Source organism: Dysidea avara, chromosome 12, assembly GCF_963678975.1.
Source record: "Dysidea avara chromosome 12, odDysAvar1.4, whole genome shotgun sequence".
Taxonomy (NCBI): Eukaryota; Metazoa; Porifera; class Demospongiae; order Dictyoceratida; family Dysideidae; genus Dysidea; species Dysidea avara.
Window position 1 is genome coordinate 1,412,971 of NC_089283.1, and position 59,424 is coordinate 1,472,394.

Below are 59,424 nucleotides of genomic sequence, written 5' to 3' on the forward strand. Positions count from 1 at the left end.
TGAATATTTTAGGGTACCAAAAGTAAACAACTGTCAAATCTTAAACCTTTGCTATAGAAGATACACACTTAAAATTCTTGCTGCAACAAAGAGTAATGAACAATAGCAATATATTAAGTAATGCCAGTAGCAGTCAAGCAGGGCTGCTACTGTGGAGGAATAATTACACAACAGATCAGTGGAAGGTACTTCAGTGATCATGCACTATAGTTGTGTATCATCTCAAATTATATTATCAACAAGTACATGAAGTAAAAAAGAGACCAAGATGATAATACAAAATTTATGTCAGCTGGTGTCAAGCAAGGATAAGTCTACCAAATGTCTCATCGTCGGTCTACCGTGAGGACAATTCTAAAAAGTAGAGAAACAAATAATACCAAAACCACTGACTCAGAACAGTGTTTAGGTAATGATTATATTACAAGAATGAATACAGTGGAACTTCTATATAACAGATACTTTTGGGGACCAATTTATTGTACAGTTATACCATAATTTGCTTTATTTTCATGCAAAAAATTTTTAGTATTAAAATTTTTCGTGTAAAAATGTTTTCATATGATTTATGTGAATGACTGCTCTATTAGAGTACTTGTCATCCGCAAAATTATATTATAAGAGTTGCTGTAGTTTCTCTATAGGGCATTAATGTGAGGGTAGATAACATGCCACAACAAACAGTCCTCAGATTTGTGTATGTTGCATTAGAGTAGGAGAAATTTATTTGCCAAGTAAGTGACAGGTGGTTAGAAGAGTCAACAAAGTGCCATTTTTGGAAAAAAATAATCTTGATTTTATTACTCATTCAGTGGCACACCTCAAAGGTACCATTGTATAAATTAAGCACCTCTAACATTGTCACTGTAGCTATAGACAGCTTGCCCTTTTAAGGTATGTCCCTCGTGTAACGTGTGCTTCTGTTTCACATACAATTATATTGTTTTAAAACAAATTCTAAGTAGTGGTGAATTACTGTGAATTTTACAAAGAATATTGCTGCCCCCCTAAACCCAAGATATCCCAGTTGTAGGATATGAATATTGTTCTTTTGCCTGGATATGCTATAGCTCTTATAAAACATACTTGCTGTACTAAGAGCTGACTACTAGTACTACCACGCTAAAACTAACTGAAATGTTTGTCACTGTCATAAAGTCTAATATATTTTTTGATCTACAAAACTCAGAGAGTGTCACAGAAAGATTTTGGCTAAAGCAACCACACTTTACAAGGCAGCCCGTCTATACATTCATTCTATGCCTCAGGGTGGGAGTACTATCTTCAGGATGCTCATCTCTCGGTATTCTTTGCAGCATTTTATTTGTGACAGTAACATGCAGATACAACTACTGCCAATAACACTCACCCATGGTTGTTCAGTCTCCCCCATGTGTGTCAGTATCTATCACAATATATTATTACAGCACTGCAGACAGTCTAGTGTTTACCTTCTTCATTTCACTGGTGTTCAGTGAGGTACCGATCATTATAGATGACCTACATGCTCTTGAGGCAAACATGGCTGACACTCGTGATGGCCTGCACATTTGACCCTATTGATGATAAGTGATCACTACACAATACAAGATCGTATAGCTAGCTCACTGGAGCATCACTTAACATGAAGATCAGCTCATCAACATCTGTAACAAGTAGTTCTACATGTTTAAATGAACCAATGGAATTGTTTACCTGATGGTCCAAGTGACCAATCCTTGCTAACTGAATGGCCAATCAGCTTTACCCGTTTGGTGGGTGGGGCTAGTATGAATTGCAAAGTAACAAGGCAACAATGGAATTAAAGATACTACACACCTTGTTGGTCTATAGAAAACTCAAATCCATTTCTTTTAAAGATGTCAATATTGTCCAACAAAATGTCTTCATTGACAGCAGTTAGCTCCAGTGGTAGTGGCCTATGATGACCACATCATTACTTTTACTATACAATAACACAACTGACTGTATCAGCTTCTGATGTTTCAGGACTGTGTCCCTTTGTAGTCTCTCGAAGTTGTACTTCTCATCTGAAGCATGCTAGGAAGTGATGATCATAACAGATACAGTAGGTTGGTTATCAAAAAAAAAAATTCTAACATGTATATAATAGTAGAGTTGAATATATAGTTACTTGGTAATCTGGACCTTCAGTCATTATCCAAAAACCTATTGTACATTATGTATATTCACCCCGTGCTTTATTAGCATCTCAGCCGCATGCCCCTTGCTTTATTTTTCATATAGCACTTGCAGCAATGCTTTAAATAATTTAGGGAACTTTATAGTCATGTAGCTTGACCATACACTAGGACTCGTAATTAACACACATTGCATGAATTATTAGCAGCCTGAATGCACACAAACTAGTTTAACAAAGTAACTCACGTGTAGTCCACCATAGTTTGGCATAGTAGACATTCATCGTGTATTTTGGCAGGTTTTGGTTACAACCCATAATCGATTCAATTGTGACACATGGTGAAGTATTTCCGTGATATCTCCAGGACTCGTCTGTTTACATTAACAAACATAACAGCAATGTTACCTTCTCCCACCCATCATCTAAGCATTTAGGTATGTCTATAAAAGCAATTCAGTGGTAGAACTTGTATTGGCTGGGGTGAATGATCACTCAGTGCGACAACGGCTATCAGCCTTCACCGGCTTGGGTGATTAGTTGTACTGGTGTGAGCACCGCGGGCTATTAGCCTGCACTAAAGCATGTGGGCAACTGTGCTTTATTTCCCACAAAGAGTACTTTATTGTACAATTAAAGCACTCTTTGTGGGCAATAAAGCACTGTTTACCCTAAAGTGTACTTTATGAATTTAAAATACACCTTTTCCTTTGATCTCGCCAACACAAAGTTCTAATGACTACATAATGCCAATGCATGTTGATCAATTCCATCAAGATTACATCGAGTTGGTGAGAAATTTATTGCCAATGTATGTTTTATTAGAGTAATTGAGGGATAAATACGAACAAAGAGTCTTATTAAGGATCCACCATACTGGTAAACGTAATGGACAATGCTGAGCTCTCGCTACAAAGAGAGGTTTGGGTCTACAATATTCCATTACACTTGTTCACAGTCACATCACAAGAGTACAGGTGTACACACAACATTACCTGGTCCACAATAAAGATGTCATTGTCTAGTTTACAAATGATGAAGCCCAAGTTGAACTATGGATAACATGTAACCATGGTGACAGTGGACACCTTTCACATGGTACATACTTGTCCAATTATTTGCATTTGTGGGAACATCTCCTTCCTGTGATATGATGTGATAGTTGTTGTGACTTGGTAAGATTTCTGCTTACTTTATTTCTCTTCTCAACTCAACAACAGCATCTTCATTACTATCTGGTGTTATTTTAGCCCTAAAGCCATGTATCCGGGTGTTTCCATGGATGGTGTTGTGTTTATAGCCATGTTGTAGTCTCTGCTTTACCAAGTTAGTATCAAACTTGACAACTTGATGTCTACCATTATCATCCCTGCAATATTGCTGTACCTGTATGGAGACAATACATTTTGGCAAAACATTGTTATTGGTACAAAAAAAACTACAATTTTCTGAGATCTAACAACATTGGAACAGCCAACTGCAAGGTGGGAGTTATTGTATCTTTCAACAGAACTCCTTAGAGATTTCTGATTATAGCATAAAAGCATACTTAAACTGACGTAGTTACACATTCCAAGACAAAGATGGATAGAAGCCTTATACACATGTAATTGTGTTTGCTGTTCAAATTACAAGTAATAAAACATTTATCCAACAAAACACCTGTATTACAGAAACCTTAAATTGCTAACAGAAACTTATACATAACATTGAAGATCCAGCCCCTAAAATGGCTTCTTTCTTAGAACAATAATTACTAACATTATCAACTTCAATACAATGACTTGAAGAAGTTGACACATCAAGATGACTTAAAGATTGCTTATCACGTCCACTAAATGATGTAACAGAAGAGTCTTGCCCATAAATTTGAGGGGATTCCCCTATATGAGTCCTTTTAACACCATTTTGGTGACCATTACTATCATGTATACTGGAGGTGGTTAGATTGGATTTTAGCCTGATACCAAAATCATTCAAGCTCTTCTCTGTAAGGTGATAACAAGTAACAACATCTCAAAGGTGTGTAAGACTAACGTTTTGAAATGTGACATTTCTTTGGTGTTCCAGTTGTAGCAGTACTTGGTGACCCTTGTTGTGCTCCATGATATGAGAATGACCTAATGGTGCATACGAGGTGTTAGAAATGCTCACATGATTGCTCACTTTACCTCTTTAGTCCACTTAACTTTGTAATTTCAGTTTTACTATTTGATATCACTGGATCCCTGGAGCCACAAAGTTCATTAATAAAATTATAACACAAATATACGTCCACAATAGTACCTCATCAATAACAAAAGCTGCCAATGAGATAACTGCATTGAGATAACTGCTTTGATAAAAAGGACAGTACAAATGATTGAAATACTCTAATATAGCAATCAAACCCATGAGCTAAAATGTTCTACTTACATCCTTGCAAGCATTCTACTGCTAGACATACTAATTAGCATTGGGATCAAATATGTTCAGGGGCGGATCTAGGGGTGGGCTTTGGGGACTGAAGCCCCCCCTTCACTTTTAGGTTTTACTTGATCAATATGCTTAGGATTATAATGAAATTTTGTCTTAGCATAATTATATGATCACTAACAATACAAATACTCATAAAACCACCTTATAAACATCTTTCCAAGGTATTATTAGTGGATTTAAGTTTATGCAACAAGGACCCGGATCAGCATTGGAGGTATACAAGATTGAGATACTCTAATAGAACAGTCACCCAACTACTCTAATAGAACATTCAGTGTAAGCATAAAAGTTGGTTCTGTTATGGAATTTTTCCAAATCTGCCTGCGTCTATACATACAATGAAGTGCATTGGTCTGTTTAAAAGGCTTGTTCATCTACTTGTGTAGTTATTACCGGTACCGGTATACTTAATTCAGGTACACCATTTCCATTGATAACATTCTCAGATTCAATCTCGTATCATTCAAATTTCAAAATTTTCCAATTTCAACATTATTATTCTATCATGCATGCAATTGTGAGAGGGTGCATCATGTGCTTGGTTGTCTGAACCTACCCAAACCTTTCCATTAGCTAGGCTCCAGCCGATTATGCCGGCATAATTTAAAGCATAATAGGTGACCAAAAGCATCAAGCATAATGCCAGCATAATAGGGACGATATTTGAAAATTTAATTAAAATGTGGAATACGAGCACCTAAAAGAAAGCAAATAATTACTGCCAATAGTATTATTAGTGCATTTCATATTTTAAAACACATAATATAACTTATTAAACCATTTCTTTGTTTGGTTATTCACACTTTGCAGAAATAAGATTGAAATACTCTAATAGAGCAGTCACTTACTCTAATACGGCAGTCAGAAAACACTAATATACTATAATAAAACAGTCTAGAGCAGCATAATCTTGATTTTGAAACCATAATTTGAGCATAATAGGCTTAAATTTTGAGCAATGCTCAAAAGCCTAATAGGTAAATTTTGGCCATAATAGGCCAGGGCCTACCATTAGCAAATGCTGCAGAGAGCCATATATATCTAAAAGCAGTGTATAAAATATCTACAGGCAGAAACTTGCATTTTATGAGGAAATACTTCAGTATTTTAGCATCTATATTTCAAAAATTACCTGGGGGTGGGGGCATAAGCATGCTGGGAGGTGTGAAGTACACCTCCACCCAAGAGACTAGTACCTTGAATTAGCCCCCCCTTTATAAATCCTATATCCACCCCTGATGTTACCCATTACCGTAGATTTCCTAAATATTTGGCAGAAATAAATTAATTTCGTTTGTGTCTGGCTGAACAATTAGGAAAAAAATGTACCAACCCGGTGCTATTGTCGAATTTTTAGGGATCTATCCCTAATACAGTCTGCACCCTTCATGGCTATGTTATTTGCGATCTGTTTACTGCTTACTTTCTGGATTTCTTTCTACAGGAACTAACAGGAACATCTTGAGGCAAAACTGATGATACCGCAACACTCACATGGACGCAGAGCTATATACTATGATTGCCTACATTATCCAGGAAGGATGGTCATTGTCATTACTACATTGATTTTGAATACAATCACCCAGATGTAATATTAAGGATTTCAACAAGTAAAAAATAGAAACCACAATCAATAATATTACTTAACTATCTCGTGATAAATCTTGCTACCAGATGCTGCATGAAGTGTTCCATGGCTTAACAAAGCATTATCTGAGGGTGTATCATGTTATAAGGAGAAGTGGGGCCAGGAGAGATGTTATTCTGTGAACAGAAACGAAGATCGTTTTGTGGTAGCTGTGATGTCACATGATGATATAGTTGAGCACGTTCCTCTGAACAATTTCACACTTGGTGCTTCATCCAGCATTGAGGTAGCATATTGTGTGAGGTCACTGGGAATCCTCAGTACTCAAGAGACCTTCGTCAACTAGTACTCCAAGTGCCAAAAACTTAGTGTGCTTATAATTAGAAATTATCCTGCGCTTGCCAAAATTTAGAGCACATTGCGTTCAAAGCACGGGAAGTGCCGAATATTTAGAGATGCCAAAATTTTAGGGAATCTACGGTACTTACTACAGAAAACTACTAACAGTAGTTATAAATTATAACAAATATGTTAAGCCATGGTTTTTGAGACTATGAATTATGAGTGATCTTCAAATACAACTAGTGTGAGAATACACAGGTTAGCATCAGGATACATTTGTCTTGATGAAAATAATAATAATTTGAGTACTTTTTTAAACAAACAGGGTAACTAAATCATTGTGTTATTAACTCTTGGTTACACTACTCAGGCTATGGTGTATGTCTTTTTATCAAATAATTGGCATGACAGAATTTTAAACTAACAAACATTTTGTTTTAAGCATACGTTATGGCATAGTATAAAGTCTATCATACCTTTTATCCTCATCATTTGGCAAGGTGATGGAGGCATCATGTGATGCATTGGGTGTGTCCACAGACTGCAGTTCATACTCTGATTGCATTGGCTCAAATATTTCCTTCAGTATCATCTGGGGATCATGTGATACTCTACAACAATATGATGACATCATCATACCTTAATGAGGGCCAGTAAAGCTCTCTCTTGTTGGATCAAGATCTGTCTCTTGTCAGGAGTAACGTTGACATCAACACAGCCTGGAATATGTGGCTATTATTATTAATTTACTACTAGCCTATGCCATGTTACAAGGGGGTGGCAGAATAGGTCTGACCGATCTGACAAATGCCACACCAATGAAAAATTAATGTCACCGCATTATTGTTGATAAGAATTATCTGAGTATCTTGCCCATTTACTAGAATATTCATGCAAGTACTTGAACAAAGTATTCTTGATATCTTATAATCTGAAACCTTATACTTTAGTTTCTGAGCAATGGGCAGAACAGGCTACAATTTAGGAATACTACATCATTTTTTCTATGCAATGTTGTATAAATACACTAAATTACCATCTCGTACCACACAATCAGCATCCACTGAATAAGTAGCCAACAACTAAGTTTCCCACCATTTTAGATAGTTTTTAGACCGTATTAGGCAAGCTCCAAAAGGGGAGGGCAGTAGGGGGCAAGGAGCTGTTTAAAAATAATTGAACAGTAAGGATGAATTAGGCCAACCCATTCAGCTGAAATGAAAAGACATTTACAACACAGATCTTTATTCAACACCACAGAACTGTACAGCCACATACTGACCAGAGCTCCACTGTGCTTGCCAGCCAAAGTAGTTTTAAATGAGATTGATAGTTTATTCATGTAGCTTTGTGTTCTTGGTGAAAGATCAAATCTGCTGTCATGGGCGATAAGACCGGTTTTCCCAAAGCCAGTCACATATGTATTTTCTATTGAGGATTTAAAACATTATATTTTACTCCTTGTTTCCTCTAACCACCTGTATATATATTGTTATGTAGATGTACCAAAGTTTAATCATTTGATCATAGATACAGGAAGGCACAGAATGTCCAAGTATTACAGGTATTACTGTAGCCATGCTTATAAAGGTAGCAATGGGGTTGAAGTCACTCCTATGTTTCACAGGATGTGGCTCATGCAAACTTTCAAGATGAAGATACTTTAATAGAACAATCACATACACAAAATAAAACAAAGTGTATAATTAACTTCTATAATCACCTCAATCATATGAAAAAGTTTGCAGACAATTGTTTATGACAAAATGTCTACATGGCATGTTTAATACATTTCGGTTATTTTCTATTGAAAACTATTAAAAATGAAAATTATTGTGTACCATGCACCTACTCCATTTAGTGACCTTTCAGGTGTGATATGCATAGAGCAACTCTCTGCAACCACAATGATGCTTCGTATTGGGTGTTTGAGGTGATGTAATAATGGTTTAATAACCCAAAAGATTCTGGACTAGATTTGGAAAGAGCAGTGAATGGTGATTTTAATAAGCTACAGCAGAAGCACTCCAGGGAAAGTTTGTCTAAGGTTGAGAGTCACTTTCATGCATTGAAAAATGGATATTTGGAAGGGAATGCTCTAATGCCATTTTTGACATCTTGATACCCACTAACCCTCACTACAATAGTATTACACTGAAACAAAAGTTTTGGGTTCTGCAGGTTAGTTTGTGAAATTTACGGTGTTCTCTGGAAAAAAGTCCGTTTTGGTAGCTAACTTCATGTTTTGCTGCATGGGAAACAAGCAACATCATAATGGCTTTTTGGACACATAAACCTAATTATTAGTTCAATGCTCAAAACAGCAATGTGGGCAGATTTTTATTACTTGATAGCTGAATTAGATAACTCTTGCATGACTCAAAATTCAATTTTCTTATAGATTACTCTAGTTAGTTACCAACTTTAAAAGTGCTGAATGGTTTCATCCAGCCACTAATGGTACTAAAAATCCTTTTGGTGGGGTAAGACAAGCAGCGATGCAGGCAGGGATGAGAATCATGATTATCTAATACTTAAGCATATAACTTAGTAAAGAAACTAATGCAATTAAAAATTAAAAAGGTGAAGTAGGGCTCCAGTGATAAAAATAAAACAAGATGTATGAATGATGGTAGTACTTGCATTGCTCCAGTCTAAAATTGTGGGGAACAACTATATGTACGTCTTCCTGAGTTTCAACTACAGGTGTTCTTTGCTGCAGTGGCACTCCAATATATCCTGCAGTTCAAAAAAGTCAAGTGTGGATTTTATTGTAAGTCAGGGCTTATTTTTCAACTTTGACCACTATACAGAGAAATGAGAGTACAGCGGAATGACAGCACTCAGCCAATATATGACTGTTTTTCAGCTGTGCCCTGGTACAGTTAACATACGTACAGTATGTTCACAGTTTTACAGCTGGTGGCTATTAGGGTATTTGGTAGCGTAACTCATTGATTATCGACCACCGACTATTATCAATCAGTAGACTACACCAATTATCAACTAGTACTGTATCCAAATAATTATGTGATTTTACGAACACGCAAGTTTAGAAACTGTTGAACCCATTCTCCCTTCGGACCATCCAGCACTCTTTCAACATCATAAAGACAAGAAATCAAACATGGAAAGGCATGAGACATAGTGGCGTTGAACTGGAACAACAAGCTGATGAATCACCTGGCCATGCCAAAGCTAGGTGATGATGAGCTTCGCAATGAACTTGGGTTTGTTGAATGAGGCAGGATGAATGAAGCAGAAGGACCACATTGTGTTCCATCTACAGTACTAAATACATAATTCTGGATGGCTGAAACACAGACTAAACCTCATTCATGATAAAACTATCCCTGCAGAAGATAAATCTCGAGATAAATAAATTGGTAAGATTGGGACTGAGAAAACAGGTAGTTAGAGAAGTATAGCAACCTAAGAAAGACGTAACAAAAAATCTTGTGAGAAGTTTAGAAGTGCATTTTATCTGAATATCTAGCTAGCTATCGGCTAAATTTTTGTAGCTACAAAGTCTCAATAGTGTTACTATTTGTGTTGCTGTAATCATTCTGCATAATATGTTATAAATATTTTATATGTAATTTTAGAAGGTGAAAAAGGGAAAAAGAGGAACAAGAAGCAAAGAAAAGGAAGGAGAGGTGATGAGAGAATGAAGGCAAGGTAAAAAAAGGGAAGTAAAGCAATAAGAAAGGAAGCTTCAAAGATCTGCAAAGTAAGCTGAAGACACCAGAACCATATTTGACTCAGAAATGGTGATATTGATATAGAGATTATAATTGCTAAACAGGCAGATATCCAGCAATGGTGTCTCATCTATGACACCGTAAAGTTGATGAGGAAATGGGTGGACTGTATGCACTAATGAGAACTAGTGAATGGACAACTAGCTAGTGTTTACAAGTTGATTATGGCCTACACGTACATGTGTGAAGTATTATGTGAATATGCATAAAAACTATCTAACTAAATGTGTGCATATCTTTTGAACAGTATAGACCTTGTCATGTTAGTGGTTAAGTTGTTAGCATAGTTTTATTACTTGTGCAAATTCATAGCAAGTTATGCTCCATTTCTTGGAATTGGTCGATAATAAATAGGTAATTGAAATTTGTACATACGTCAATAATTGATAGACGCACGCTGTTGCCACTATTCTTGTATACTTTGACTGTGGGATAGATTTAATAGTTCCAGCTCCATTGAAAATTTTGCTGCTCTATGATGTCAGATGTCTGAGTTATGGTACATCAAGCCTTAGGTGGTCAATGATCAGTGAGTTACTCTACATTTATTTACCACACCCACTCAATTGTTGCTAAAATGTTATTGCAGTGTAAACTTTGCTACTGTTGTATTTGAAGCATGAGAGATTAGCTGACGTTACATAATTATGTGGGTGTATGGCTGGAGCAATTGGAGTACTCAAGGAAACATAAAACGCGTTTATATTTTCATAACTAAAATTACACATGGTTTGTTGTAATTCTACTAGATATACCTCTGTCAGAGTAGAGGATATGCTGGAGGGCCTTGCAATATTGTCGCAAAAAGTAGACTATCCAACTTTTTTCAAGGGGTGCGACATCTTTGCGATTTGAAATCATTTCGTAATTTGAAACCTGATTGTGATTTGAAATTTCACGGATTGTGATTTGTGACAAGGGGTGCGACACCTTCGCAAATCTGTAAATGATTTGAAATTGGATTTGTGATTTGAAACTTGATTTGAAACTTGAATTGAAATGTCATGCGTAATTGCCATAGTGTGATTTCTAAGGCTATGGGCTGGGTTCTGAACTAGGACATTAGTTCTTGATTAAGAACTATAGTATTGTATCACTGTGAGCTTGTATTGTTTATAAATATGTTTTCAAGATTAGTTTTCAAGCAGCATTAAGTACTTGCGTGGGCGAATCGCTGGAGATTTGTGATTTGGAACTGAAGGGCGTACGTGCATGTCGAAAATGTTTGAATATTAGCAGTACATTACCATTAAAAAGGATACGCCCCCTAAAATGCGTAAAGTACGTAAAATGGTGTAAATTGAGCTGATTTAGGCGATTTTTTTGATACCACCAACATCACGAAGTGGTGAGTACAGAAAAATCGGCCTATTACTTATTCATATACCTTTAAGGAATACTCTACTTCATTTTCATGACTGTAGCAGCAGTGGTTGTATCCGCCTTTTTGCGATTTCTTCCACCGGTCCACCATTCTTCTCAATGCGTAATGTATTGTGGGATTTAGAGTTACCAAGACCATGGGTTTTACCCTCAGTTTTACCCTGTTTAATTAGAATAAACGGCTGGATTTGTACCGTATATAGCCACTATTATCTAATTACTGTTAGGAAAAAGCCAAATGTCTACATTGGAATACCGCCTTTCCACAGTTTTGTGTCTGTTCTGGCTATTAGTGGTATCATTGGGAGCCTCTATGGTTGAAATTCGCTTGTTTGAGATCAATAAGTGAGTATCTATAACGTTTGGCTCGTTATGACGCCTGGCTAAGCCAGTGGGCTGGCCATGTGTAGTGTTAAGCCGCCAACATAGTCCAGTCTCTGATAAAAAGTAGTGCTTGAACACTCGGTCAAAGTGTGTCTCACCTAAGTTTGGAAAGTATACTGCCATTCAATTCACACTAACTGTAATGCTGGGGTCTTGATGCTGAAATTGGTATAGCTATACAATATATCATAATACAACAACTTATTCATACTACCTACACTCTGTGTAGGTACTGGTATGTATGCTGCTTTACAAATGTTGCTTTACTTCTATTTAGCTATTGGTTGTATTCAATCAGTCATCCAAATAAGGTTGGATATCCATTGTTTGACTCGTCAGGTGATAGTGAAGTTACTGTAGAGAATACGTTTTTAACCCCGAAGGAATTAGCTGTTGAGAAAGTAATCACCAAAGTGTTTGTTAAATTACGCTCCAATGTCATAGTGATGAATCGTTTGCGATCAGTTTTCATGTCTAAGCTATCAAGGATGGGACAGCACCTTAGCTTGTGTGGTGGCAGAAAAAGATCTGAAATTCTTGATAAGTGGAAAGATATGAATTGGCTACTAACCTTAAATGAAAATGAAATTGTTCCTAGCTGCAAAAAAGATTCAGCAATAGTTTTAACAGTAAAGTCAAAATGTGATGAATTAAAGGAAGAGTTGAAAGATGTCAGTAAGAAACTAAAGGATATGACAAATAAGTGTTCTGATTTAGACGCATCTAACAAACAACTGTTAGCTTACAGATCAGGAGCATCAATAAAAAGGAAACGAGTGAAGTCTTGGCCAGAATACTCCATTCAACACAAGCAAAAAAAAAATCAAAATTATATCTAAGAGCATTGACGGAGTATTAGCTGACAGTGAATTTACATGCAAGCATATTGAATTGTGTAATGGTGATACAGGACAAACTGTGTTTGTTGATAATACAGGTCCTAAACCAGTAATAGATTTCAAACCAGCTCCAAAAGATGGCAAAGATTCTTTGGTGAGGAAAAATTTGTATATCAAAGAAAAATACAACATATCAAATGAAGCATACCATGAAATTTCAATGACTAATTTGCACTTACCTAGTGCGTACAGCCTACAGAAGGAAGCTAAACAGATGAATTCAAAGTATGTCATTGAGGCTGTACTTGGAAATGCTATAGGTGTCCAGCAGTCCCTTGAAAAGGAGCTAACTGAGAGACTTCAGCATTTACTTTCATGTGATGCCAATTTGCAAGAAATCAGAAAAATTCAAGTTAAAATAACCGGTGACGGTACGTATGTATCTCGTAGCATGCATACACTAGTGATTGCTTTCACTATAGTGAATGTAAAGGGTGAAGAATTCCCGAATTCTCCCAGAGGAAATCACATTTTAGCTCTCATAAATACCACAGAAGATTATGAGCAAGTTGCTGTGTCAGAATTAGCAGCAGAAGTTCAAAAAAACTAATGCTATCAAAATAAATGATACCACATTTGAAATAGAATATTTTTTAGGAGGTGACTGGAAATTCCTAGCCATATGTCTAGGAATTAAAGCAGCAAATGCATGCTACTCGTGTATATGGTGCAAATTCCCGAGTACTGACAGGTATGACTTAAATAAGCAATGGTCAATAAGTGATGTAAGCAAGGATGCAAGGACAATCAAGGAAATTCAGAATCTGTCAAAGTTGGCGAAGAAAAGGAACGTTGAAACTTTTGGTTGTATACAACCACCACTTTTTTCTTCAATTGCTATTGACCACGTCATACCAGATATACTACATCTATTTCTTAGAATATGTGATGTTCTAATCAATTTGCTCCTAGTTGAATTACAAAGACAAGACGATTTAAACAAAAGGGAATCTAGATCAAAGGAAACTAGATCCGATTCTGTACCACTTTTGACAGTTTACGAAAACTTCTTGAAAGAATGTAAAATATGTTTTCATTTCTATCAGGATAAAGCTTCTAAACAGCCTAAATGGAGAGATCTTACAGGATCTGAAAAACTGAGACTTTTTGCAAAAATTAATATTTCAGTCCTTTTTCCAACCATTCCAAATAGTGCAAATGTTCAGAAGCTTTGGGCTGACTTTTTACAACTATATAAATCACTTACATCTACCACACCAGTAAATCACACAGAATTTCAAAAAGATGCAGCAAAATGGCACAGGCTGTTTATCAGTGTTTACCAATCTAAGAATGTTACCCCATATACACACCTACTTTCTTCCCATATTTCAAAGTTTCTTGAGAAATACAAGACAATTGCTCCTTTTTCCCAACAAGGGTTAGAAAAACTGAATGACGAAATTACCAAATATTATTTCCGAAGCACAAATCATCACGACAAAGACAGCCTACAACAAATCCTGCTGAAACTCAATAGGCTAGAGAAATTGGAGGATAGTGGTTATGCTTGCCAAAAGCTACAACACGTGTGTAAAACTTGTAAACAGATAGGCCACAATGCAAGGTGCTGTAAGGCTAAAGAATAATTTACTTTGAACAAAAAATGAGTAGTGGAAACAGGTGACGATGAGCCGTGATCATTGTAACCAGTTTGACCTCCTTGATGTACATAATTTAGATAGTGACAATGTTCACCCTATACCTAAATAATGAGTTGTAACATGACTTGTATGCGTTCAAGCAGTGATACAAATATATATACTTAAACTATACCTAAAATTATAATGAGTTGTAACATGACTTGTATGTGTTCAAGCGGTGATACAAATATACATACTCAAGTCATGCATTGCATTGTTGCAAGATTTCATCCCACTGAGATAAAGTTCCGTCACCTCTAATAAATGAAAAAGCTAGCTGGTAACATTGGCCATAAATATTCTTTAACAGTGTACCATCAGCCTGTACTTGGTAATCAGCTCTACCTTTCTGTTGCTTCAAGTAGAATTCTACTGAGCCTGGTATTACGTAGCAAAAGTCCCCTGCTACATTTAACCCACGAATGTACCATCTTTCCCCAAACAAATCGTCAAACCTGCTAAGGCGTGGAATGGTATATATTTGCCTGTGCACTCTGCGTCTCTGGGCCAGGACACCTCTAATGGCCAATGAGTCAAACACAACCTTGCCGAATGGCTTAACAAAACTGCACGTAGGGCTTCCTCTTCTGCTTGAGATTAGCAAATCTTTAATTGTCTGAGCAACTAACAATACTAAAGAATAGGGAAGTGCCGGTGTCACGGTCATGCTACTACCTCGGCTACTACTAGCCATGGAAGGCTGTTCATCATCATCATCATCTGTGTCATTCTCACTCAATTCAACTATCTCATTCCTTGTTCTCCATTCATCGTATTTACTGCTGTAACCAATGTATCTAACCTTTACCCTGTCCGAGTTTTCAGCATCTTCTTCTATAATTTCTAGTCTATACTGGAGAGGGTCATCCACAACATCACGAACGGCGTGTATGCCATTGTTAGCTATTCTGGGACCCTAACATCGGCAAGCTCAGCGTAATTTGGGTGAGAAGCAGAATGGCGAGGACGCTCTGTCATGGCGTATTCGTACGACTCCAGGTGCTCAGTCAAGGTTTACGAGAAAATATACGGACAATTGGTAAATTTACTAATGTTCGCAATTTCATAGGCTATTTTTGATATGGATTTGTAGAGGTGTCATACCCCTTGATTTGTGAGGGGTTAGTTTTGTAGCTATCACTGTGAGCTAGTACGTTATTGTTTAAAATGAGAATGAGTTTCAAGCAGTTTTAAGTGGGCGAAATTGCTCGAAATTTGTGATTTGATAGCTGAAGGGTGTACATGGTTTGTAGAGGTGTCGTTCCCCCCGCTTCGAATACTTGTTAAATCACGTGATCATGGCGGAAGGATACGTTCAAGGTCAAAACTTCGAGACACGTTTCGTAGATGTTCCTCTGAAAGAATTTGACTGTCCGATATGTCTGGAGATACTGAAGAATCCTTTCGCAATAGAATGTTGCCACCATTATTTCTGTAACGCTTGCATCAACCGCGTCAAACAGACGAAGAACGAGTGCCCGCTCTGTAAGGCACAACCTATTAAGGGAGTGCTCGACAAGCAGTTCAAACAAGCGATAAACGAAGCCACAGTTTATTGTTCTCTGAGGTCGGCAGGTTGTAAGTGGACGGGACGATATGATGCTCTCAAGAATCACCTGTCGCGGGGCCAACAAAATGGCCAGTGTATACACGTGATGGTGAATTGTCCTCACAAGAAGTGCGACATGACTTTGCCACGACATCAAATCAAGAACCATGCTAAGGGTTGTAAGTTTCGTCCATTTTCTTGTCCACATTGTGGCCACAAAGGAATCTACACTGAAGTAGTGGAAATACACTACCAGGTTTGTACCCAGTATCCTGTTCCTTGTCCCAACTGTTCAAAGAAGATCAAATACAGTGAATTACAGCATCACTTGGACACAGCATGCCCCAATACAATGGTGTGTTGTCCTTTTCTTGATCTTGGGTGTAAGACAAAGACAAAACGATCTCGGCTAAGTATACACATTGATTCTAACTCAGGGCAGCACAGGCTTCTAGTAAGCTCTACGATCAGTGAATTACAAAAAGAGAACAAGTCACAGAAAGAAAGCCAATCAAACCTACTTGGAACAACTAGCAAGCTAGAGGCAAAGGTGTCTACTCTAGAGACCAAATGTAATGAACTAGAAGGTAACCTTTTCTCTATGTTACATGTTCATGAAGAAAATGAAGCAAAGAGAAGTAAAGCTGTCACTGAACTTTGTGAGAAGAACACCATCTTAGAGTCAAGTTTGTCCACTTTAAGTAGTCAACATGCTCAGCTACGAGATGACCTTTCTGCCACTTGTAAGGAGAACAAGCAGTTGAAGGGAACTGTGTCTGCCTTGGAGTCAAAGTGTGCAAGTCTTCAGAGTCAGTTCGACAAGTTGAAAAACCAACTCACAAATAATACCCGGCAAGCAACATCTGTGGAAAGCAGGATGAAGAATTTGTACGACAACTGTGCAGCCAAGATGATACTAATAGAGGAGCAGCTGGAACAAATGACAAATACTAATGGTGGTGGTTCGTGCCAAGAGTATATAGATGGTGAACATTACTCTGACGATGATGATTATTACCAATCAAACTCTTACCATGAAAACAGTCTTCAAGATGTAGAAGAAGAGAATGCAGAGTTGAGAGCAAGTCTTAGTGCTCTGGAAGCAAAATATTCTAGTCTAGAAGGTAAATTCAGTAATGTACAAGATCATCTAATTACTTTGGATGAAGAAGTAGCTTCAGCTAAACAGACTGTGTTACAACTCTTACAAGGTTTAGAAGCAAAGATGGTGTCACTGCAAAGCCATACAAAAGAACGGTCTCAGCATACTGACATTGACTATTGGATGTACGGCTACAAGTTGATGGCTAAGAGCATGGAGACGTCCAACTGGAGACTTTACCTCACAACAATGGCCGAGACAGCTACCCAGTTACCAGAGCCAGTATCTCCTGTAATACTAAAACTTGAAGGATACAAGAAAGTTAAAGAAAATAACACTGCACTCTTGACCTCACCTTTCTTCACTACTGGTGTGGGAAAATACAAATTTCAGCTTAATGTTGCGATTGTTTCTGACCCCGGGCATTCAAGGTATATGTGTGTATATGCCGCACTTCTAAAAGGAGAATATGACAGTCTTTTATCCTGGCCTTTTGTAGGTAGCATTTATGTCACACTGCTTAATCAAGTTGAGAATGATCACCACCACAAGATGGCAATATGGCTCCCTAATAGCAGCACTGGTAAGGAAGTAGCTGGTCGTGTCCCTTCAAACTACAACAACAACCAGTTGTGGGGACAACGTCAATTTATCTCTGTGCGGGAACTTGAGAAAACCAAGCAGTATATCATAAACGATAGTCTCTACTTTAAAGTGGAAGCCACTGCAACAAAGACCGGTAATTCCAAAGATTGCATCATTAGTTGATGAAACTAGTATTATGGGGATTGTACATCCTGTATTATAAACATGTAATGATCATTATATTTTCCAATATTTCTATTATAATAATTATTCAAATTGTAAATCTGTCGGCACTGCACACACTTTTAAACAAGCTGGTACAGGGGATTTATTACCTCTTGCAACACAGAAGGTAAAATTCAAAAAGTGTAGAGCGTCACATGGCTTCTTTAATTGACCAAAGAATGTTGTTCTATAGTTCAAATTAGGAATAATAACAATAAACAACCACCATAATGGGAGTGAACTATGTGTGTTTGTGGCAAGTTAACATGTAAGAAGCCATACCACGCTCTACGCTTTTCACTCTCCAATATTGCAAGAAGTAATAAATCCCCTGTAATCTGCCCATACAAGTGTATTTTTTATGGACAAATTTAAGCTGCCAATATCACCAAAATTAATGGTCTTAGTACCACCAGTATAGTCCATTCAGCTATATGATCAAATCAGCAACCAAATTGTTTAATAACCTCGGTCAAACATTGTACCTTCAATAGTAGCACAATTGATTTTGAAAATAAGGTTTTCAAACATCAAGTAGAGGCATCAAGTCGAGTTTAAACAGTTGCCATGTTGATTTTTTGAACAACAAATACGGTAGTTAAATCCCACCAAGAGAAAGCCAGATGTTTGATGGTAACTAATCACATATTCTACATACAGGGTTGGGGGCTTATGTAGTTTCTACCCCACTTCTTAAAGTAGTTGTGAATGGTTTCAGTTGACACTGTGCTGTATTGTAGTTTAGTACACACATGGCTTCTATTCGCTTATTGTATTATTTTCAAATTCAGTCCATTGGAGTTATTCATTTCCAGGAGGTTGAATAACTATTTAAATGGCTTCAGTGGGACAGAGAGACCACTCTAATGAACAGTTGAAGTGCTAACAATTAAACTGTGATGGTACAGTGGAACCTCGATTATCCAAACTACTTGGGGGAAAGGGTGTTCATATAATCAAATAGTACGTAAAATCGAACATCCATACATTTATATACAGAGCTTTGCTCAACTACTCTAATAAAGCATACACTTGTTGACAAAATACCCAGTTTATTTGGTGTTCGGATAATCAAGAGTCCGGATAATTGAGGTTCCACTGTATATGAGATATACACCGAGTCATAAAGCTAACTATTTTGTATGCCACCTGTGTACATTAAGAATATTATCTAAAAAGTTTAGAACATAGCCATGTCTACACACCACTCATCAAAGAAAGCTAACTACACTTGTAAGACTATATTGCTGCAGATGGTATTAAATTGTTTTATAGAAGTGATCAACTATCTTCGCACATAGTAAAGATTATTACCACAGGGTCCACACAAATAAACACATCACGTGATCCCACTGTGACACCACAATGACATCACATAATCTCACAGTGACATCACCACTTACCATGGTCCATGCTGACACACAACACCACAAAAGGTTGTTGGTGTCTGTTGTACAAGTGATAAGTCTCATTGACCACACGAGCAAGCTGTAATGAACATGTAGGACAATGAATAACCCAATAGGGCATGGGGCCAAGTACACGAATAATCTTTTATAAATTTCTGAGTTTAGGAGTCAATACGAACACAGAAGCCTACAGAATATAGTACAAGTCCTTCATACAATGTACTTTGGTATGTTCATGTATTTGGCCTCATGTTAGGGGGAATCACCTTGGGGTGGTCACATGGTCGGTTGTTGATGAAGTAAAACTGCCGATCATTAGAGCCACGCCCACATCCATGATTGCACCTGGAAATGTACCCAGTGATACTGGGAATGAGATAGAAGTGAAATATGTGGCACACAAATCGACCATAGTGTACCGGAACATTTTCATCACATCCGTATCATACACAACTCCAGTGTCCTCATCCTCAAAGTTGTCACCATTAACAACAGAGTCTTTGTGAACAATCTCCACTATGTTTTGTAGCTGTGTAAACACCAATACAATAGAATACAGAAGTTACTTGATTACCAGGGGCGGATCCAGAGTTTGACAAGGGGGGGTGCACCAGGGTGGTATGTATAATATATTATATGAGCACATGGTCTGGGGGAACACAACCCTCAGAAGCTATGTTTCAGGATTATTTCTGATGTAGTTGAACTGATCAAGAGTTGCAAAGGAATCAGTGACAGTCATGAATATATAGTTTAGTTATGAACCTAAAGTAAACTGCCATACAGAACTGAATAGCATACAAAGGACCATCATTTGCAAAAATAATCTTAGCAGGCTAAATTGCTCATGGGATGGTGCTGCAGATACATATTCAGCAAATGAGGTGACTGTTCTATTAGAGTATTTTACTGACTGCTCTATTAGAGTGTCTCCATCTCTTATCAAGTTTTCTTTTTTTTTAAGAGGGAGGGGAACGTGCCCCATGTGCCCTCTCCTTGGATCCACCACTGATTACACAAGTGATGTTCACACAATAATACTCAACTATGTGATAACGGGTTGTATTCATCATTCTTTATAGCACTGAACAATATACCAATTATTTAGTTAAACTGCAGTCTCTGTTTTTGATACCGTCTACTTTCTTAACACCGCAATACCGTGAATTAAAAAATAGTCTTGTAAAGTTTACATATGAAAGGATTAAGACTGGTGTACAACAATATAATTCAATGAACTTGCCAATACAATTCTGTATTGAGTAAAAATGCTTAAAAGCTGTATTTGGATCTAGTAATAGAGGTCTAAAATGGCATCTAACTAAGGTATACCGATAATAGTTATACCGCAATATCAAGTAACAATGTATCTGAATCAAAACTTTGCTTTATTGCCACTTAAAAGCAAAATATATGCAAAATTTATATTACTGCAAGGTGTATGAAACAGACTGATTCAGCTCAACTTAGTATGGAGATACAAAAATTGTTGTCTTTAATATCGAGTTAAAGAATGCTACTCGACATGAGCTAAAGTTTTTGAATTCATGGTGAGGATTGTGGAAGTTGTTACATATAAATGTTCACAACAGTTGTTGACTTTGTTTGTTTGGGCATCTGGATTCAGTGGAATGGAATGGTGGACTGGAATGGTGGAATGGACTGGAATGGAATGGAATAGTGGAATGGTGGAATGGAACGGTACTTAGGTAATTTCAATTAGGGTTACCTCTTTAAAAAGACCACCTTTTAACAAAGACCACCCCTTTATAAAGACCGTTTTACTTTAATATCTGAATTGTTGTTTTAGAGCCCTATAAGACAGTCTTATTGATGAATTGTGTACCACATGTTATGTCTAGAAAAGCCAGTGATATCTGATTTATGATACAATACAGTAATAGCTATATACCCCATAAAAAAACAGCTTGGCTATACAAAAAAAGGATGTGTCCACAAAACTAAAAGCAACTGGCAACTAAAGGAGCTAATATCTGGTGAGGCCAAGAAATGAATGTGAGGGGGCATAGGAAAAGGGACCTATAGTGGTTAATATGGAATTTGAGTTATGCTAATCAAAGAATTCTACAACTCACCAGCTATTCATATTTCAAATTTCAAGTCAATACTAAATTGTTTCACATACTTAAGAAGAATTTAAATACAAGTGTCATTTCCCAATGTATGTAATTTACTATAATTACCTAACAATAAATGGAAATTTACTGACTTTTACTCAAAAGTTAAAAAGTCTCTATAGGTCCCTTTTCCTATGCCCCCTCACATATACTGGCAACCAAGTATAATTTACAATAACCTTAGTCCTTTATCATTGACTTGTGCAGTCTGACTGTATTCCTAATTAATTCCCTGTAAGTCTAATAGGCTATTAAATTGGTACCTTTCTCAATAGTCCGGCATTGTAGAGGAGAAAAAATTACTAGCCAATTAAAGTTACAGGGAATTAATTAGGAATGAAGCAAGACTGTACGAGTCAATGATAAAGGACCAAATTTTTATAAATTATATAGCAAGTTATTTGCCAGATATTAGCTCCTTTAGTTGTTAGTTACTTTTAGTTTGATGGGGACGTCATTTTTGTACAGCCAAACTGTTTTTGCATGGGGTATATTGCTGTATTACAAATCAGACATCACTCTAACTTTTCTAGGCATGTGGCACACAACTGATCAATAAGACCATTATATGGGGATACACTCTAAAACAACAAGATAGCAACAATTTAAACATTAAAGTAAAACGGTCTTTATAAAGAGGTGGTCTTTGTTAGAGGGTGGTCTTTATAAAGAGGTGACCACCAATTAAAATTACCAAAGTACCGTTCCATTCCACCATTCCATTCCAGTCCACCATTCCAGTCCATTCCACCATTCCGTTCCAGTCCATTCCACCAGTCCATTCCACCATTCCAGTCCACCATTCCATTCCACTGAATCCAGACGCCCTGTTTGTTTCAGGTTTGTAGTTTTCGCCATGTGACTATTGTGAGTCTTACTGACATTTAATCTATCCCAAAATAAAATTCCAAAACCTTTTATGTGTGTTATACTCAAAATGTTCTCTCCATATAACAGCAACCAATGACATGATAAATTGGAAACAGATAATTTAGCCAAACACAAGGTTGACTGCTCTATTAGAGTAGTTTACTAATCGTTGATTTATGGTAACCACACACAATGCTTAAAGATCAGTCACAATAACCACTGATTATTTTTCAAACATATCTGACTTAATTCCATTCCTGTAAGCTGAATATCTATTGCCACTGGTGGTGGAGGCAATAAGAAGTCACCAAACAACAATTGACACCAACCAAAATTCCTACAGGTACCCCAGGTGAAAAAGTAGCTGAAGATGAAATCAGCCTTAATACTGACTGTAAGAAAATGACTGTGTAGTTGATAACAAATGACTACAGTATAGCTGGAATGCAATGCAAGGTCTTCGCTGTTACTACAGCTTTAAATGCACTAACAATAATTCAGCAATGATAGCAGGCTCAATGTTCATTGAACATACATGATCTAATGCCAATACACACACATACACTACACACACACTACACACACACTACACACACACACGCACACGCATACACACACACGCACGCACACACACAGACTACACAACACACACACACACACCTGTTTGGATCCAAACACATTAAGAATGTTATCCTTGATAGAAGAGTTTGGTCCAGCTGACAAAACTAACTGACGTCCTCTGTTGGGTGGGTGTGGTATAAGGAATGATGCAATAGTGTATGGTTACCGTGACGATGAAGTCTGGTTGTAGCACAGCAGCTTGACATTAGTAGAGATCAAACAATAACCTTGTAACATCTGAATGAATTTGTTGTATTCCTGTAGTGAAATAAGATAATAAGATGTGTACTTTTAACAGGATACTGTGTAATAGTAGTTACATATGTGAGATCTTATCTTAGGTCTATTGATATACGTCATTACTGTTGACTACATGTGTAGGCTCCGGCCTATTATGCCCAAAATTTTACCTATTATGTTTTTGAGCATTTCCCAAAAATTAAGCCTATTATGCTGAAAATTATGCTTTCAAAATCAAGATTATGCTCTAGTACTGACTGTTTTATTAGAATATATCAGTCTTTGCTGACTGCTGTATTAGAGTAAGTGACTGCTCTATTAGAGTATCTCGATCTTATTTCTGCAAAGTGTGAATAACCAACAAAGAAACGGTTTAATAAATTATATTACATGTTTTTAAACATGAAATCCACTAATAATACTGTTGGCAGTGAATATTTGCTTTCTTTCAGGTGCGTGTACTGCGAGTTTTAATTAAATTTTCAAATATCGTCCTATTATGCTGGCATTACTTGCATTATGCTTGATGCTTTTGGTCACCTATTATGCTTTAAATTATGCCGGCATAATCGGCTGGTGCCTATACATGTGAAACTAACAAGTCTTCTAAAGACATCATACCTTTTTCAAATTCCTCTGAAACTCCTTATACCTTACTGGCAAAGTATAGAATAATCTACTGAGACTGACACTGGTCCCTACCTGCAGTACACAACCATCACCATAGCAACATCACAACAATTACCACACCTCCCTAGCACAAGCTTCTTGACACTGAAGTATTCCACGAGTGTCGAATGTCAACTTTGTTCCAACTGACTGTGATGCATGACGAGTGACAACAACCAAGTCACTAAGGGTAATCAACATGACACAGTACCAGGGGTCGTGGTGACATGCACACCTTAGAGCACATAGAGAACTCAGTGCTTCTCCACGGAACCCAAATGTTCCCACTGTGGCCAAATCTGCAAACTCACTAATTTTAGAAGTACAATGCTTCAATGCTACAGCAAGATGAATAGAAGTACTGCCATTATGAAAATGTTGCAATAATGTCAACACAACAAACAACTTTCCTGCACTACATAACAGGGAGAGGAGAGGTAATATTTAAAAGTATCTGTTGTTATTTGAATGTTAAATTGGACTAAGTCTTTGAAATAGCACCAAAAAAACTGCCAGCAACCAAGATCTTTATTCATTATTTCACCTCTGATACACAGAATGCATGAATTTTATTAAACATTCTAATAGAAAATACAGTTGTCTTCTGCAACATAAATAACTATTGTGTAATTACCCCCTTCGTTTGTAGTAACACATATGTATACATTATATACAACACTACACACAGACAGAAGGACAATACCTAAAACTTCATAGTTTGCTGGCAAGATACCACTACCATTATCAATCACCTCTACTGTTTCTTTACCATATTCCTTCAGCCTGATTTCTGGATGTAAAATAACAAACATACAATGAAGCCTGGTCACCTTTGAAATTAAAATCCTGACCTTATTACACAGTGGCCTTATTAAGCAGGTGGCTGCATTAGACAGGTAACTTTGTACACAAATGACATATTTGGGGATGGCCACCTTGCAATGTTCCTATTTATATTGTCGTATGCTAGTTATCTCCTCACTTGTATTACTACATGTATGCAGTGTAGCAGTAAGCAGCATCACATGGCTTGGAAGCGTGCACGTGAGCCCAATGGTTTTACATTGAAAAGTCTACTGGACCTCATCGGGACTGAAATACCTCCCAAGTGATGAAATATGACAAGTACACAGCATTGGCACAATAAGTTGCCCCACTGAATAGGTTAGTTTTTTATTTTAAATTTGGGCTATGTATAAATCACACGAGATCTCTTGCCAAGCCACAGATGCAGTAAATGCCTTATTGGTGAGCTAGAAAGACATAGAGAGGAGTCCCACTCAAGAACACAGTGTGAATAAATACCCAAGAGTCATCTTATGCAGCATACTTCACTAAGACTGTAGTGGCATGTGCCCTAGTTGGAAAGGAAGCCTCCAGGTGAACAATAGCAACAATTGGCCGCAGGTTAGAAATGGGAATCACAGTCACCATTCAATGTTGCTGCCTTCCTTCAATGCTATACCCCACCTTACAATGCTATACCTCACCTTACAATGCTATACCCCACCTTACAATGCTATACCTCACCTTACAATGCTATACCCCACCTTACAATGCTATACCCCACCTTACAATGCTATACCCCACCTTACAATGCTATACCCCACCTTACAATGCTATACCCCACCTTACAATGCTATACCCCACCTTACAATGCTATACCCCACCTTACAATGCTATACCCCACCTTACAATGCTATACCCCACCTTACAATGCTATACCCCACCTTACGATGCTATACCCCACCTTACGATGCTATACCCCACCTTACGATGCTATACCCCACCTTACAATGCTATATACCCCACCTTACGATGCTATACCCCACCTTACGATGCTATACCCCACCTTACGATGCTATACCCCACCTTACGATACTATACCCCACCTTACGATGCTATACCCCACCTTACTATGCTATACCCCACCTTACAATGCTATACCCCACCTTACGATGCTATACCCCACCTTACGATGCTATACCCCACCTTACGATGCTATACCCCACCTTACGATGCTATACCCCACCTTACTATACTATACCCCACCTTACAATGCTATACCCCACCTTACAATCTCAAAAATGCAATTGACATAAAAAACTATTGTTGCACTTATTATGCTTCCAAACTCCTCTTTGGTCTACCTCCTCTGACTAGACCACTTTCCCATGTAGTTTGGGAGGGGCTTGCAAAGCCATTCTGGAGATGGTGATTGGTATTGACTTTTACAAAGGTCTTGTTGACTGGTAACAGCAACTTGAAGCCATCATGCTATGATTGCTGAGTAGATAGCTGGCTAGCACACACATGGTTTGATCACCAATCAACAATATTCAGACCTCAGTCAGCAGCAGCGCAAACATAGCTACACAGTAACTCTTGTTCACACACACATGCACGCACACACGCACACACACATAAACGCACATACCTACTACTTAGTCTCACATGATCAGAGCACTGTCCTCTGTACTTTTGGAGTAAAGGGTCTGGAGTATTCACAAAGCCCATCTCATGCAGCAATTTGTGGCAGCATTTTATGCCTTTAGTGCTAAGTGGTCTCGTGGTACCCAACTCTAAAAAACAAGTCTGGTGAAACTGTGTACAAACATTTGGCGCTACTGGAATGTTGGCAGTTCCAATCCGTTTCAAATTGATTATGTATTGTTTCAAAGGATTCACAAAGTTTATCACTTCCAGTGGCTATGCTGCTTACAATGGGCATACAAACCATCTCTTGACACGTCCATTGGGCTTATCCTAGTGTCGTACAAATAACGTAGTACTGCTATGCTGCTGTGGACATATCATAACGTAAACACAGCAGTTACACAACATGTAAACTTCACCCAATAAACATTCCAGAGCTCAAAGTTTTTGTACAGTTTCACCAAACCACCACAAGACTAAGTATGTAAAAAATGATGCAGGCTAACGGCTACTGCCAATTCTCAGGTCTGTGTCACATAGTGAGGTGAAGAGGTGGCACATTCTAACAGCATGTACCAATGTAGTGTGCTATCTCACGAGTACGTGATAAGGTAAATGCACTGCATAACTGGAAAAGCAGATAAAAACAAAAACAACTGCATAATTTCCGGATACTATGTACGTAATTTGTACAGGGTGAGATATAGCCCAAATATTTCGAGGGGCAATTTTTTCGAGGTTGAACCATGTTGCTAAAACTAAGTTTTCGTGGATTTGCAAACACTCCCAAAATGTATTAGTCTGTATGGAGGACTAAGGATAAAAATTTGCTGGTAACACTACTAGCTTTTTCAATAATGATAAATCCATGAAAAGCCCATGAAATACTTGAAAAACCCATGAAAATATTATGATCTAAGCTCTATGGGTTTTTCATTGATATGTCTAAATGCAATGAATTTTACATCAAAATCATGTAAATTAATGTAACTGTTCTCTATGCCAAAACCGAATAAGCTATGAAACTGTACAATGTGATAATATGATACCAATGAAATTCCCATGAAAGCTTTAGCATGCCAAATTGTTACCCATGAATCACCTGTGATATTATAAAATGTTAAATAGGTACCAATGAAATTCTCATGAAAATTTTGATTTCTTGAACATGTCAAAGCCTTGCCAATGAATTGGCTATGAAATTACAATGTACAAAATATGTTACCAATGAAATTCTTATGAAACGCCTGGCTACTTTTACACATAACCAACCTCTACCAATGATTCAGCCATGAATTACCCAAAATACTAAGACATCCATGAATTCCTATAATAAAAGGGATATATAATTGTTAATGTTCAATTTATATTTAATTATTACTATATATGCCGTACGTGTGTTTGTTCTCATTGAAGTTTTGATTTCACTACAGATCAAGCAAGGTCCAGGAGTGAGAATGCATATGTATGATGTAGCTACGTACGTACAGTATAGCAAGCCATACATACACATGAACACCATACATGGATATAATGCTCAATGTTAATTACTATATTCTTAAGTCAGTGCCCCTAGAGGGCACCATCGGATCGGTCTGGAAGAAACCATAAACCCAGGTTTTACTATACTCTCTATGAAGAAAACTAATGGAGGCTGGCACTTCAGTGAAGAAATTAACTTATCTTGAAAGCCATGATTTCTACTCCAAGGCTTAACAATAGATAGCTCAGTAGCCGGCCGGCATACGGGTACGGTAGACTTGAACCAAGACTAAGCCCTTGGCATAAAATGGGAGCGCTGCATGTGCAATTTACGAGACAGACATACAGGGGACTAGTTGCTTACTGTGTCCAGCAGAGTACAGGAGTATAGCTAGCTACGAGTCCGGATTCGAGATGCACCAGCAAGTAACGGCCGACCCGCTCTAAGGCCAGGTGATGCGCCTGGGACTTAACATCAGTGATGTCTGCCAGAGCACTTATGCGACAGTTTCCATCCTGAAAACAACTGGCTATCAGCTAAACAAAACTTTCCTTAACTTGCGCATTACTTAGATCGAACAGAATTACCATAGAAATGATTTCTTTAACAACGGGAGCAGCCAGGTGGAAGTGGAGCGCATCAGATTTCCGTGTGTTTCTCGAGCTGATACAATGATACTGAAGTGTTAATTTGCTGTTGTTGCTCTACTAGATTGGTTCTTCAGGTAGCTAATGTCGTCAGTCGCCAGCCGTGTCATATGATTCATGTCACCGATCAGTTTGGTTCAACATAGGTACAGCTAAGTTTTACTACTTGTAAGTGTTCCCGGCCTCGTGAAATGAAGGGGAAACAGTGCAACAGTGGACAATTGTAACAGGGAGAGTGCCAGACCGACTTAAGCTCGCTGGGTGAAGATAATAAGAACACATTTAAATCCAGAGATATCATGATGAGGTTTTAGTGCATGTCATGTAATGTCTTATATCATTATTAACACGCGCAAAATTATATGCAGGTGTCACAGGTACGCTTGCAATTGTGTGATTTTGCAACCACCATAAACAGCAAAGTAATGAAAACAAACTGGTGAACTCCATATATGCAGGTACCATTAATTTAGGAGTATAATTGTCATTACAATTCTTATTGTAGTTATTGTAGTAAAGTCTCAAAGATATTGTGGATGACGTACAGTCTATCTGAAGTGGAACCATTTTTTATGGCATATTGCAATCCATCATGATCAGTGGTTTGTCAAGTAGCTAGATCTAGACAAGCAGCTGATTCAGAAGTGGAATAGCAACGAGCAGCATGCACTCACTGGCCGGGACGTACTGTGCACCTTCGACCCATTTTCTTGCATTGGTTTCATAAGTATTTTCTGACACTATAATATGTTCATGTTGAGCTGAATCCTGAAAAACAGCTAAAAATTAAAAGTGGATTTTTTCTCAACAGAGTTAACATTTCAGCTAACCAGATGATTATTAGTAACAGCAAAGTTGTCAATAACAGACATGTACAGTTTGGCTCCATTACAAGTTCGGGAAGGGGCTGTAATGGACACTGTATTTATATGGCTTCCCCATAGGAAACGTATTGTGAAAATTTTGATTGGCTGTAAATATTATGTCAAACATCTGAACAAAAAGATTTTGAAATATTTTTAGCGGGCCAAGCAGTACTACAAATGAGCCAAATTTCAAGATCGTGTGTAATTGCACCCGTGAGTTATTAAAGGTTTTTGAGGATTCAGCTCAACGTGAACATACTATAGCATACATATTTCATTGGTTTAGCACATGTATTGCAATATGTTTTCATAGCATTAATATGGTTTTTCACGTGGTTTTCATGGTGGAATTTCATGTCTATACCATGCTATTTACATTGCCATAGACTTTCATGGGTATTTCATAGCTTAATACAGTAACTCTGTTTTCATGATTTTCTTGTGTTTTTCATGGCTTTGATTTCACATAAATTTCACAACAATTTCATTATAATATTTCATCCCTTTTTCATGTGTAATGGGTTTTCATAGCCCATGAAATCTTCAAATTTCATGGGGTGCAACATATGAATATACTATGAAAAATATTGTCATAATTTTCATGGGTCATTCATGGTTGAAAAAGCTAGTAGTGTAAGGCCACTCCAAATAAATTCTCTGTTTCCTGTCCACCGCCCGCATCTGGTTACTGTCAGCTCTAAATATTCCATTATTCCGTATTCTTCCATTATTTTCTGGTTATTCTTGCATACTGACAGGCTCAGTAAAAGCCACCTTAGTTCACGTGTCAACAGTGCTATCAATTCAGCACAAACTTCACGTTTGTGTTATTTTTGCAACTTATAAAGAATGAGGCAACCTTAACAGTGGCGTAGCTACCATTGAGGCAACCGAGGCAGCTGCCTCGGTAAAAAATACTCAACAATTCAGGCTGAGCCGGCAGGCCTGAGTTTTCAGTGGCACCCTGAATTTTCTACTCAAACAATACTACTACAGCATTCAGTACTGTATCACACATAATAGAATCTATATGGATGTAGTACTAAACTGGGCCAGAGCCCACGGTGCAATGGCTGGACCACTTTTCAGCTCCTTGAATTGTATCACAAAAAGATCGAGATACTCTAATAGAGCAGTCATCGTAATGTACTCTTCAGTACAGATTATAGCCATGCACTGTTCTCATTACACTGCTTGGCCTAAATTATGTTAAAATGTCTTTAAATTACTTTTCAAAAATTCCAGTGAGTCAACTGCATGGATTGCACTGAGATACTGATCGATCATATGTGACCAGGCCTGCGAAAGTAGGGCATGTGGGCACAAACTACACTTCGCCACACTATCAGTCATATCTCAGTATTGAAACACAATATTTGCATTCTGTAACTTGTATCATATAGCCAATTAGATATTTAATAAGGGCTGAACATTACATGGACATAGCATGCTTCCATGAAACGTTATGAGCCATGATAGTTTGAAAAATTAGGCAAATTTTATGTGCCCACATATATTTTTGCAGGCCCAGTCACATATCATGCATTAGCAGTTACAATCAAAAAATAGCTTCCACGTGCCATTTTAAAACATATATTTTCAAAAATATTCTTGAACGAGCATGCCCCAATACTCCCTAGTTTGACGTGCAGTTGAGCATCATATGAAAGAAATAATCTCTGACTTAAATATCACATCAGATCAGTAAAAGTACAGTATAGTATGCATGACTGTGACCTCTATAGCAGTCCATGGATGGCCTGATCACTCAAAATATCTCTGGAATAAGTCGGGTTTTTGTGTTGAGTTAGTCTAATAATTGAAGCATGGTATACTGTAAAATTAACTAAGCCGGAGCATTCAGTACTTTTGACATGTAAAAAAAACACTCTGAAACAGTGTTTTTCCATCCAACCAGAGAGTCAACCTGCAAATGCTGTACCACCCAAACTTGAAAGAGTTTGTGAATCAGTTGAGTCAGAAGCAGACCCTCTCAATTATGCCAATGTATAAACTTGCCTCGGTAAAAATATTTTCCTGGCTACGCCACTGCTTAAGCATGCTTTTTTGCAGCTTTTTATGATTGTGCCAGGCTAATGCACCTATCAATGTAATACCTGACTACCACTGATATGGGCTGAGGGTGGGGAAAGGTCGGGAATGGTGGGGGAATTGATCGCTAAATTTCCCCGACATAGTGGGGATTTGTCTTCACTAAAGAAATTCACTCAGACAGCAAAGGTGTGTACTTTCAGTTTAGGAAGGAGTGTCTCGGGTGCTGCTACTACGTTCATACTAGAATCCACTCAAACGAACTCATCACTACCCACCAACGCCACACGACCGTACAAATCCACTCCTAGCCCCAGTATTCCTAGTCTCGTGCCCAGACCGCTTTTTTTCTTTTTCTCCGCCCCCACACAAAAAGAAAAAAAGCGGTCTGGGCACGAGACTACAGTATTCCCGGGGTTTGCAGGTTGAGACTTGGTCGGGGTTTGCATCGCCAGTACTTCCCCAGTAGGTAGGGAATTGTAATTTTCAGTGATGCAAATCCCCACCTTCCCCCACCTCAGCCCGTATCAGTTGTAGTCGAGGATTACATTGATAGGTGCATAACAGTGGCTTGAAAAGCTGCCAATCTTATAATGAAATAATGGAAATGTACCGCCCGCCCGCATGCGAATATGCCTGAGTCCAGGACGGGAAACAGAGAATTTATTTGGAGTGACCTAACCTCCAAAACCGTTAAATCGAAAATTTCCCCCTCGAAATATTTAGGCTATACGGTATTATGAAATACACTCGCTCACCAATTAAAGTAGCTCCTGCGTCTAATGCGTTCTCCACCAGTTCCTTCACCGCGACTGCTAAACTTAACACGACCTGACCAGAGCATATCTTGTGGACATCACCAGCATCGATCTTCTTGATTACTGACGACATTACTTATGTACATAATTGAAATACAAGTTATTTCTGTAAATCAAAATTAAATAATTACATCTCACTACAATATGCTCTAATAGAGCAGTCATGCATCTAAACTACTGTGAGTCCTGTGATATGCCAAATACCGTAGTAGCTTTCATGCTTAGCATGTGGCGAGTAGCTCAAGACCATCTACACTGTATGTGAATTTTCGAGACCTGTCATGCTACAACCGGTCCCCCCGGACCAGTTGCAGCAACCATACTTGGTCCCCCCGGACTACTTGCAGCACTGCAATTTGTCCCCCCCGGACAACTTACACATGCAACGTCACGTGATGACAATGGCAGGTACAAGGGCAGGTAGCACGTGTTTGCATAATCTTGAACAGCTCCGTACAGTTTGTGGAAGTTTCCTTACAAGATTTTACTTGTCCAATCTGTTTGGAACTGTTAGACGACCCTTTCTTGACGGATTGTTGCGGACACCGTTTCTGTATGAAATGTATCACCTCGGCCATTCGAAGGAAGGATGAGTGCCCGCTGTGTAAGGCTCAGCCAGTGCGAGGAATGAAATATGTCAAATGAAGCTCGGGTGTATTGCTCCCAAAAACCACAAGGTTGTAGGTGGGTTGGACAATTTGGTGATTTGAGTGTCCATTTGTCCCTGGGGCAGCAAAATGGACAGTGCCATCACGTGATGTTGAACTGCCCTAACAAGGATTGCGATGTGATGCTGTCCTGTATTCAGATGAAGGACCATGTGAACAAGTGTAAGTATTGTCCATTTACCTGCCTCCACTGTGGTCACAAGGGAACTAGGGCTCAAACGAATATTCTACTATTCGAATATTCGTTTCAAAGGAAATACGTAACATCAGTGTGTAAATACTTGGAATTCTTGATCCTACATAAGCATATCTATGACATAAGTGATCAAATCATGTTGATTCTGAATTGTATTAAAGAGACATCTTGTACAACAGGATTATTGATATCTTGTCCATTTACCAATGCTGAAAAAGAATATTCGAATATTCGGTAGTTGTGAATAAAGAATATTCGAATAGTAAAAACCACTATTTGTTTGAGCCCTAAAGGGAACACATGACGTTTATCATCTCATTACCAGGAGTGTCTGGAGTATCCCATAACCTGTCCTAACAACTGTACCTAGAATAAGATCAAGCGTAGCCAGTTGCAGAATCATCTTGATGTTTGTCCCAATGGCTTGTCCCTTCAGTCAAGTTGGATGTAAGACAAGTGTGAAGAGAATGAATGAAAAGAAACACATTGAATCTAACGTAACACTGCACCAGGCATTGATAATGGCTTCAATCACAGGATTGCAGAACGAGAACAAGATGACGAAGGAAGAGTATTCTGGTAAGTTAGATAGCTCATCTCAAATGGAGACAAAAATGTTCTTTCTGGAGAGCAAGTACCTTCAACTACAACAAGAGCTTGATGGGACTGGTGGGTCTAAGGACAAATTTGTTGATGAGACACGTGATCATTTACAGTTTTTGCATGCCAAGTACACGGAATTAAAAGATAACTACACTTGCAGAGATAATGAACAACTACGAAACAGCCTTAATTCTTTACAGTTTAAATACAACACCTTAGAAGTTGAGGTCAACAAATCAAAGCGCCAACATGTTACTTGTCCTCAGCAGGCAGAGCTAACTTCAAAGGTGTCCACACTATCTCAGCAACAGAATGATGTGGATTATTGGATCCGTGGTTACCAGCTGATGGCTAAGGAGTTGAGCAAACATATATAGCTGAAAACTTTACCTGAGAAAGATGGCCGAAGCAGCTACACAATTCCCTGATCGCACGTCCCCAATAATAATGAAAGTAGCTAATTACAAAGAGTGTAAAGGGTGTACTGACACACCCGCATATGTCACATCTTCCTTCTACACAACTGGTCAAGGAGGAAGTATAAATTATGTCTTATAGTTTGCTTCAGTGCAGGAGATGGCTCTTACATGTCAATAAAGGCTTCTCTGATGAGGGGAGAGCGTGATGTGTGTCTATCATGGCCTTTTAGGGGTAGTATCGTCATCACTGTACTCAATCAACTTGCTAACAGTGAACACTATACAAAAGAAATATGGTCGGTGAGTGACAACCCTGGCCTGGAGTACACTTGTAGACCACATTGGGTAGAAGATATTTTATTGATCATTCTGTCATGGAGTGTCATCAATCAATGCGGGCTTATGTTTTGGACGACTGCTTCTACTTAAAGGTACATACCATAGCTATTTAACTTACTGTACACCATTCAATAATTCATTGGTCATTGTAAATTAACAGTAGCTGACTTTTTTCCTTTTTAATCTAACAGTTGCAACGGTAATTATAATAGTAGTAGTTTTAGCCATCAATTTGAATAATAAGTCCATCACAGAGACAGATCTATATAGACAGCAAGCAATTGGAGTTTGTCATAAAGCATATGGCCAGTATAGGTAAAGGGAAGGCGTAATAAGATAAACAATACATACGATACTTGCAGTATATATAGCTAGGGAAGTTCCAAGGAAAACTTCTGTAGCTGTGTGTAGGAAAAGTTTCACTTGCTTTGAAAGATTTTTTACATATACAGTATAAAAATATCAGTGCACTTATTAGTACAGGTCTCACATATAGCTCAACTGACTATATGTTCTATTCCACTGATTGTATACAAAGGACAAATAAATTATTTAATATAAAAGTTTGTGAGCTGTGTAATGTACTGAGCCCTGAGAAAACAGCTAGTGGACAGAGATAACATTTCGGCCTACCAGATGATTAGTGGTGACAGTAAAGGTGTCTGCAAAAACAGATGTGTAATTTGGCCCCATTACAAGTTCAGAAAAGGCACCGGTCATATCAGACTATGCACTTTATGGCTTCAGCATATAGGAAAAAAATTGATCATAAAATAATTATTGTGTAAGAGACATTTGAATGAAAGATTTTGAAATTTATTTACATTTCAAGCAGTACTCAAACGGGCCTATTTTTTCAACAACTGGCGAAATTCCATCAGATGGCTCAACTCAATGTGTTACTATTGTTATAATGTCTAGGTCAATGCTTGTGGTGCTCCTGAACCACCAATAGCAATGAAACTGAATGGTAACATGCGAAGCAAAAAAAAAAAAAAAAAATTAATATTAGCACTGGGGTGCTTGAGATCTATGAGGAATCCTGGCCTCTCCATGGAAGTGGTAAAATTATTTAGGTCCTACAATAACTTTACTTTCTCCCTTAATCGATATGTTAATGAGTGGTCTTTAGTTATAGTATAAATGACTGTTCTATTAGAATGTAAATTTTAGGGGAGAGTGGGGACATGTGTCTGATTTGTGAACGCAAGTTCCATGTTACTGTAAATTCACTGCACACTACTCGGCCAACAAATTAGCAGCTAATGATTGTGTTTCTGTACTGCATGCTGAAAATGTAAGAAATTATATGACACTCTCCTTTGAACTCCTTGATTGTCCTCATCTTTATGATCTGCCTAGCTGTCTTGTATAGAAGATAGCTCAGGTCACCATAAAGGCTGTCGACACTATACTTACCTCTGGTAGTATATAGCTGGTAGACACACAAAGAGATTAATTTTACAATGTTGGAACCACAGACCTATATCCACACATACATACATCAGTTTGTATTATTTTGTAATACATGCTACAACAGGATTTCACCAAGAGGAGGTGCTAAATTCTTTGCAGTAGTGTATCAAAGGAAACAGAACAGTAGCTTGTAGTCTCCTACATGTTCACTAGTGTCATGCAAATATTTTACCACAGTTATGCAGGAGTTCGAGAATGTAGATGTGTGATCTGAGGAGCTTACTTGGATAAATAATTTTGAGAATCAGCACGCCCAAGTTTAAAGAAACTTAAGAATTAGTTTTAAGTTGCAAATTACTATCATGATAACAGCTAGGTCCCTAAGCATAATGCTAGTAAAATGGACAGAAAATAATAACCCTCATAATATTAACTTAATTTTCATTAAAACCTTATAATGTATAGTAATATTTGAAGTCTTGCAACATCAAGTTTGCAGCTAAAACTGCATGAAGGTAATAATTTTATTGTTCAAAAGCAGTTATTATTGGAATGGTTTTTCAAAAGTGGGTATGTATGGGTTATCATTATACCCCGTGTAGCACAGAATTAGAAATTCAATACTTGATTGCAAAGTGACAAACTCTGTTGAATGCAAAAATTCCCAGCACTTGATCCTCAGACAGTTAAATTGTAGTCTTAATAAGTATACCTGAGGAGCCACATGCACAGTCTGAGCTGTGATCTTTCCTCTGCATTCAACCACTGCAGTAGTTCAGTGCTTGTTCAGTGCTTAAACAGCATGGCTTCTCTTCTGTTTGTCACAATAGTGAGATAGTGCTGTAGAGGTTCAATTTCAACTAATACAATGTTTATTGCCTGTATAATTGTCTAGTGGATCTATTATACTGACCTGCAGCTGTTTTTTTGTTTTTTGTTTTAAATATTACAATACAACAGTTGACTATAAGAGTCACCCCTCTAGACATTATCTGGTTATCACTTTATATCAAGAGTTAATAATAGTTGATTACAAACACCAGTGCACCACACGCACCTTTATAATCTCTCATTAGTGATTGCAATGATAGCCAGGTCATAATGATAATATTTTTAATCATGAAATAAAGTACCAAATAGATAGATATAGTAATGTTCATGAAATCAGAAATCATGTTGATTGCAATCACTGTATGCATGAGGTACCCTGGTCAGAACTCAAAGTACAATATTTTATAAATTCCAACTATTACAGAAAAGGTACATAATATTTACTACCAGTAAATAGTCAGTTTAGTTTTGCATCCTCTACTTTCTCTGTTCTTGTTAACTTCATCTTGTAGTGATCGATTCCTCTCCTGAGCATTTTCAGGGTAACTGAGGGGTAGCCATAACTATTGTAATGCATTATTGTGTTGTAGGGCTCAGTTGTATTAGATGTTGAGCAGCTTCTGCACTAATGTCATTTTCCCAATTCCACAGCTTGACTTAAGGAAGAGTTCTTCTTCAGCGATACAGCAATCACATCACAAGTTTCATCAGTGATGTCATTGTTACTAATATTAAGCAGCTGCATGCAGTTTCCTTTTCTTCACTAATGCAGTGAAGAGCACAATGGCTGAATGTGATGACAAGCTGGTATCCATCATGTGTAGTCCCACAAGCCTAGACGAGGGATGGGACAGCATATCATACAGAGCAGGTTCCTCTCCAATAGTAAGGTTGCCATCAATCTGCAACTTTTCCACTCCACACTGGATGGCCAGGTCCGGGGAGGATAATCTGGTTAGGCCATTACTCCATAAGTTCAACACTCTAACAATGATATTACAATTCATCAGGCCACTATGCAGCACGCTAATGCTCTGGTCTTGGATATGGCAGCACCGCAAGTCAAGCTTCTCCCACTCCCTGTGGAGTGGACAGGCTGCAATGCATTCAATGATAGGCTACTGTTAGCAAGGTCAATTACTTTGTTACTAAAGATTTGAGCTTGGTGCGCATAGCTTCATCGTTGGCTTCATGGAAGGAACAAAACAGGTGAAGACATTTCAGATGATCCTTGAAAAACATTTAGAAATAACAGTTGTGTTGTCCCCACAAGAGAGAAATTGTTTAAAAGCAGATTGCTGTCCTTTGGTAAATGCAATATACATTGCAAACATATTCAAATGAAGGTCATTCCAGAACTTCGCTTTGAGCACTTGCAGCTCTTCATCTGGTGCAAGCTGAGTGATATGATAGGCAGCCAAGAACTCCTGAATTGAAAAATGGACAAAGTTAAACATACTCATTTTTCCAGTGAGCCCAAAGTGTTGAATAGCCTGCAGCAATCCAAAGCAGTTTATATACTTCCCCAGGAATAATTGCAATATTTGGACGGGCTGCTCTCACCTCCTGCAAGATAAATATTAGCTTGTTGCTATTAATACCTTCGAGGACTAACTTGGATGTCCGTTTAACTATTGTATTACAGGGCTCAGGGAGGTTGGCTAGATCAGGGATGGTATTTTCAAGAGGATGACCAGACTTGGCAAGATGTTGACAGATGATAAGATAGATGAAGAAGTAATTGTAGAGTTGTGTAGAATTGGTGGGAAGAGGAAAATTCCCTGTTCATACAGATAAATCAAGATGACCATGCTGAAGGGGATGAAGCACAGACCATTGATAGTCAGATTACTTTCTAGATATTCGATGAGCTCTTTGACTGCATGTGGCTGTCCGTTCAGGGACTGTTCAATGTATATCTTTTGTTCTTGTTCAGCAAAGCTCAAGATGTTAGCTCTGATGGTCGCTTATTGTCTGAGTCCCACCAAGAGTTCATATTGTATGGGGACCCCATACAAATATGAACTCTTGTCCCTCTGAGGCATGTGGACGAGATGACACTACCAAACCACAATGAGGTAGCATCCAACGTTTCAGTATATCAGCAACCAAGCTGTCTTATGATTATGATTGTAATAATCGGAAGGCAGCAAATTTACATCCAATGAAAAAAAGATAGATATAAAAATAGTTGGGGGATATTTACAGATAACTAGCTAGAGTGTGTGCATTTATTTACAAAGTCTTTGTCATAGCATATGGAGGGTAGATTGTTCCATTCTTTACTAGTTCTGTAAAAATAATTCATTTGCTATTTGGTGGTGTTGGCTGCTGGCAGTATGAGTCTGAGTGGGTGGTGCTGGTGGATTGTGGCAGAAAGTAATTTGGTATTTGTAATACTGGCTCCTGGTGGTGAGTAATTCTGTGAAATAAGATGCTTTACGCCTCTGTTCCAATGTCTAACATTGTTATTACACTACTCTGAAAACTGTAATCTTACTGTACCCATCTTGCTGCTCGCCTCTGAACCATTTCAAGTTTGTAAATCAAGTTTGTAAATCAAGTTCTGTTGATGTGGATATTCAAGACTTGAGTGGAATATTGAAGAATTGGTCGCACAAGTGTTGTGTAAGCATTTGATTTTACCTTGCTGTTACATTTACTTAGATTTCTTTTATAAAATTCAACATCCTGGTGGCTTTGTTTGTGATGTTATTAATGTGAGGTGCCCATGAGAGTGAATTGTCTAAGTATCCCTAAATACTTGTATGTGTTGCTGGAATTGATGGTCTGGTTGTTTAAAGTATAGTTATTTATGAGAGGTAGATGATGTCTCATAAATCTCAGTAAGACACAGTTGTTGATATTAAACTTCATCTGTCACCTCTGTGCCCATCTAGAAATTTCGTCAATATCTTTTTGCAACAGAACTACATCGTCTTCATTACTAATTGTTCGGTGGACAACACAACCATCTGCAAAATGTCTAATAGATGACAAGATGTTACTGTTAATATCGTTTATATATAGTAAGAACATAAGGGCCCTAATACAGTACCTTGTGGGACACCAAAAATAACTGAAACAAAATCAGATTCGTTACCATTCACCAGTACTCTTTGTGCTTGTTTTGTCAGCCATTCAGAAATCCAGCAATGTATCTTGTCATCAATTCCATAATATTGCAATTTCTTAAGCAGGCGTTGGTGGGGTACAGTGTCGAATGCCTTAGCGAAATCTAAGAAGAGTACATCAACTTGTTTGTGGCTATCTATACTATTAGCTAATTCTTCGATAACGGTAAGCAGCTGGGTGGTGCATGAGTGTCCTGATCTGAATCCATGTTGGAAAGAGTTAAGTATGTTATTCTTCCCTAGGTGTGACATTATAGAGTGGTACTATAACATCAGCACTATTAACTGTGTTATTCCTGCAAAATAAAATGAAGGTACAATTATACAGTTAGCTATGGTTACAACTATACCAAATAATGACTTGAAAAGCTGCCAATCTCATAATGGAAAAATGGACCAGCTGCATGCAAATCAGGATGGGAATCAAAGAATTTATTTGGAGTAGCCTTATAGCTGCATTAATTCAGCCACCACTGGTACAAGATACAGTCATTGCTGTGGCAAGAAAGATGGTGACAAAAGTGGAATGAGTATATTAAGCATGGCCAGACCCTCTTTGATTTAGTAAGGCATGTAACAGAAAATTTGGAAACCTGTCACCGAAATTCCTGGAGCTGCACCCTTGACTATAATGGTTGAGTCTGCATGGTGACTCTGGTCCCACCATAGATAATAGTGTTTATTATCTATGGTCCTATACCACCAACCCTATTCCCATATAGAATGTGGAATCGTATAATAATAACTATCATGTGGAATCTTCAATATATAATCTGTTTATTTACACATAAGCATAGGCGTCACAGTAGGAAACACTTCATGGTTGGGAGGCCAGAAAATGTTTAGAATAAGATGTGGCTGAGCATACACAGCATGATATACTAAGGGGGTCTGGGGGCATGCCCTTCCCCTAGGAAAATCTTTTAAAACTAATGCTGTGAGATTAACTTTCAGAGTACTTTTGGCTGTAAAACACTTGAACCATGCCATCAAATAGAGCAGTGTATATACTTGGCTACTTCTGTAGCTTCCCACTATGTCAGTCACTTATGGTGGTCACTTACAGTCACTCTTTCATCATTAGGAATGGCTTGTAGCTACTAGACATTGAGTAGCATCTGCACTGATCTTCTTGCCATCATACCTCCACAGCTCGGAGAAGCCGTAGCAGTGACATTACAAGCTTCATCAGTGGTATAATTTTGAGTATTTGCAGTTCATTTACCCAGTGATGAGGGAATTGGCTGAAAGTGTATCAGATGCTAGCATATAGCCACAGGGTGGGAAAACATGCCATATATAGAGAGTGCCAGAGTGCATGGGTTACTTTACAATGAATTTGATGCATGCATGCATGCACAGTTACACCAAATATCCAATTCTTTCATTCAACAGAGGATAGTGAGGTAACTAGGAGAATCATCTGGTGAGGTTATTATTCCTCAAGTTCAGGGTAATAGTGACATCACTATGCATCAAATTACAGTGTGGCACAAGAAGGCCATAATCTTGAAAAATTATGGCAGTGCCACAAACTAAGCCTTTCCTATTCATTGTGGGGTGCACAGGTATAGGACACACTTAGCAAAACACCACATGCACAATAGGATGCTAATTATAATAAGTGGTTATCATTATTATTAATTACTTTGTCTCAGATGTATACTTTCTGTACAGAAGTAGGCCTGCATCAAATATGCCCCCAGGATAATAAAAGCATAATAGGCTGGAGTGCTATGCCTAGCATATTAGTTGGATATTTCAAACTATGGAGCTTAATTCCAAGATCGATACTCCCTAATAGAGCAATCAGTGGAAACTATAAAACTGCAATAGAGCACTAAAGTCATTGTACATAGTTCCTTATGTCGATACTCTTTTGTAGTGAAATAATCTAATAGAGCATTCGCTGATTAAAATAATTGTAAAAAATCTTGCTAGCTTAATAGCATAATGCTAGCATACTACACTGAAGAGCATATAAGGGAAACTCCAGAAAGCATTTTGGGCAAAAGTTTGAGCATATTTGACTCAGTCCTAATTTCCCTACTCTAATAGTCAGATTACTTTAAGGTAGTGAGCTCTTTGACTACATGTGGCTGTGCCTTCAGGAATTGCTCATTGTATAACTTATTGCTTTTCAGTGAAGCCTAATATCATGTCAACTTTTATGATTTCATGTGTATTGTTGGGGCCTATATATATCTAATCCAAAACAGCCAAGCTGTAAAAAAAGAGTGCGGTCCTTGAAAAGACTATGGTGAAAAAAGATGTGAAATCCAAGGTGGCGGCCAAGAAATGGCTGTGATGGTAGGTTAATGGTAAATATTTTAATAACGACAATTCAGGTGAATTTGGTGCCGCTTGGTCAATTGGCACAAAATTCACCTAAATTGTCGTTATTAAAATTTTTACCCCATTAACCTACCATCACAGCCATTTCTTGGCCGCCACCTTGGATTTCACATCTTTTTTCACCATAGCCTTTTTGAGGGCCGCACACTTTTTTTTACAGCTTGGCTGTTTTGGATTAGATTTCACTTCTTTTTGTATTTGCATACCCCAAAGCCGGCCTATGGCTGGCTTTGGGACTTTTTTAACCTATATTTTTTTCTTTGCCACAGGAAGAAGAAAAGATGAAGCAGATGTACTTTAGATATTTCCAATTTATCAATAAATGTACAAATTATATATATAATACATATATTTATCACAGAACTCTCCATGGTGGTTTCTTTGTAACTGAACACTCTACAAGGTGACTTCTTCTAGCTGCTCTTTCTACAGGGTGAATTGTTTGTAGCTGAACTATCTACAAGGTAACTTCTTCTAGCTGATCTTTCTACAGGGTGATTTGTTGTAGCTGAATTCTGTACAGGTGATTTGTTTGCAGCTGAGCTCTTTACAGAATGGTTTCTTTGTAGCTGAACTCTCTACATGGTAACTTCTTCTAACTGATCTTTCTACAGGACAATTTGTTTGTGGCTGAATTTTTTACAGGGTGATTTCTTTGCAGCTGAACTTTCTACATGGTGGTTTCTTTGTAGCTGAACTCTCTACAAGGTAATTTCTTCTAGCTGATCTTTCTACAGGGTGATTTGTTTGTAGCTGAATTCTATACAGATGATTTGTTTGCAGCTGAGTTCTTTACAGAATGGTTTCTTTGTAGCTGAACTCTCTACGAGGTAACTTCTTCTAACTGATCTTTCTACGGGGCAATTTGCTTGTGGCTGAATTTTCTACAGGGTGATTTCTTTGCAGCTGAACTCTCTACATGGTTGTTTCTTTGTAGCTGAGCTCTCTACACGGTAACTTCTTCTAGCTGATCTTTCTACAGGGTGATTTGTTTGTAGTTGAATTATGTACAGGTGATTTGTTTGCAGCTGAGTTCTTTACAGAATGGTTTCTTTGTAGCTGAACTCTCTACAAGGTAACTTCTTTTAGCTAATATCTCTACAGGGTCACTAGTTTATAGCTGAACTCTCTACATGATGGTTTCTTTGTAGCTGAACTCTCTACAAGGTGACTTCTTCTAGCTGAACTCTCTACATGGTGGTTTGTTTGTAGCTGAACTCTCTACAAGGTGACTTCTTCTAGCTGATCTTTCTACAGGGTGATTTGTTTGTAGCTGAGCTATCTACAAGATAACTTCTTCTAGCTGATCTCTCTACAGGGTTATTTGTTGGTAGCTGAATTCTGTATATAGGTGATTTATTTGCAGCTGAGCTCTTTACAGAATGGTTTCTTTGTAGCTGAACTCTCTACAAGGTGACTTCTTCTAGCTGAACTCTCTACATGGTGTTTTGTAACTCTCTACAAGGTGACTTCTTCTAGCTGATCTTTCTACAGGGTGATTTGTTTGTAGCTGAATTCTGTACAGGAAATTTGTTTGCAGCTGAGCTCTTTACAGAATGGTTTCTTTGTAGCTGAACTCTCTACAAGGTAGCTTCTTCTAGCTGATCTCTCTACAGGGAGATTTGTTTGTAGCTGAACTCTCTACAGGTGATTTGTTTGCAGCTGAACTCTCTACATGATGGTTTCTTTTTAGCTGAACTCTCTACAAGGTAACTTCTTCTAGCTGATCTCTCTACAGGGAGATTTGTTTGTAGCTGAACTCTCTACAGGTGATTTGTTTACAGCTGAACTCTCTACATGATGGTTTCTTTTTAACTGAACTCTCTACAAGGAAACTTCTTCTAGCTGATCTCTCTACAGGGAGATTTGTTTGTAACTGAATTCTCTACATGGTGGTCTCTTTGTAACTGAACTCTCTACAAGGTAACTTCTTCTAGCTGATCTTTCTACAGGGTGATTTGTTTGTAGCTGAACTCTCTACAAGGTGACTTCTTCTAGCTGATCTTTCCACAGGGTGATTTGTTTGTAGCTGAACTCTCTACAAGGTGACTTCTTCTAGCTGATCTTTCTACAGGGTGATTTGTTTGTAGCTGAACTCTCTACAAGGTGACTTCTTCCAGCTGATCTTTCTACAGGGAGATTTGTTTGTAGCTGATCTCTCTACATGCATGATGGTTTCTTTGTAGCTGAACTCTCTGCAAGGTAACTTCTTCTATTGATATCTCTACAGGGCGATTTGTTTGTAGCTGAATTCTCTACATGGTGGTCTCTTTGTAACTGAACTCTCTACAAGGTAACTTCTTCTAGCTGATCTTTCTACAGGGTGATTTGTTTGTAGCTGAACTCTCTACAAGGTGACTTCTTCTAGCTGATCTTTCTACAGGGTGATTTGCTTGTAGCTGAACTCTCTACAAGGTGACTTCTTCTAGCTGATCTTTCTACAGGGAGATTTGTTTGTAGCTGATCTCTCTACATGATGGTTTCTTTGTAGCTGAACTCTCTGCAAGGTAACTTCTTCTATTGATCTCTCTACAGGGCGATTTTTTGTAGCTGAACTCTCTACCTGGTGGTTTCTTTGTAGCTGAACTCTACAAGGTGATTTCTTCTAGCTGAACTATCTCTTTCCATAGTTGCATGAACTCCCTACTTCTAGCTGATCTCTTTACAGGGTGAATTGTTTGTAGCTGATCTCTCTACAGGGTGACTTGTTTGTAGCTGATCACTATACAGGTTACTTGTTTCTAGCTGATCTCTTGAATTCTCTTCAGGGTGACTGCTCTATTAGGATGACTGCTCTATTAGAGTATCTCGATCTCGCACTTACTACACCAAGTTGGATTTCGTGTTATAACTCCGTGACTTTAAGTCTGATTCTTCTACACCATTGAAGAGCCTTTCTAAGATGATTACTCCATCTGTACAGCAATTTTCAAAGCATTAGCGCAAGCAGTTTATCTGGTAGGCGTGGCAAACAGTCGTTTTTTTATTAGCTAATCTCGATTGCGTAATTATTACACACTGTTGGTTTTTTCGGTGTATCTTCCTGGTTTTTATCTCGATTCCTTTCAAACCACAAAAGGTTTGAGGTTTAATAGGTAACCTATTCACCCACCGATTTTCAGCTTTTTCCCTTACGTGGTTTACCCTGTAGGCGTGACAACATATTGGTGTTATTTTTAGTGAATAATCGCTCATAACTCTTTGCCTGTTTGTCGTATTCCAGCCAAAGTTGGTGCCGAGATGTGCCTTTATACCCCCCTTCTGTGTGCCAAATGTCAAGGCAATCGGATATGGAGTTCGCGTTTTATAGCAGTTTTTGTAAGTGTGCAAAAAGAGGAAGAAAAATAAGAAGAAAAAAATAACGAAGAAATTAAGCCAATTTTTGAAGTCGGCATACCTCGGGAACGCTTGAAGCGATTTCGCTCAAATTTGGAATGCGGAGTGCTGAAGTTGGAGGAAGTGTGCACAGCAAAAATCGTCTTGTTTCATTAAGGCAGCACAGAGCTACGGAGGTGCGAAAATTGCGTTTTCTTTCTTCCTGTCAATATACTTACGGGTGTTGCGCGCCGGCTTCTTGGGCCGCACGACACACTACCGTGTGTCTTGATACTGAGGCAAATATACAAGATATCCAGTATCATATATGCATGCCATAATGAGGTAGCACATAACATTTCAATGCATAACTGTTTTTCTGTGTAATATTTTATATATTGTTTGTAAAATATCTGTATATATAGTTTATGTTTTATAATATCTGTACTAGTGCATTTAAATTTTAAAAATAAAGTAGGGATCCAAGCAATTAAAAGTAGTGAATAATATTATTGATGACATTATAACATAGTTCTGCATTGGCATGTCATAGCAAATATTTTATTCTATGCGAAAGCAGGGATTTTCCCACAGATCTATGTTCTCATATATCTTGTATTACTACATTTTATCGCTTCATCCCTACTTCATTTTTAAATTAATAGATTTTTAAATGCACTAGTTTGTTCAGTTTTCTGTTACAACTAATATAAGACACATGTGACTGTTCTATTAAAATATTGAACGTGGCTGTTATAATATTATTAGGGTGACCGTAGCTGCAGAGCATCTTGAGTGGGCCTCAGCCAATTGGTCTACAAGTTATGTAAGGGGCATGCATATATGATCTTTTCAAGTCTTGTTTTTCACTGTGCTACCAATAAGAGGTTTGTACTTTATGATCAGTCAGTACAAGTACAGCTACTTCATTAAGGAGCGTGTTGCTCGGTCCAGCCAGATCAAAATTTAAAAATACTTTAAAAGCTAGGGGCATGTCACTTGATTGTTATTGGTACAGGTCAGGATCATAAGTGAATTAAGGTCCTTATTTGTTGCATCTAAATAAGGAAAGTGTTGATATGGAAAAATAATTTACTGTTGTGGCTTTGCCTTGGGGTTTACCAACAGTAAATTTCCTCTGACTTCGGAATCAGGGTGTATATAAGTGCAATACACCTGAAAGCCATAGTTTATGCAATATAATTGTACCATGCATATGGTTCTAGGAATTTTGGTAATATATACACCTAAAGCACGGGGTCTACAGTCCTGAGGGCTAAGGATATATATATATCAGCAAAACCTGTGGTATACTTGATATTTATCACTCTAGGTGCACTCACTTGATAGGTGGAAGAACAATGGAGCGCCCATTAGTATCTCATGATCAATAGTGGCTTTAACTCTTAAACCTGCAGCTGTGTTATAAAACACAAGCACTAGTACTGAAAATGCATAATCCAGTAATCTGGATCACATGCATGCCTTATAAAACAAAGTTCCATAACACAAAACTGTTAAAGCTATCTAAAAACAACAAATACCATCTTACTTACAATAAATCGTTCCAGACTTAATTGCATTCATTCAACCCACAGCTTCCTGCTATAATTTGAAAGAACAAAAGAACTATCCTTCCATTTTCTTCACATAGCGATGTACAAAAGGCCATAACTCAGCCGTACTTTGTCATATCAACTTTTTCTTGATGTCATGTTGCTCCTCATGTGATGGTGATTCAGTTTAAATATAGGTTTCACATGATTGATTTAATGTCAACCGAGTACAATAACAATACGAAGGCAAAAGGACACGAAATGATTCAGCGTGTTGTAGCAGGTTAGTTCCTTGTTGTATGTTGAACATTTATATACCGTTAGTCTTTGCCAATTAATAAAATCTGTTTTGCTAAGAGATCGGACAAATGCTTCATGAGATATGCCTGTTTATAACCACATATGTAAATTGGCAAAAGTATATTGTACATTTTCCAATATGTTTTTATCAAATCCAGTTTTCTGCATGTATTATGCTGGTTTAAGGGGTTAATAGGGTGGGCTAGTATCCTTCAGAACGTTATTCAAACATAACTTATTATATTAATATTACACACAATGCCAGGAAAATGCAATTGTGGTATCTATATTTTTAGTTTACCATAATTATTAAGCCTACTTACTTGGCTATTGTTATTGTTATTAGCGCTTTACAGTGACCAGCATTGAAGGTCTGACAGCAATATGGATAACTAATCTAATTATTAAGTTAAGTACTTAGGATTGTAAGTTACTTACCTAGCTGTCCTCTTTGTGTTGTTCCGTGGTCTGACACATGGTGGGTAGAAATACACAACCATGCATTTCCCAAATGATTATTTTTACTGATAATTTTTTTCATTTATTAAGTCGAAACTTAGCAACTACACTGAGCCTCTAGCCTAACCTGTAAACCCAAACTCACAATTAAATGCCCCATGTCACTCAATAATGAGTCTCAGAGCATATTGTATCTTTGAACTGGTTGGGAATCAAAGCGATAAGCAACCACGTTCCCTTGATATTGCCCAGGCAATATGCAAGTAAAACCCTGAACAGCACCTTTAAAGTGGTATATATAATTATACATAAAGATCATATTATATTTCTGATAGCTAAGTGGTTGGTAATTTTATCTCAGAAACATCAAAAGTATCATATTGTGGCTATCTCAATTTGCTTTACTCTATTTCTGAACTGCTGTCATGAAGTTGCTCTAGTCAATCAAGGCTGAGGACCTAAGCCAATAGAACCGTGCAGCCCGAGGTGTACACAGTGCTATTGACTTTACTTTCAATGACTCCAGTGCTAGCATCATTAGCTTTGCTCACAAAATAATGGATTATTGTATTTATAAAATCTTTGAAATCCTTAATACCACCGGTATTCCAATTATTGTCTGATATTAATTATAACAATCTTTACATTTCAGCCCCTCAATATTAGCAATAATTGACATTTAAACCAGCCGGCTAATAAAACTTGTATCAAAATCAGAAAAAGACACTTGCGGCCATTACCAGTCATAAAAATAATAGTACAAAGTGAAAACAAAAGGAAAGTAGCTACCAGCAGTAAATGTTCAGTTTTGTTTGACATCCTCTACTCTCTCTGTTCTTGTTAACTTCTTCTTGTAATGATCTAATCTTCTTCTTATCATCTTCAGTGTAGTAGGGTATAAATAGCTCTTGTAAAGTGTTGTTATGCTGTAGGGCTTGTGTTAGACATTGAGCAGACTCTGCAGTGATCATCATTACGTTGCCATACATCCACAGCTTCACCAGAGACGTGTTGCTCTTCATTGTAGTAGCAATGACATCACAAGTTTCATCAGTGATAGGATTGTTGCTAATGTGGAGCTGTTGCAGTTTGTTTCCCTTTGCTAGTGCAGTAAAGAGCATAATGGCTGATGATGATGATAGACTTGTCCACCACATGTACAGTCTCACTAACCTAGAGGAGGGATAACACAATATGTTGTAGAGAGCAGGGTCCTCTCCGATGGTGTAGTTATCACTAATCCTCAATGTTTCCACTCTACAGTGGATGGTGAGGTCACAGATGGAGGAGGAGGATGATTTCGTGAGGCCATTAAGTGACAAGTCTAGCTCACTGATCACGATGTCACAATGCATCAGATTGCGATAAAACAAAAAAAAGCCATGATCTTGGATATGACAGTTAGACAGGTTAATCTCCTTCCACTCCTTGTGGGGTGAGCAAGTAAGGAAGAGTGTAATACACTCAACATCGTATGGTGATAGGTTAGTGTCACTAAGGTCGATTACTTTGTTATCAAAGATTTGTGCTTGTTGTATAGAAATGTACATCACTTCATCTTTGGCCTTGTGGAAGGAGCAAAACAGGCGAAGACATTTCAGTTGATCCTTCAAGAATATTTCAGCAATGGCAATCGTGTCATCCCCACCAGAGAGAAATCGTTTAAAAGCAGATCTCTGTCCACTGGTAAGTGAGGTGTACATTGTAAATGTGTTTGAATGAAGATCATTCCAGAACTTTGCTTTGAGGATTTGCAACTCTTCATCTGTTGGAAGCAGAGTGATATGGTAAGCGGCCAAGAATTCCTGAATGGAAAAATGGACAAAGTTGAATGTCATCGTTTTACCAGTTAGTGCAAAATGCTGAACAGCTTGCAGCAGTCCAAAGCCGTTGAGTGCACCTTCAATAGCTTCCATTCTTGGACAAATTGTTTTCATCTCCTCCAAGGTAAATATTAGCTTGTTGTTATTAATACCCTCTAGAGCTAACTTGGACAGTTGTTTAAGTGTTGTATTATAGGGCTCTGGGAGGTTGGCTAGATCAGGGATGATATTTTCAAGAGGATGACCAGACTTGGCAAGATGTCGACAGATGGTAAGGCAGATGAAGTAATTGTATAGCTGTGCAGAATTGCTGGGAAGAGGAATTCCCTGTTCATACAGGTAAATCAAGATGACCATATTGAAGGGGATGAAACACAAGCCATTGATAGACAGATTACCTTTAAGATATTCGGTAAGCTCTTTGACTGCATGTGGCTGTCCCTTTAGTGACTGTTCAATATACAACTTTCGTTCCTCTTCAGCAAAGCCCAAGATGTCAACTCTGATGGTCGCTTTTTGTCGGAGTCTCACTGAGGCATGTGGACGAGATGACACTATCAAGCCACATTGAGGTAACACCTTACGTTTCAGTATATCAGCAACTAAACTGTCTTTTTGTAGATGTCCTGGAAATTCATCATAGCCATCAAAAAGAAAAACAACATCTTTGCCATTGTTGTTGAAGAGGTATTCACTACATGCAGTGGCAATTTCTGTTGCATTTACCTCTCGTTTGCAGACCAACTGGAGAAGATCAGTGACAAGTGACACTTGCTGCACAGCTGGGCTACGCAACTGTACAAGGAGAACTATTATGAAATTTTGGAGCACGTTTCCTTTAGCCCAATTGTAAGCGATTTCTTGTAAAAACAAAGATTTGCCGATACCAGGCAACCCCTCGACTAAAATAAATTGCACATTATCACTGTCTTGTAGTGGAGCCAAGATATTGACTAGCTGTTTAGTTGTCTTACTGTTATCAAGTGCTCCTCTCAGTGATTGATGGCTGCCCGGCGGGTAGTACTTAGAGCGAATTTGCCTTGCACATCCAGCTGATTGCCATGAAGCTGCCTGTTTAAAAGTGTGCTGACCTTCATGGTAAACTAGTAAAAGTGGAGTAAAATCTTGTGGCTGGTTAGGTGGCCAAGCATCTTCGTCAACAGCAAACCGTGTTTGTATATTAAGCTGTCTCACTCTGTCGGACAATATGGTGACTCCTACAGAAATCAGCAACACATAAAATGGAGCACACAATATTGTGTCCACTATACCTTGAACAGTGACCATTGACTTGTCCATGTTGAGTTTGGAAGTCACTGTAGTTAGTGAAGACAACCAAATGGCTAGTTAATACAATTGTTTACCTACACTAGGGTCAGCAAACTGAAAAATCGATATCTTCAAATCAACTTACAAATTATAGCCATGTGTGGAGTAGGTCTAATCAAGAAAACACTAGAGTGGCAGCAAATTTTATCCATCTCTTCTAGTAAAAATAACATGAAATACTTTGAATTTGATCGATTTTTTACCGTCCTAATTTGCAATGTTATTCTTTTTGGCCAAAACTCTCTCTCAAGCTTTTAGGGGTTGTCCACTCTTACTATGGAGTATAGGTAGTTCATATAATTAATTAATATTTGGTGGTGGCGTCACGTGCATCGCCAGTCAGCAAAAAAAAAGACGTTTCGTGATCTGGAGCACAGCAGACTTGCGCAGGAAATACTGCAACATTTACTGCAGTGATCACCTCCAAGTCAAGTACCTGTGTGCAGAATATGGTGTGGATTGAAGTTTGTTGACCATCTGGCTGAGACCAGCCTCGCCAGATTTAGCGAAAATTCCTCCACGATCCAACAAATACTGCAGTCACATACAAATTGACACTTTTAGATGTGCTGAAGTATGGAAATGATTGCTCAGAGCAAGTATAAACTTACAGCGATGGCTTGATTACTGATGACAAATTTTACAGTTAGCTGATAATGCAATTTATTGTGCAAAACTAAAACTCTCCTAATGAAAGTCTTACCAGTGCCACACAGTATAATAGTGCTGACTTGATATGATTATAAATGACTGTGAGCATAGTAAGATGATCATTTTTGTAGCAAGGATGGAGTCCAGAGGTCTTGAGTGCATGGCCAGATCTATATAGCTATGTATAGCTAGATATGTGTTGTAGGTCATTCAGCATAGTTATAATCATGCACACCATTTTAATAGTTAAATCAGAGCTTATAATTATCTGATCATCTACTTTCATCTGATACTCAAATGCAGTAGCATGCAAGATCAGATGGTATACTCCCCAGAAAAGTTTTTACATGCCTTGAAATCACACCTGCATGGAAAACTAAGTTATCATACAAAGTCATGATATTTCCTGGTAGCTAATTTTGTACTAAAGTACCAACTTATTCAGTCTCAATCATGTCTTGTAGCTATTATCATATCCTGTGCAAGACATTAAAAACATAGTATTACTTCCATGACGCAAAAATGGAGTTTAGTTATTTGTGATTTGAAAGAAATTTTAATTTTAAAATGAGATGCCAATCAGGTGATTTACTGGAACTTGAAAATTGACATAGTTATAATGAATTAGATCAAACATTTAACAAGAGCAGTAGCCATGCACATTCCATTGAATTAGAGTAAGTATCATGATGACTTTGTCGTATTAATATATTAAGATCTTTTCACAAAATTCAAATAGTTGAAAAGTTGTCCTGCACTGGGTCCTGATTTTGAAGTTTTTGAGGCAGAATTTTAGTAGTTTGGAAAATTACATGAATGTATAAGAGTGGCCCACACAGATAGGATAAACAAAATGTACATACATTAAACTGTTGGCTTGAAGATTGCTTTCAGGTGTATATCTCAACTTTTGATTTGATTTTACTTATCCTCACAGTAGTCGGCAGAGCCACTCTTCCCTACCATCAACTATATGGAATTGGAGGGTTTCTGCTTTTGACAGCTACTATAATTATTGCTAATACTGCTCCCATGCATAAGTGGGCTCAGCATATACATTCCAAATAGTACATTGCATATCAAAATGAAAATGCAGATGCTACTACCTGTTAGCCCTGTTGAGCATGAGGAAGAAGATATTTTTCAGACAAAGGCACAATGATTTTACTATAGCATGCAGTATGCCAGTATTAAATTATATAGGTCAATTTACATCAATGCAACATAGCTACTATGTATAACTTGAAGGAAACTCTCCAATAGAGCAGTCAGATGTTCTTATAGAACAGTCAGAAATTGAATTTTTATACATAATGTCACTGAAATTGATCAACAATCATAAAAATGATTATTTAACTGTACTCAGAGTAGTTGTCAAGTATATTCCACAATATTTTTTGTAAAACTACATATTAGCTACGAGGGGCTTGGTTTTGTGCGAAAATCGTGTTTCACATTCCATAATTGATTAAACTGTTCGTAATCTAGCCTTCGCTGGAAGTTTGTACTTGTGCTGAGTAATCATTTCCATAATTCAGCACACTTAAGGTGCTTATGTGCACGAGACTGCAGTATTTGTTGGATCGTGTAGGAATTTTTTCTAAATCTGGCAAGGCTGGCCTCAGCCAGATGGTCAACAAACTTCAATCCACACCATATTCTGCACACAGGTACTTGACTTGGAGGTATAATCACTGCAATAAATGTTGCAGTATTTCCTGCAAGTCTGCTGTGCTCCAAATCATGAAACGTCTTTTTTTGCCGATCAGCAATGCACGCGACGCCACCACCAAATATTAATTATATTAAACTACCTATACTCCATAGTAAGAGTGGACAACCTCTAAAAGCTTGAGAGAGAGTTTTGGCCCAAAAGAATAATATTGCCAATTACGACGGCAAAAAAATCGATCAAATTCAAGATATTTTGCGTTATTTTCACTAGAAGAGATGGATGAAATTTGCTGCCACTCTAGTGTTTTCTTGATTAGACCTAAGCTTACCCCTACACATGACTATAGTTTGTAAGTTGATTTGAAGATATCTATTTTTCGGTTTGCGGACCCTACCTACACATGCTGTGCACACAATATAGCTAGTCACCTTTATCAGGAGCTTGATCACTGGACACTGCAGGTGACCCAACCACTTTCAACAGCTTCTCCCAACTAGCAGAGGGGTCCATCTTAAGCCATGTGCTCCACATGGTATTACAGCAGGGAACACTTTTATACACATTGTCATGTTCTATGATGTCAAGTAATCCACTGGGTAGACCCAGTTGTGTTCCTATCACTTTCCAATTAGCAGCATAGTGTGGAGTGATGTAATTTTGGAGGTCCTTCATTAGTGGAGTACTGGTAACTGTGGAGAGATTCTAAATAACATTATAATTCAGATGGGGGCGCCTGCTCTATGATAATTTATGTGATGGGCACACATTTTACGTGTTAAATGCACAATCACAACTTCCATGGGGCAAAAATGCTACCGGTGTGACTCCTCAGGAGGCTACACTCAGCTTCTGGTGATTTATTCTGAATGTATATACCTTACACAGGACATAGAACAGAAAGAAAGACCATAACAAAATTATCCGATTAGTTTTAACAGGTTATAGCTTTCATCATTATGAACTCTTGCTTGAAGCAGATAAAATGGCTGTTTTGGACTCAACTCGAGCAAGTGATTATCACCAAACAACACTTCAGTAAGAAAAAATAACAATCATAATGAACTGGTGTATGTCGATTTGTGGATACTATTGTTGTGGGAGTCTTCTATTGTACTTAACAAAGTGTCAAAATTCTTTTTCTAATCAGCGTATCTCACCCAGCACTATATAGCTACTATAATACTACTCTCTTTCCTAAGTGGTCACGTCAGTTTAGTCAACAAACACCTGAGCGAAGTAAACTTGTGCTCCGATATAAAATAATGTGTTTAACATTTACTTATTTTTCCATCCCTTAGGTGGCCTCCAGGCCTAGTTGGCACCTAGTGTGGCGGTTGGCCAGAGACTGGGTGGCTATTCTCACGATGGTGCGATAGGCGGCTGCGCGGAAAGGGTCTGGCCACGCAAGACTACGGGTGGCCTGTGGATTGAGTCACGATGTATTGGTTATTTCAGCCCTTCGGTATTTGTCCCATTTCATAGTATCAACTTTACCAGTTAGGTACTGGAGGGCGAACGCAGAAGTCAGAGCCTGAATAAAGTGAAGATAGTGTGTACATTTCAGTTCAGCCCCAAGGAAGTGATTATGCAACTACCATAGTAAAACAAGTTGATGTTATGTATAGAAGTAGCATACCGTATGGAGGAAAACTTTGGCGCCATTAAAATTTGGTGAATGACCATGAATTCGCCAAATTTTCCCCATCCAAATATTTTGCTAGTGAAGAAAACAGCAAACCTAGCCTCAAACTAAACAATTTTCTACTCGACCAAGGGCTACTGGGCCAGGCATCAAACTAGAGCCACCCTGTCATTTTGACAAATTAGATAAATAATAGAGCCAAGTCTGCCTTGACTACTTTACTAGGTAGCTATAGCTAGCTGTATCCGTGATCCTCAAACCTCACCTTGGAAGGGTATGACAAGTAGCGAGTGCTACCATATCAGGTACGATATTCACTATTCCAGAGGGTGTAGATCTACTGTCTACATAGTATTACATTTTAGTTGATTGCTGACTCCAGGCACCAAAGAAGCGTGGCACTCCAAACCCTTGCTTTAGGCGCAGCGATTAATTAATTAAATAGGGCGTGCGCTTTGTTAACAATTCGCCAAATTTTATTTCGCCAACAGTGATATTTTGCTTGATTTGCTAATTTTTTCCTCCTCCAAAGTTTCCCTCCATATGGTAACATCAACTTGTTTTACTATGGTAGTTGCATAATCACTTATAAAAACCATGCAGTTAATACTTTCCCATTCTAACTAAATAGGCAATTAATCAACCATGTATATTTTATTCATGCTATTGCTATTATTAATCCAGCTAGATAATTGGATTTATAAAAATATTTTCTTTTAAAATTGGATTTGTAAAGACTGTAATTTAGCATATTTCATAATTCATGAATTATTTTGTAATTCTGTAATTACTTTGCTATGTGCTGTTAACAAAGCGTAACTTGACTAAAACAAACCACTTTAGGCCATCATTATTATATTGCTTGTTTCTCGTACCCAATGGAACAACAACTGAAAGATAAGAGATCTGATCCATCAAATTACTGACCCGTTGCTTTGACTTCTATCTTGTGTAAAACATTTGAGCATATTCTAGTTAGTCAGATAATGAAGCACTTGGAAACTCACCAAATGTTATGTCCCAACCAGTTTGGATTCAGAACAAAACTCTCATGTGAATCGCAGTTACTTCTCACCATACATGACTTCTCCCAGTTCATGAACAATAGAACCCAGGTTGACATTGGCATTTTAGATTTCTCTAAAGCCTTTGATAAGGTTGCACATTCAAGGCTTGTACAAAAGCTAGAATTCTATGGAATAAGAGGGAAGCCACTGCAATGGATAAATTCATTTTCGTCCAATAGAACACGGCAAGTTATAGTCGAGGGCTCATATTCTACCCCATGCAAAGTTACATCAGGTGTCCCCCAGGGCTCAATTCTTGGGTCCACCCTGTTTCTGATTTATATAAATGATTTGGTCACAGACATTCAGAGCACAGTTAGATTATTCACAGATGATTGTTTGATTTATTGCCCAATATTGACTGCCGCCGACCACCAAATCAAGCACCAAATACTCCAGGAAGATCTACAAAGACTTTCTGCCTGGGCTGACAAGTGGAAAATGACATTTAACATCAATAAATGCTGTATCATGCAACTGTCCAAACAACACCACAAAAGTAAATTCTTATGCTCAATGTCAGGTCACATCGTTGAACAACATTCCTATCTTGGTGTTATCATTGACCATAAACTTTCTTGGCAACCGTACGTTGACTATGCATGTGGCAAAGCAATGAAATTAATTGGACTTTTGAATCGTAACTTGCGCATTTGCTCAAAAGCAGTGAAAGAATTAAGCTACAAGCAGTTTGCGTTACCAGTATTAGATTACGCTTCATCTATTTGGGATCCTTACCACCAAAATCAAATTACTAAACTTGAAATGATTCAGCATAGAGCAGCTCGCTTTGTGTTGAACCAACCTTGGAGAAGAAATGTTAGAGATAGTATTAGTTCATTGTTGTCATCACTTAAGTGGCTAACCTTACAACTTTGAAGAGAGAGCACTCGTCAAATTTTACTTTATAATAATATCTTACAAATTCCAACAAATTATCTACCAACTCCATCACCAATTACTACCACCAGATCAAGAAATGACATGAAGTTCCTCCATTACCAGCCTACCATAGATTGTTTTAGTACTCCTTTTTTCCATGCACCATTCCCGAATGGAACCGATTATCTTCAGACATTGTTCATGCTGATCAATTAGATAGTTTCAAAGCTTCACTGAACAGATACTATAATTCATATTTGTAATTGTACTTGTAAATTAGCTTCATGCCCCAGGTGGGCTCTGCTAATCAAATATATAATAATAATAATAACTGATACGGGCGGGAGGTGTTCATTAATTATACACTTGACTCTTGTTATTTCGGTCTCTGACTGCTCTATTAGAGTATCTCGATCTTGAAGGCTGCCAGGACTGTACACTCATGCACCTAGCTAAATAAGAGTGGAGGATCTTCCACCCTTCTGCTATGTTTACCTTAAAGCTTGGTCACTCTGTGCCTCCTTCTATCATGAAACACCTTATTATTATTATTGTTAATTAGCAAAGCCCACTAGGGGCAACACGCTAATGAGCATTACAATCACACATTATATTATATTACTTACAGCGTTCTTAAATGTTTCAAGATCTATTGTGTCGATGTTAGGAATTTGAAGGGAGTTCCATTGAATAATTGTTCGAGGGAGGAAGGAGTATTTGTACACATCAACTCCTGTTTGCTGAGTTAGCTTGAGAGGAGGGCGTATAGCGTATGGCGTATAGCCTAAATATTTCGAGGTTGAACAATGCCGTTGCTAAAAATAAAATTTTCGCGAATTTGCAAACACTCCCAAAATGTAATTGATAACACAAAACCGCGAAATCAGCGAAAATTTCCCCCCTCGAAATATTTAGGCTATACGCCATACGGTAAATTTCCCCCCTACGTTCACGTGATCTATAATCAAATAATTAAAATTTGGCGCAGCTACCTGAAAATTGATGCGGGCGGTGACGGGAAACAAGGAATTTTATGATGGCGAAAATATTACCCATGAAGTATCTTCTCAACTGTTTATAGTGTGTCTACACGCAAATTGGTTAGAGAAAACCTTGAGGCTGCCCATTTTCGTTCGCGTAAGTACGGGTATCGCCCCCTTTCACGGAAGGATACGCTCTATCTGGTAGCCTAAGAGGCCCTCAACGTTGTTTTGAAGTTGTTAAACGATTATAAAATCGAAAGTGAAGACCGTTCACGAAGACTCACCACACCCGTATTTCAGACCGCCACCCACCGCAGGGCAAAGTTTATGTGTGTGGAAGTTTAAAACAAACTTTATTTAGCTAGCTTTCCTTGCTCACGTGGGTGCGTACGGACAAACAGATAGGGAAACTTTACCAGGCGCGCGCCCACCGCCGTCCTTTGTCCGGCTGTGGGCGCGCGCGCCTGGTTTAAAATTAATAACTGTGATGTCATTGTAACCGTTCTGGCGTTGCGTTAGTATAAGTAAATATTTTTTCACTTCGTACCTTTATCGATCTTCTTGAACTGGTCGATTCCTTTACAATGAAACATATCGGGGTTCGTCACTTCAAAAAATATCGTCGATCGTGAAATAATTTTTTAAATGAAATAAATTTTATTAAACGCCTAATATTTACGGTTATTTTTCCGCATAACTTAGTATAACAGTGATTTCTCGTTTTCGAGCTTCGATACAGAGGTTTAGTTCTCACCTTGAAAATTGGTTTGACTCTGAGAGGCCAAATTACATGATTTTCCGAGTTATTTACCCCTCGGCAATCAATGGTTTTTTGAATGGGCCTATTGGCACATCTATCCACCATCCATCATGAAATTATAATGAAGTTAGCTACCAGTATGCCACACACTGGTAACTTCTCGAAAAACACTGTCTTCTTTAGCTGTGCACACTGCATCATTGCTCCAAACATCCTGCCATATAGCTACAAATCACTTTCAGAAAACAACTTCTGTCAAATGGTTTAATATCATAGTGGGTATTTTCAGTTATTGCTCCAAACTTGATAATTGGGTTGACGTGCTTTAGTAAAACAGTGAATTTCTTAGCATGTATAAAGTTGACAAGGCTGTAACATTCGAGAACTGTTTGTTTTTGCTTTATAAGTACCAAAGTTTCTTCCTATTAATACTGAAATATATAGCATCAATTGAAGCTAATAAAAATATTAGAGTTTGCACTCACAAACCCCTTGAAGCTCGACCTTATAAGCTCAAATGATGCTGCAGCATTTACGCTGTCAGTGTGCCATCAAAAACCATACGCAACCAGGAAGCCTTATCAACAAAACATATTTGCTGATAGTACTTTTCGGCCATGATGTTATAGTGGCTGGCCTCATCAGCTGGTTCCCACTGTCACTAATCCAAAAAATAATATACATGTATTTTAA

General features: G+C 38.0%; 3 protein-coding genes across 4 annotated transcripts; 1 reads left to right on the forward strand and 2 right to left on the reverse strand.

Annotated features, from left to right (window-relative positions):
- Window positions 1–208: 208 nt before the first annotated feature.
- On the reverse strand, window positions 209–32,430 carry LOC136240463 (mismatch repair endonuclease PMS2-like). Of its 2 annotated transcripts, XM_066031451.1 has the most exons (25): window positions 32,269–32,430; window positions 24,730–24,816; window positions 24,262–24,364; window positions 24,108–24,210; window positions 23,979–24,059; window positions 23,284–23,375; window positions 23,157–23,235; window positions 19,908–20,017; window positions 19,755–19,854; window positions 19,483–19,567; window positions 7,188–7,267; window positions 7,025–7,140; window positions 4,312–4,368; window positions 4,178–4,260; window positions 3,902–4,128; window positions 3,333–3,526; window positions 3,247–3,283; window positions 3,136–3,192; window positions 1,967–2,040; window positions 1,819–1,919; window positions 1,696–1,764; window positions 1,609–1,646; window positions 1,452–1,556; window positions 1,370–1,405; window positions 209–354 (listed from the first exon to the last, which is right to left on the reverse strand). In XM_066031451.1, exons 1-25 carry the CDS (start codon window positions 32,399–32,401, stop codon window positions 289–291), a joined length of 2,313 nt encoding a protein of 770 aa, XP_065887523.1. In that variant the 5' UTR covers window positions 32,402–32,430; the 3' UTR covers window positions 209–288. The 2 variants fall into 2 exon arrangements, 1 of the variants encoding a protein (XP_065887523.1); XR_010693815.1 differs by lacking the exons at window positions 209–354; window positions 1,370–1,405; window positions 1,452–1,556; window positions 1,609–1,646; window positions 1,696–1,764 and adding an exon at window positions 2,389–2,514 and having other exon boundaries at window positions 1,871–1,919.
- LOC136240464 (TNF receptor-associated factor 5-like) lies at window positions 15,839–18,137 on the forward strand. The gene has a single exon (XM_066031452.1). It carries the CDS (start codon window positions 15,917–15,919, stop codon window positions 18,035–18,037), a length of 2,121 nt encoding a protein of 706 aa, XP_065887524.1. The 5' UTR covers window positions 15,839–15,916; the 3' UTR covers window positions 18,038–18,137.
- Window positions 32,431–48,542: 16,112 nt separating the features above from the next.
- Window positions 48,543–58,628, reverse strand: LOC136240842 (protein NLRC3-like). Its single transcript, XM_066031903.1, has 4 exons — window positions 58,519–58,628; window positions 53,826–54,086; window positions 51,014–51,058; window positions 48,543–50,959 (listed from the first exon to the last, which is right to left on the reverse strand). Exons 1-4 carry the CDS (start codon window positions 58,562–58,564, stop codon window positions 48,705–48,707), a joined length of 2,607 nt encoding a protein of 868 aa, XP_065887975.1. The 5' UTR covers window positions 58,565–58,628; the 3' UTR covers window positions 48,543–48,704.
- Window positions 58,629–59,424: the final 796 nt, after the last annotated feature.

What these genes read in the sequence shown, in the direction of transcription:
- LOC136240464 (XM_066031452.1), top strand. Translation starts at nt 15,917, where the DNA reads ATGGCGGAAGGATACGTTCAAGGTCAAAACTTCGAGACACGTTTCGTA.
- LOC136240463 (XM_066031451.1), bottom strand. Translation starts at nt 32,401, where the DNA reads ATGTCGTCAGTAATCAAGAAGATCGATGCTGGTGATGTCCACAAGATA. An exon ending in AGCAAACTATGAAGTTTTAG is followed by an intron (nt 24,365 to 24,729) that starts GTATTGTCCTTC and finishes ATCTTGCTGTAG; the next exon opens with CATTGAAGCATTGTACTTCT. An exon ending in CTTTACTGGCCCTCATTAAG is followed by an intron (nt 7,141 to 7,187) that starts GTATGATGATGT and finishes CATGATCCCCAG; the next exon opens with ATGATACTGAAGGAAATATT.
- LOC136240842 (XM_066031903.1), bottom strand. Translation starts at nt 58,564, where the DNA reads ATGTTTCATTGTAAAGGAATCGACCAGTTCAAGAAGATCGATAAAG. An exon ending in GTTCAAGAAGATCGATAAAG is followed by an intron (nt 54,087 to 58,518) that starts GTACGAAGTGAA and finishes ATCTCTCCACAG; the next exon opens with TTACCAGTACTCCACTAATG. An exon ending in TGATCAAGCTCCTGATAAAG is followed by an intron (nt 51,059 to 53,825) that starts GTGACTAGCTAT and finishes CACTAACTACAG; the next exon opens with TGACTTCCAAACTCAACATG.